Raw genomic sequence first — 72,089 nt, forward strand, 5'->3', positions numbered from 1 at the left:
AGGAGGTGTGCTGACACCAGAGAGCAACAGAGAGGAAGAGGAGCTGCACTGAGAGAGGAGGTGTGATGACACCAGAGAGCAACAGAGAGGAAGAGGAGCTGCACTGAGAGCAGAAGAACTGCTGACACCAGAGAGCAGCAGAGAGGAAGAGGAGCTGCACTGAGAGGGGAGGTGTGCTGACAAGAGAGAGGAAGAGGAAGAGGAGCTGCACTGATAGAGGAGGTGTGCTGACACCAGAGAGCAACAGAGAGGAACAGGAGCTGCACTGAGAGAGGAGGTGTGCTGACACCAGAGGGCAACAGAGAGGAACAGGAGCCGCACTGAGAGAGGAGGTGTGCTGACACCAGAGGGCAACAGAGAGGAAGAGGAGCTGCACTGAGAGGAGGTGTGCTGACACCAGAGAGCGACAGAGAGGAAGAGGAGCTGCACTGAGAGAGGAGGTGTGCTGACACCAGAGAGCAACAGAGAGGAAGAGGAGCTGCACTGAGAGAGGAGGTGTGCTGACACCAGAGAGCAACAGAGAGGAATAGGAGCTGCATTGAGAGGGGAGGTGTGCTGACACCAAAGAGGAAGAGGAGCTGCACTGAGAGCAGGAGGTGTGCTGACACCAGAGAGCAACAGAGAGGAAGAGGAGCTGCACTGAGAGAGGTGTGCTGACACCAGAGAGCAACAGAGAGGAAGAGGAGCTGCACTGAGAGAGTAGGTGTGCTGACACCAGAGGGCAACAGAGAGGAAGAGGAGCTGCACTGAGAGGAGGTGTGCTGACACTAGAGAGCAACAGAGAGGAAGAGGAGCTGCACTGAGAGAGGAGGTGTGCTGACACCAGAAAGCAACAGAGAGGAAGAGGAGCTGCACTGAGAGAGGAGGTGTGCTGACACCAGAGAGCAACAGAGAGGAAGAGGAGCTGCACTGAGAGAGGAGGTGTGCTGACACCAGAGAGCAACAGAGAGGAAGAGGAGCTGCACTGAGAGAGGAAGTGTGCTGACACCAGAGAGCAACAGAGAGGAAGAGGAGCTGCACAGAGAGGAGGTGTGCTGACACCGGAGAGCAACAGAGAGAAAGAGGAGCTGCACTGATATAGGAGGTGTGCTGACACCAGAGAGCAACAGAGAGGAAGAGGAGCTGCACTGAGAGAGGAGGTGTGCTGCCACCAGAGAGCAACAGAGAGGAAGAGGAGCTGCACTGAGAGAGGAGGTGTGCTGACACCAGAGAACAACAGAGAGGAAGAGGAGCTGCACTGAGAGAGGAGGTGTGCTGACACCAGAGAGCAACATAGAGGAAGAGGAGCGGCACTGAGAGAGGTGTGCTGACACCAGAGAGCAAGAGAGGAAGAGGAGCTGCACTGAGAGAGGAGGTGTGCTGACACCAGAGAGCAACAGAGAGGAAGAGGAACTGCACTGAGAGCGGAGGTGTGCTGACACCAGAGAGCAACAGAGAGGAAAAGGAGCTGCACTGAGAGAGGAGGTGTGCTGACACCAGAGAGCAACAGAGAGGAAGAGGAGCTGCACAGAGAGGAGGTGTGCTGACACCAGAGAGCAACAGAGAGGAAGAGGAGCTGCACAGAGAGGAGGTGTGCTGACACCGGAGAGCAACAGAGAGGAAGAGGAGCTGCACTGAGAGAGGAGGTGGGCTGACACCGGAGAGCAACAGAGAGGAAGAGGAGCTGCACTGAGAGAGGAGGTGTGCTGACACCAGAGAGCAACAGAGAGGAAGAGGAGCTGCACTGAGAGAGGAGGTGTGCTGACACCAGAGAGCAACAGAGAGGAAGAGGAGCTGCACTGAGAGAGGAGGTGTGCTGACACCAGAGAGCAACATAGAGGAAGAGGAGCGGCACTGAGAGAGGTGTGCTGACACCAGAGAGCAAGAGAGGAAGAGGAGCTGCACTGAGAGAGGAGGTGTGCTGACACCAGAGAGCAACAGAGAGGAAGAGGAACTGCACTGAGAGAGGAGGTGTGCTGACACCAGAGAGCAACAGAGAGGAAGAGGAGCTGCACTGAGAGAGGAGGTGTGCTGACACCAGAGAGCAACAGAGAGGAAGAGGAGCTGCACCGAGAGAGGAGGTGTGCTGACACCAGAGAGCAACAGAGAGGAAGAGGAGCTGCACCGAGAGAGGAGGTGTGCTGACACCAGAGAGCAACAGAGAGGAAGAGGAGCTGCACCGAGAGAGGAGGTGTGCTGACACCAGAGAGCAACAGAGAGTAAGAGGAGCTGCACTGAGAGAGGAGGTGTGCTGACACCAGAAAGCAACAAAGAGGAAGAGGAGCTGCACTGAGAGGAGGTGTGCTGACATCAGAGAGCAACAGAGAGGAAGAGGAGCTGCACTGAGAGCAGAAGAACTGCTGACACCAGAGAGCAACAGAGAGGAAGAGGAGCTGCACTGAGAGGGGAGGTGTGCTGACAAGAGAGAGGAAGAGGAAGAGGAGCTGCACTGAGAGAGGAGGTGTGCTGACACCAGAGAGGAAGAGGAACTGCACTGAGAGCAGGAGGTGTGCTGACACCAGAGAGCAACAGAGAGGAAGAGGAGCTGCACTGAGAGAGGAGGTGTGCTGACACCAGAGAGCAACAGAGAGGAAGAGGAGCTGCACTGAGAGAGGAGGTGTGCTGACACCAGAGGGCAACAGAGAGGAAGAGGAGCTGCACTGAGAGGAGGTGTGCTGACACCAGAGAGCAACAGAGAGGAAGAGGAGCTGCACTGAGAGGAGGTGTGCTGACACCAGAGAGCAACAGAGAGGAAGAGGAGCTGCACTGAGAGAGGAGGTGTGCTGACACCAGAGAGCAACAGAGAGGAAGAGGAGCTGCACTGAGAGCAGGAGGTGTGCTGACACCAGAGAGCAACAGAGAGGAAGAGGAGCTGCACTGAGAGCAGGAGGTGTGCTGACACCAGAGAGCAACAGAGAGGAAGAGGAGCTGCACTGAGAGCAGGAGGTGTGCTGACACCAGAGAGCAACAGAGAGGAAGAGGAGCTGCACTGAGAGAGGAGGTGTGCTGACACCAGAGAGCAACAGAGAGGAAGAGGAGGTGTGCTGACACCAGAGAGCAACAGAGAGGAAGAGGAGCTGCACTGAGAGCGGAGGTGTGCTGACACCAGAGAGCAACAGAGAGGAAGAGGAGCTGCACTGAGAGGAGGTGTGCTGACACCAGAGAGCAGCAGAGAGGAAGAGGAGCTGCACTGAGAGAGGTGTGCTGACACCAGAGAGCAACAGAGAGGAAGAGGAGGTGTGCTGACACCAGAGAGCAACAGAGAGGAAGAGGAGCTGCACTGAGAGAGGAGGTGTGCTGACACCAGAGAGCAACAGAGAGGAAGAGGAGCTGCACTGAGAGAGGAGGTGTGCTGACACCAGAGAGCAACAGAGAGGAAGGGGAGCTGCACTGAGAGGAGGTGTGCTGACACCAGAGAGCAACAGAGAGGAAGAGGAGCTGCACCGAGAGAGGAGGTGTGCTGACACCAGAGAGCAACAGAGAGGAAGAGGAGCTGCACCGAGAGAGGAGGTGTGCTGACACCAGAGAGCAACAGAGAGGAAGAGGAGCTGCACCGAGAGAGGAGGTGTGCTGACACCAGAGAGCAACAGAGAGGAAGAGGAGCTGCACCGAGAGAGGAGGTGTGCTGACACCAGAGAGCAACAGAGAGGAAGAGGAGCTGCACTGAGAGAGGAGGTGTGCTGACACCAGAGACGAAGAGGAGCTGCACTGAGAGCAGGAGGTGTGCTGACACCAGAGAGCAACAGAGAGGAAGAGGAGCTGCACTGAGAGCAGGAGGTGTGCTGACACCAGAGAGCAGCAGAGAGGAAGAGGAGCTGCACTGAGAGAGGTGTGCTGACACCAGAGAGCAACAGAGAGGAAGAGGAGGTGTGCTGACACCAGAGAGCAACAGAGAGGAAGAGGAACTGCACTGAGAGCGGAGGTGTGCTGACACCAGAGAGCAACAGAGAGGAAGAGGAGCTGCACTGAGAGAGGAGGTGTGCTGACACCAGAGAGCAACAGAGAGGAAGAGGAGCTGCACTGAGAGAGGAGGTGTGCTGACACCAGAGAGCAACAGAGAGGAAGAGGAGCTGCACCGAGAGAGGAGGTGTGCTGACACCAGAGAGCAACAGAGAGGAAGAGGAGCTGCACCGAGAGAGGAGGTGTGCTGACACCAGAGAGCAACAGAGAGGAAGAGGAGCTGTACTGAGAGAGGAGGTGTGCTGACACCAGAGAGCAACAGAGAGGAAGAGGAGCTGCACCGAGAGAGGAGGTGTGCTGACACCAGAGAGCAACAGAGAGGAAGAGGAGCTGCACTGAGAGAGGAGGTGTGCTGACACCAGAGAGCAACAGAGAGGAAGGGGAGCTGCACTGAGAGGAGGTGTGCTGACACCAGAGAGCAACAGAGAGGAAGAGGAGCTGCACCGAGAGAGGAGGTGTGCTGACACCAGAGAGCAACAGAGAGGAAGAGGAGCTGCACCGAGAGAGGAGGTGTGCTGACACCAGAGAGCAACAGAGAGGAAGAGGAGATGCACTGAGAGAGGAGGTGTGCTGACACCAGAGAGGAAGAGGAGCTGCACTGAGAGCAGGAGGTGTGCTGACACCAGAGAGCAACAGAGGAAGAGGAGCTGCACTGAGAGAGGTGTGCTGACACCGGAGAGCAACAGAGAGGAAGAGGAGCTGCACTGAGAGAGGAGGTGTGCTGACACCAGAGAGCAACAGAGAGGAAGAGGAGCTGCACTGAGAGAGGAGGTGTGCTGACACCAGAGAGCAACAGAGAGGAAGAGGAGCTGCACTGAGACAGGAGGAGTGCTGACACCAGAGAGGAAGAGGAGCTGCACTGAGAGCAGGAGGTGTGCTGACACCAGAGAGCAACAGAGAGGAAGAGGAGCTGCACTGAGAGGAGGTGTGCTGACACCAGAGAGCAACAGAGAGGAAGAGGAGCTGCACCGAGAGAGGAGGTGTGCTGACACCAGAGAGCAACAGAGAGGAAGAGGAGCTGCACTGAGAGCAGGAGGTGTGCTGACACCAGAGAGCAACAGAGAGGAAGAGGAGCTGCATTGAGAAAGGAGGTGTGCTGACACCAGAGAGCAACAGAGAGGAAGAGGAGCTGCACTGAGAGAGGAGGTGTGCTGACACCAGAGAGCAACAGAGAGGAAGAGGAGCTGCACTGAGAGGAGGTGTGCTGACACCAGAGAGCAACAGAGGAAGAGGAGCTGCACTGAGGTGTGCTGACACCAGAGAGCAACAGAGAGGAAGGGGAGCTGTACTGAGAGAGGAGGTGTGCTGACACCAGAGAGCAACAGAGAGGAAGAGGAGCTGCACCGAGAGAGGAGGTGCGCTGACACCAGAGAGCAACAGAGAGGAAGAGGAGCTGCACTGAGAGAGGAGGTATGCTGACACCAGAGAGCAACAGAGAGGAAGAGGAGCTGTACCGAGAGAGGAGGTGGGCTGACACCGGAGAGCAACAGAGAGGAAGAGGAGCTGCACCGAGAGAGGAGGTGCGCTGACACCAGAGAGCAACAGAGAGGAAGAGGAGCTGCACTGAGAGAGGAGGTATGCTGACACCAGAGAGCAACAGAGAGGAAGAGGAGCTGCACCGAGAGAGGAGGTGCGCTGACACCAGAGAGCAACAGAGAGGAAGAGGAGCTGCACTGAGAGAGGAGGTATGCTGACACCAGAGAGCAACAGAGAGGAAGAGGAGCTGCACTGAGAGGGGAGGTGTGCTGACAAGAGAGAGGAAGAGGAAGAGGAGCTGCACCGAGAGAGGAGGTGTGCTGACACCAGAGAGCAACAGAGAGGAAGAGGAGCTGCACTGAGAGAGGAGGTGTGCTGACACCAGAGAGCAACAGAGAGGAAGAGGAGCTGCACCGAGAGAGGAGGTGTGCTGACACCAGAGAGCAACAGAGAGGAAGAGGAGCTGCACTGAGAGAGGAGGTGTGATGACACCAGAGAGCAACAGAGAGGAAGAGGAGCTGCACTGAGAGCAGAAGAACTGCTGACACCAGAGAGCAGCAGAGAGGAAGAGGAGCTGCACTGAGAGGGGAGGTGTGCTGACAAGAGAGAGGAAGAGGAAGAGGAGCTGCACTGAGAGGAGGTGTGCTGACACCAGAGAGCGACAGAGAGGAAGAGGAGCTGCACTGAGAGAGGAGGTGTGCTGACACCAGAGAGCAACAGAGAGGAAGAGGAGCTGCACTGAGAGCAGGAGGTGTGCTGACACCAGAGAGCAACAGAGAGGAAGAGGAGCCGCACTGAGAGGAGGTGTGCTGACACCAGAGAGCAACAGAGAGGAAGAGGAGCTGCACTGAGAGGAGGTGTGCTGACACCAGAGAGCAACAGAGAGGAAGAGGAGCTGCACTGAGAGAGGAGGTGTGCTGACACCAGAGAGCAACAGAGAGGAAGAGGAGCTGCACTGAGAGAGGAGGTGTGCTGACACCAGAGAGCAACAGAGAGGAAGAGGAGCTGCACTGAGAGGAGGTGTGCTGACACCAGAGAGCAACAGAGAGGAAGAGGAGCTGCACTGAGAGAGGAGGTGTGCTGACACCAGAGAGCAACAGAGAGGAAGAGGAGCTGCACTGAGAGAGGAGGTGTGCTGACACCAGAGAGCAACAGAGAGGAAGAGGAGCTGCACTGAGAGAGGAGGTGTGCTGACACCAGAGAGCAACAGAGAGGAAAAGGAGCTGCACTGAGAGAGGAGGTGTGCTGACACCAGAGAGCAACAGAGAGGAAGAGGAGCTGCACTGAGAGAGGAGGTGTGCTGACACCAGAGAGCAACAGAGAGGAAGAGGAGCTGCACTGAGAGAGGAGGTGTGCTGACACCAGAGAGCAACAGAGAGGAAGAGGAGCTGCACTGAGAGAGGAGGTGTGCTGACACCAGAGAGCAACAGAGAGGAAGAGGAGCTGCACCGAGAGAGGAGGTGTGCTGACACCAGAGAGCAACAGAGAGGAAGAGGAGCTGCACCGAGAGAGGAGGTGTGCTGACACCAGAGAGCAACAGAGAGGAAGAGGAGCTGCACCTAGAGAGGAGGTGTGCTGACACCAGAGAGCAACAGAGAGGAAGAGGAGCTGCACCGAGAGAGGAGGTGTGCTGACACCAGAGAGCGACAGAGAGGAAGAGGAGCTGCACTGAGAGAGGTGTGCTGACACCAGAGAGCAACAGAGAGGAAGAGGAGCTGCACCGAGAGAGGAGGTGTGCCGACACCAGAGAGCAACAGAGAGGAAAAGGAGCTGCACTGAGAGAGGAGGTGTGCTGACACCAGAGAGCAACAGAGAGGAAGAGGAGCTGCACTGAGAGAGGAGGTGTGCTGACACCAGAGAGCAACAGAGAGGAAGAGGAGCTGCACTGAGAGGGGAGGTGTGCTGACACCAGAGAGCAACAGAGAGGAAGAGGAGCTGCACTGAGAGCGGAGGTGTCCTGACACCAGAGAGCAACAGAGAGGAAGAGGAGCTGCACCGAGAGAGGAGGTGTGCTGACACCGGAGAGCAATAGAGAGGAAGAGGAGCTGCACTGAGAGGGGAGGTGTGCTGACACCAGAGAGGAAGAGGAGCTGCACTGAGAGCAGGAGGTGTGCTGACACCAGAGAGCAACAGAGAGGAAGAGGAGCTGCACTGAGAGAGGTGTGCTGACACCAGAGAGCAACAGAGAGGAAGAGGAGCTGCACTGAGAGAGGAGGTGTGCTGACACCAGAGAGCAACAGAGAGGAAGAGGAGCTGCACTGAGAGAGTAGGTGTGCTGACACCAGAGGGCAACAGAGAGGAAGAGGAGCTGCACTGAGAGGAGGTGTGCTGACACTAGAGAGCAACAGAGAGGAAGAGGAGCTGCACTGAGAGAGGAGGTGTGCTGACACCAGAGAGCAACAGAGAGGAAGAGGAGCTGCACTGAGAGAGGAGGTGTGCTGACACCAGAGAGCAACAGAGAGGAAGAGGAGCTGCACTGAGAGAGGAGGTGTGCTGACACCAGAGAGCAACAGAGAGGAAGAGGAGCTGCACTGAGAGAGGAAGTGTGCTGACACCAGAGAGCAACAGAGAGGAAGAGGAGCTGCACAGAGAGGAGGTGTGCTGACACCGGAGAGCAACAGAGAGAAAGAGGAGCTGCACTGATATAGGAGGTGTGCTGACACCAGAGAGCAACAGAGAGGAAGAGGAGCTGCACTGATATAGGAGGTGTGCTGACACCAGAGAGCAACAGAGAGGAAGAGGAGCTGCACTGAGAGAGGAGGTGTGCTGCCACCAGAGAGCAACAGAGAGGAAGAGGAGCTGCACTGAGAGAGGAGGTGTGCTGACACCAGAGAACAACAGAGAGGAAGAGGAGCTGCACTGAGAGAGGAGGTGTGCTGACACCAGAGAGCAACATAGAGGAAGAGGAGCGGCACTGAGAGAGGTGTGCTGACACCGGAGAGCAACAGAGAGGAAGAGGAGCTGCACTGAGAGAGGAGGTGGGCTGACACCGGAGAGCAACAGAGAGGAAGAGGAGCTGCACTGAGAGAGGAGGTGTGCTGACACCAGAGAGCAACAGAGAGGAAGAGGAGCTGCACTGAGAGAGGAGGTGTGCTGACACCAGAGAGCAACAGAGAGGAAGAGGAGCTGCACTGAGAGAGGAGGTGTGCTGACACCAGAGAGCAACATAGAGGAAGAGGAGCGGCACTGAGAGAGGTGTGCTGACACCAGAGAGCAAGAGAGGAAGAGGAGCTGCACTGAGAGAGGAGGTGTGCTGACACCAGAGAGCAACAGAGAGGAAGAGGAACTGCACTGAGAGCGGAGGTGTGCTGACACCAGAGAGCAACAGAGAGGAAGAGGAGCTGCACTGAGAGAGGAGGTGTGCTGACACCAGAGAGCAACAGAGAGGAAGAGGAGCTGCACTGAGAGAGGAGGTGTGCTGACACCAGAGAGCAACAGAGAGGAAGAGGAGCTGCACCGAGAGAGGAGGTGTGCTGACACCAGAGAGCAACAGAGAGGAAGAGGAGCTGCACCGAGAGAGGAGGTGTGCTGACACCAGAGAGCAACAGAGAGGAAGAGGAGCTGCACCGAGAGAGGAGGTGTGCTGACACCAGAGAGCAACAGAGAGGAAGAGGAGCTGCACTGAGAGAGGAGGTGTGCTGACACCAGAAAGCAACAAAGAGGAAGAGGAGCTGCACTGAGAGGAGGTGTGCTGACACCAGAGAGCAACAGAGAGGAAGAGGAGCTGCACTGAGAGCAGAAGAACTGCTGACACCAGAGAGCAACAGAGAGGAAGAGGAGCTGCACTGAGAGGGGAGGTGTGCTGACAAGAGAGAGGAAGAGGAAGAGGAGCTGCACTGAGAGAGGAGGTGTGCTGACACCAGAGAGGAAGAGGAAGAGGAACTGCACTGAGAGAGGAGGTGTGCTGACACCAGAGAGCAACAGAGAGGAAGAGGAGCTGCACTGAGAGAGGAGGTGTGCTGACACCAGAGGGCAACAGAGAGGAAGAGGAGCTGCACTGAGAGGAGGTGTGCTGACACCAGAGAGCAACAGAGAGGAAGAGGAGCTGCACTGAGAGGAGGTGTGCTGACACCAGAGAGCAACAGAGAGGAAGAGGAGCTGCACTGAGAGAGGAGGTGTGCTGACACCAGAGAACAACAGAGAGGAAGAGGAGCTGCACTGAGAGCAGGAGGTGTGCTGACACCAGAGAGCAACAGAGAGGAAGAGGAGCTGCACTGAGAGCAGAAGAACTGCTGACACCAGAGAGCAACAGAGAGGAAGAGGAGCTGCACTGAGAGGGGAGGTGTGCTGACAAGAGAGAGGAAGAGGAAGAGGAGCTGCACTGAGAGAGGAGGTGTGCTGACACCAGAGAGGAAGAGGAAGAGGAACTGCACTGAGAGAGGAGGTGTGCTGACACCAGAGAGCAACAGAGAGGAAGAGGAGCTGCACTGAGAGAGGAGGTGTGCTGACACCAGAGGGCAACAGAGAGGAAGAGGAGCTGCACTGAGAGGAGGTGTGCTGACACCAGAGAGCAACAGAGAGGAAGAGGAGCTGCACTGAGAGGAGGTGTGCTGACACCAGAGAGCAACAGAGAGGAAGAGGAGCTGCACTGAGAGAGGAGGTGTGCTGACACCAGAGAGCAACAGAGAGGAAGAGGAGCTGCACTGAGAGAGGAGGTGTGCTGACACCAGAGAGCAACAGAGAGGAAGAGGAGCTGCACTGAGAGAGGAGGTGTGCTGACACCAGAGAGCAACAGAGAGGAAGAGGAGCTGCACTGAGAGCAGGAGGTGTGCTGACACCAGAGAGCAACAGAGAGGAAGAGGAGCTGCACTGAGAGCAGGAGGTGTGCTGACACCAGAGAGCAACAGAGAGGAAGAGGAGCTGCACTGAGAGCAGGAGGTGTGCTGACACCAGAGAGCAACAGAGAGGAAGAGGAGCTGCACTGAGAGAGGAGGTGTGCTGACACCAGAGAGCAACAGAGAGGAAGAGGAGGTGTGCTGACACCAGAGAGCAACAGAGAGGAAGAGGAGCTGCACTGAGAGCGGAGGTGTGCTGACACCAGAGAGCAACAGAGAGGAAGAGGAGCTGCACTGAGAGGAGGTGTGCTGACACCAGAGAGCAGCAGAGAGGAAGAGGAGCTGCACTGAGAGAGGTGTGCTGACACCAGAGAGCAACAGAGAGGAAGAGGAGGTGTGCTGACACCAGAGAGCAACAGAGAGGAAGAGGAGCTGCACTGAGAGCAGGAGGTGTGCTGACACCAGAGAGCAACAGAGAGGAAGAGGAGCTGCACTGAGAGAGGAGGTGTGCTGACACCAGAGAGCAACAGAGAGGAAGAGGAGCTGCACTGAGAGAGGAGGTGTGCTGACACCAGAGAGCAACAGAGAGGAAGGGGAGCTGCACTGAGAGGAGGTGTGCTGACACCAGAGAGCAACAGAGAGGAAGAGGAGCTGCACCGAGAGAGGAGGTGTGCTGACACCAGAGAGCAACAGAGAGGAAGAGGAGCTGCACCGAGAGAAGAGGTGTGCTGACACCAGAGAGCAACAGAGAGGAAGAGGAGCTGCACCGAGAGAGGAGGTGTGCTGACACCAGAGAGCAACAGAGAGGAAGAGGAGCTGCACTGAGAGAGGAGGTGTGCTGACACCAGAGACGAAGAGGAGCTGCACTGAGAGCAGGAGGTGTGCTGACACCAGAGAGCAACAGAGAGGAAGAGGAGCTGCACTGAGAGCAGGAGGTGTGCTGACACCAGAGAGCAGCAGAGAGGAAGAGGAGCTGCACTGAGAGAGGTGTGCTGACACCAGAGAGCAACAGAGAGGAAGAGGAGGTGTGCTGACACCAGAGAGCAACAGAGAGGAAGAGGAACTGCACTGAGAGCGGAGGTGTGCTGACACCAGAGAGCAACAGAGAGGAAGAGGAGCTGCACTGAGAGAGGAGGTGTGCTGACACCAGAGAGCAACAGAGAGGAAGAGGAGCTTCCCTGAGAGAGGAGGTGTGCTGACACCAGAGAGCAACAGAGAGGAAGAGGAGCTGCACCGAGAGAGGAGGTGTGCTGACACCAGAGAGCAACAGAGAGGAAGAGGAGCTGCACCGAGAGAGGAGGTGTGCTGACACCAGAGAGCAACAGAGAGGAAGAGGAGCTGCACCGAGAGAGGAGGTGTGCTGACACCAGAGAGCAACAGAGAGTAAGAGGAGCTGCACTGAGAGAGGAGGTGTGCTGACACCAGAGAGCAAGAGAGGAAGAGGAGCTGCACTGAGAGAGGAGGTGTGCTGACACCAGAGAGCAACAGAGAGGAAGAGGAGCTGCACTGAGAGAGGAGGTGTGCTGACACCAGAGAGCAACAGAGAGGAAGGGGAGCTGCACTGAGAGAAGGTGTGCTGACACCAGAGAGCAACAGAGAGGAAGAGGAGCTGCACCGAGAGAGGAGGTGTGCTGACACCAGAGAGCAACAGAGAGGAAGAGGAGCTGCACCGAGAGAGGAGGTGTGCTGACACCAGAGAGCAACAGAGAGGAAGAGGAGCTGCACCGAGAGAGGAGGTGTGCTGACACCAGAGAGCAACAGAGAGGAAGAGGAGCTGCACCGAGAGAGGAGGTGTGCTGACACCAGAGAGCAACAGAGAGGAAGAGGAGCTGCACCGAGAGAGGAGGTGTGCTGACACCAGAGAGCAACAGAGAGTAAGAGGAGCTGCACTGAGAGAGGAGGTGTGCTGACACCAGAGAGCAACAGAGAGGAAGAGGAGCTGCACCGAGAGAGGAGGTGTGCTGACACCAGAGAGCAACAGAGAGGAAGAGGAGCTGCACCGAGAGAGGAGGTGTGCTGACACCAGAGAGCAACAGAGAGGAAGAGGAGCGGCACTGAGAGAGGAGGTGTGCTGACACCAGAGAGCAACAGAGAGTAAGAGGAGCTGCACTGAGAGAGGAGGTGTGCTGACACCAGAGAGCAACAGAGAGGAAGAGGAGCGGCACTGAGAGAGGAGGTGTGCTGACACCAGAGAGCAACAGAGAGGAAGAGGAGCTGCACTGAGAGAGGAGGTGTGCTGACACCAGAGAGCAACAGAGAGGAAGAGGAGCGGCACTGAGAGAGGTGTGCTGACACCAGAGAGCAACAGAGAGGAAGAGGAGCGGCACTGAGAGAGGTGTGCTGACACCAGAGAGCAAGAGAGGAAGAGGAGCGGCACTGAGAGAGGTGTGCTGACACCAGAGAGCAAGAGAGGAAGAGGAGCTGCACTGAGAGAGGAGGTGTGCTGACACCAGAGAGCAACAGAGAGTAAGAGGAGCTGCACTGAGAGAGGAGGTGTGCTGACACCAGAGAGCAACAGAGAGGAAGAGGAGCGGCACTGAGAGAGGTGTGCTGACACCAGAGAGCAAGAGAGGAAGAGGAGCGGCACTGAGAGAGGTGTGCTGACACCAGAGAGCAAGAGGAGCTGCACTGAGAGAGGAGGTGTGCTGACACCAGAGAGCAACAGAGAGGAAGAAGAGCTGCACCGAGAGAGGAGGTGTGCTGACACCAGAGAGCAACAGAGAGGAAGAAGAGCTGCACCGAGAGAGGAGGTGTGCTGACACCAGAGAGCAACAGAGAGGAAGAGGAGCTGCACTGAGAGCAGGAGGTGTGCTGACACCAGAGAGCAACAGAGAGGAAGAGGAGCTGCACTGAGAGCAGGAGGTGTGCTGACACCAGAGAGCAACAGAGAGGAAGAGGAGCTGCACTGAGAGAGGAGGTGTGCTGACACCAGAGAGCAACAGAGGAAGAGGAGCTGCACTGAGAGAGGTGTGCTGACACCAGAGAGCAACAAAGAGGAAGAGGAGCTGCACTGAGAGGGGAGGTGTGCTGACACCAGAGAGCAACAGAGAGGAAGAGGAGCTGCACCGAGAGAGGAGGTGTGCTGACACCAGAGAGCAACAGAGAGCAAGAGGAGCTGCACTGAGAGAGGAGGTGTGCTGACACCAGAGAGCAACAGAGAGCAAGAGGAGCTGCACTGAGAGAGGAGGTGTGCTGACACCAGAGAGCAACAGAGAGGAAGGGGAGCTGCACCGAGAGAGGAGGTGTGCTGACACCAGAGAGCAACAAAGAGGAAGAGGAGCTGCACCGAGAGAGGAGGTGTGCTGACACCAGAGAGCAACAGAGAGGAAGAGGAGCTGCACCGAGAGAGGAGGTGTGCTGACACCAGAGAGCAACAGAGAGGAAGAGGAGCTGCACTGAGAGAGGAGGTGTGCTGACACCAGAGAGGAAGAGGAGCTGCACTGAGAGCAGGAGGTGTGCTGACACCAGAGAGCAACAGAGAGGAAGAGGAGCTGCACTGAGAGAGGAGGTGTGCTGACACCAGAGAGCAACAGAGAGGAAGAGGAGCTGCACTGAGAGGAGGTGTGCTGACACCAGAGAGCAACAGAGGAAGAGGAGCTGCACTGAGAGAGGTGTGCTGACACCAGAGAGCAACAGAGGAAGAGGAGCTGCACTGAGAGAGGTGTGCTGACACCGGAGAGCAACAGAGAGGAAGAGGAGCTGCACTGAGAGAGGAGGTGTGCTGACACCAGAGAGCAACAGAGAGGAAGAGGAGCTGCACTGAGAGAGGAGGTGTGCTGACACCAGAGAGGAAGAGGAGCTGCACTGAGAGCAGGAGGTGTGCTGACACCAGAGAGCAACAGAGAGGAAGAGGAGCTGCACTGAGAGGAGGTGTGCTGACACCAGAGAGCAACAGAGGAAGAGGAGCTGCACCGAGAGAGGAGGTGTGCTGACACCAGAGAGCAACAGAGAGGAAGAGGAGCTGCACTGAGAGCAGGAGGTGTGCTGACACCAGAGAGCAACAGAGAGGAAGAGGAGCTGCATTGAGAAAGGAGGTGTGCTGACACCAGAGAGCAACAGAGAGGAAGAGGAGCTGCACTGAGAGAGGTGTGCTGACACCAGAGAGCAACAGAGAGGAAGAGGAGCTGCACTGAGAGGAGGTGTGCTGACACCAGAGAGCAACAGAGAGGAAGAGGAGCTGCACCGAGAGAGGAGGTGTGCTGACACCAGAGAGCAACAGAGAGGAAGAGGAGCTGCACTGAGAGAGGAGGTGTGCTGACACCAGAGAGCAACAGAGAGGAAGAGGAGCTGCACCGAGAGAGGAGGTGTGCTGACACCAGAGAGCAACAGAGAGGAAGAGGAGCGGCACTGAGAGAGGAGGTGTGCTGACACCAGAGAGCAACAGAGAGGAAGAGGAGCTGCACTGAGAGAGGAGGTGTGCTGACACCAGAGAGCAACAGAGAGGAAGAGGAGCTGCACTGAGAGCAGGAGGTGTGCTGACACCAGAAAGCAACAGAGAGGAAGAGGAGCTGCACTGAGAGAGGAGGTGTGCTGACACCAGAGAGCAACAGAGAGGAAGAGGAGCTGCACTGAGAGGAGGTGTGCTGACACCAGAGAGCAACAGAGGAAGAGGAGCTGCACTGAGAGAGGTGTGCTGACACCGGAGAGCAACAGAGAGGAAGAGGAGCTGCACTGAGAGAGGAGGTGTGCTGACACCAGAGAGCAACAGAGAGGAAGAGGAGCTGCACTGAGAGAGGAGGTGTGCTGACACCAGAGAGCAACAGAGAGGAAGAGGAGCTGCACTGAGAGAGGAGGAGTGCTGACACCAGAGAGGAAGAGGAGCTGCACTGAGAGCAGGAGGTGTGCTGACACCAGAGAGCAACAGAGGAAGAGGAGCTGCACTGAGAGAGGTGTGCTGACACCAGAGAGCAACAGAGAGGAAGGGGAGCTGTACTGAGAGAGGAGGTGTGCTGACACCAGAGAGCAACAGAGAGGAAGAGGAGCTGCACCGAGAGAGGAGGTATGCTGACACCAGAGAGCAACAGAGAGGAAGAGGAGCTGCACCGAGAGAGGAGGTGTGCTGACACCAGAGAGCAACAGAGAGGAAGAGGAGCTGCACTGAGAGAGGAGGTATGCTGACACCAGAGAGCAACAGAGAGGAAGAGGAGCTGCACCGAGAGAGGAGGTGTGCTGACACCAGAGAGCAACAGAGAGGAAGAGGAGCTGCACTGAGAGGAGGTGTGCTGACACCAGAGAGCAACAGAGGAAGAGGAGCTGCACTGAGAGAGGTGTGCTGACACCGGAGAGCAACAGAGAGGAAGAGGAGCTGCACTGAGAGCAGGAGGTGTGCTGACACCAGAGAGCAACAGAGAGGAAGAGGAGCTGCACTGAGAGGGGAGGTGTGCTGACACCAGAGAGCAACAGAGAGGAAGAGGAGCTGCATTGAGAAAGGAGGTGTGCTGACACCAGAGAGCAACAGAGAGGAAGAGGAGCTGCACTGAGAGAGGAGGTGTGCTGACACCAGAGAGCAACAGAGGAAGAGGAGCTGCACTGAGAGAGGTGTGCTGACACCAGAGAGCAACAGAGAGGAAGGGGAGCTGTACTGAGAGAGGAGGTGTGCTGACACCAGAGAGCAACAGAGAGGAAGAGGAGCTGCACCGAGAGAGGAGGTATGCTGACACCAGAGAGCAACAGAGAGGAAGAGGAGCTGCACCGAGAGAGGAGGTGTGCTGACACCAGAGAGCAACAGAGAGGAAGAGGAGCTGCACTGAGAGGAGGTGTGCTGATGTCACAATTGTTACAGATCCTTCACCACCTCTCCTGATCACATGGCGGTGACGTCACCGCAGGGCCTTCACCACTTTTCTCCTGAGCTCCGCCCCCTGATCACATGGCTGTGACGTCACCACAGGTCCTTCACCACTTCTCACCTGAGCCCCGCCCCCTGATCACATGGCGGTGACGTCACCACAGGTCCTCCCGCTCTCAGTGCAGCAGCTCCGTCCTGGTTGTGCGCAGCTCTTGCTCTCTGGTATCAGCCAGCAGCAGGTTTCCGCTTCCCGCCATTCCGGTGAGATTACAGGGAGGGTTTGTGGTGAATCTGTGAGAGGAGAGTGTGGGGTGAGATCAGAGCTGTTCCTGTGGAGGCTCCTGCTCCATGTGACTGCGGCTCCTCAGTGTTGTATGGAGGATGTGCAGCGGCTCCTCCTCACCTCACCGCCCCCGCTGGAGGTGGAGTTACCACGGTGACCGTCCCCCGCTGGAGGTGGAGTTACCACGGTGACCGTCCCCCGTTGGAGGTGGAGTTACCACGGTGACCGCCCCCGCTGGAGGTGGAGTTACCACGGTGACCGTCCCCCGCTGGAGGTGGAGTTACCACGGTGACCGTCCCCCGCTGGAGGTGGAGTTACCACGGTGACCGTCCCCGCTGGAGGTGGAGTTACCACGGTGACCGTCCCCCGCTGGAGGTGGAGTTACCACGGTGACCGTCCCCCGCTGGAGGTGTAGTTACCACGGTGACCGTCCCCCGCTGGAGGTGTAGTTACCACGGTGACCGTCCCCCACTGGAGGTGGCGTTACCACGGTGACCGTCCCCGCTGAAGGTGGAGTTACCACGGTGACCGTCCCCCGCTGGAGGGGTAGTTACCACGGTGAGCGTCCCCCGCTGGAGGTGGCGTTACCACGGTGACCGTCCCCCGCTGGAGGTGTAGTTACCACGGTGACCGTCCCCCTCTAGAGGTGTACTTACCACGGTGACCGCCCCCGCTGGAGGTGTAGTTACCACCGTCACCGTCCCCCGCTGGAGGTGGTTACCACGGTGACCGTCCCCCGCTGGAGGTGTACTTACCACGGTGACCGTCCCCCGCTGGAGGTGGAGTTACCACGGTGACCGTTCCCCGCTGGAGGTGTACTTACCACGGTGACCGTCCCCCGCTGGAGGTGGAGTTACCACGGTGACCGTCCCCCGCTGGAGGTGGAGTTACCACGGTGACCGTCCCCCGCTGGAGGTGGAGTTACCACGGTGACCGTCCCCCGCTGGAGGTGGAGTTACCACGGTGACCGCCCCCGCTGGTGGTGGAGTTACCACGGTGACCGTCCCCCGCTGGAGGTGGAGTTACCACGGTGACCGTCCCCCGCTGGAGGTGTAGTTGCCACAGTGACCGCCCCCGCTGGAGGTGTAGTTACCACGGTGACCGTCCCCTGCTGGAGGTGTAGTTACCACGGTGACCGTTCCCCGCTGGAGGTGTACTTACCACGGTGACCGCCCCCGCTGGAGGTGGAGTTACCACGGTGACCGTCCCCCGCTGGAGGTGTAGTTGCCACGGTGACCTTCCTCCGCTGGAGGTGGAGTTACCACGGTGACCTTCCCCCGCTGGAGGTGGAGTTACCCCGGTGACCGTCCCCCGCTGGAGGTGGAGTTACCCCGGTGACCGTCCCCCGCTGGAGGTGGAGTTACCACGGTGACCGTCCCCCGCTGGAGGTGGAGTTACCACGGTGACCGTCCCCCGCTGGAGGTGGAGTTACCACAGTGACCGTCCCCCGCTGGAGGTGTAGTTACCACGGTGACCGTCCTCCGCTGGAGGTGTAGTTATCATGGTGACCGTCCTCCGCTGGAGGTGTAGTTGCCACGGTGACCGACCTCCGCTGGAGGTGTAGTTACCACGCTGACCGACCTCCGCTGGAGGTGTAGTTGCCACCGTGACCGACCTCCGCTGGAGGTGTAGTTGCCACGGTGACCTCCTCCGTTGGCGGTGTAGTTACCACGGTGACCGTCCTCTGCTGGAGGTGTAGTTGCCACGGTGACGGTCCCCTGCTGGAGGTGTATTTGCCACTGTTACCGTCCTCAGCTGGAGGTATAGTTGCCACGGTGACCGTCCTCCTACGAGGCTGATAATGAGCGGTCAGATCGGTGGAGGAGGCCGCGGTGGAGTTTGTGGCTTTTCCTCCAGATTCTTCCTGATAAATGTCGGATATTTGGGGCAAAATTCAGTGATTGTCGTTATATCGTCCCCTGTGATCTCCATCTTCTCCTTTATCATGAAGACGCCGGCAGGACGAGATCCCTCCAGCTGATCCAGTGTTCATCCCTCCTTCTCCTGAATGACCCCGAGGATGGAGGAGGACGAGACCACCAGAAGATTATTACACTTCACCCTGGAGATCATCTCCCTGCTGAGCGGAGAGGTAACTCCTCTACATTTCTATCAGCTTTATTGTGTTATGTAACAAGTCCGACATCGGGAAGAGGAAATCCAGAAGAGGAAGAGAAGGATTCTTTACTGTAAGAGCAGTGATTGTGTGCAGCTCTCTGCCAGGAGGAGTTGTCATGGGGATTCCCTATAAGAGCTGTAGAGGGGCCTGGATGTCTGTCCTGAGTGTAATAATATTCCAGGTTATGGCCCCAGATTACTGGAGACGGTTATTGATCCCGGGATTTCTACTGATTGTCAGATCTGGAGTCGGGAAGGAATTCTTCTCCCTAAGTGTCTCTCTCCATACACAGGATTACACAATAGTGAGGAAGACACCGGGGGAGGGGGTGACTCCCATCATCCATCTCCAGGAGTCAGGAGGGCGGAGCCCGGGCCCCATCACAGAGCCTCCCCCGCACCCCCCGATACATGAGAGGAAGAAGAAGATCCTAGAGCTCAGCAACAAGATGATTGAGCTGCTGAGCGGAGAGGTGACTGCTGGGACATTATACAGGACAGCACTGGAGGATTCTGGGTGATGACTGGAGAGGTGACTGCTGGAACATTATACAGGACAGCACTGGAGGATTCTGGGTGATGACCGGAGAGGTGACTGCTGGGACATTATACAGGATAGCACTGGAGGATTCTGGGTGATGACCGGAGAGGTGACTGCTGGGACATTATACAGGATAGCACTGGAGGATTCTGGGTGATGAGCGGAGAGGTGACTGCTGGGACATTGTACAGGACAGCACTGGAGGATTCTGGGTGATGACGGTGTCGTTGTTGTCAGGTTCCTATAAGGTGTCAGGACGTCGCTGTCTATCTCTCCATGGAGGAGTGGGAGTATCTAGAAGGACACCAGGATCGGTACCAGGAGGTGATGATGGAGGAGCTCCGGCCTCTGACATCACCAGGTGAGAGGAGACTCTTGTTGGCTCCGGTGGATGTGATGACGTCTCTCGGCCTCGTCCTATAATAGATGATTTTTCTCCAGACTTGCTCTGGTTTTCTCTACATTTTCTCACAGCTTTCATTCCCTGATTCTTCTCTTCTGATCTGTGAGTCGCGGTTTCTCCGCTGTCGTCTTCATCAGTCTTGAGTCTTCGTCCTCGGCGGCTTCTTTCAGAATCTTTCACCTTCCTTAGAGCATCGGTCACATTTTGTCTGCAGATGTCCCAGCGCTTCTGTCCGTTCTCTCCTGTGAGATCTTTCGGTTCCTGAGTCTGTTGTGGATTGTTACTCAGCAGAGTCGGGGTTAATTTACTGATCATTTCCCCCCTAATCCGCTGTCGCTCGTCCGTCCCCCAGAATCGGTGCCAGCTCAATGTCGTCATCTGTCGTGGTCGGGCGTCCGGCTCCTCCCTCTTGGCTGACACTTGTGTGACCTTCCTTGGTCTCCTCCGTTCATTCTTCTTCTTTGTGACAAATCACTTTCTCCGTACTGAGCACAAAGTCCTGGATAAATATCGGCACCGGACCGTCCCTCAGACCCCGAAACACGAGTCCTGACATAAAGCTGGAGCGTGGTGGAGCCGATCACCCCCCAGAGCCTGACATGGGGGCTCCAGCAGTTCTCGGCCCCCGCGTCTATTCACCCCCCAGAGCCTGACATGGGGGCTCCAGCAGTTCTCGGCCCCCGCGTCTATTCACCCCCCAGAGCCTGACATGGGGGCTCCAGCAGTTCTCGGCCCCCGCGTCTATTCACCCCTCGCTCTGCAGGAGGAGAAGCACAGAACTTTCCGCACTGGAGGAGAAGGTCGGATCACCGCGCATCCTCTCTATAGGGGGAATGTGTCTCCTGGAGGAGAAGGTCGGATCACCGCGCACTCCTCTCTATAGGGGGAATGTGTCTCCTGGAGGAGAGCGGCGATTCTGAGTACGGAGAGTTATAGGCCATGCAATGCCCCATGGGAAATAAGATATGCACATTTCCTCTCCCCGTATGCAGAGAACGGAGACTCTAGCGCCACCTATAGGAGGCTGCAGTCCTAGGTGTCAATATCAATGTTTCATCCTCATCCTGATCAGGCAAATTTTCATTTTTGCATTTTTTTCCTCGTCTTCTTCCATTAGACATAACATTTGTTATTTTCCATCCACTGATGTTTGAGGTCTTGTGTTTTTTGCTGGATGAATTGTGCATCTTACCGTATAATGTGCTGAAAACAGGAAAAAAATCTAAGTGAAGTGAAAGAGTTAAAAACAAAAAACCCCACAATTCCTCATTTATATTTTGGGTTTTGTTTCTCGGCATTTATTGCGCGGTAAGAACGACCTCGCTGCGATTTCCCAGGTCAGTTATGGTGACACCAATCTTGTGTGTTTTGGGGTTTTTTAGAATATATTTCACTGGTTAAATATCCAGAACTTTCCCTGAGACCCCTCACTTTATCTTCTATTATCGGCGCTGTGTGACGGCTTCTCTTCTTTAACGGCGCGGTGACCTTTACTGGTACCATTTTGGGTATCTGTGACCTTAGGGATAATATTAATCAAATTGTAAATCAGTAGTAATCAAATGGAGAGAGCATTTAAGTTTATAGACTTTTTGTGCTGCAATGACATTCATGTGCAAGTGTCTCGCCCCCCTGAAGAAGGGAAAGCGAAACGGCGTTGGGGTGGGGAGACACAGCATTCCTATCTTCTCCTCTGGTGGCCTCTGATTTTAGGTAATATACTGTGAGTGAAATACGCTCTCTTCTGTTCCTTCCGAATATTAAAATATATTTTCGAGATCTCGAGGAAATCAATACAGCACAGCCTTGTATGGTGGTCTAGCAAATTCTTCTGCTTTATTAGCACATGTGGCACTTTATATAGGGTCAGAGACAAAGGAGTAGTTCCCTTTGACCTATAAACCAATAGTAACCTTAGGGGAGTGAATAGAAATGTGAAACCTCCCTGCCCATCAGTGTTACTTGATCACCATTACACAGAAGTTACAAGACAAGATGGAGACCACATACTCAGAATGGATTCTGTTCTCTCACAATACCCTCTACTGTTTACTTCTTCAGATATGCTGCTACCTATTTTTTGCCTCTGATGCTGCATCCATGCACTATTATTGCACAAATAGAAAGATATTTTTTGTTGGAACTATATCTGCACTTGCACTTTATCTATATGGGCAGCACGGTGGCTCAGTGGTTAGCACTATATACGGTGGCTCAGTGGTTAGCACTGCAGCCTTGCAGCGCTGGGGTCCTGGGTTCAAATCCCCCCAAGGGCAACATCTGCAAGGAGTTTGTATGTTCTCCCCTTGTTTGCGTGGGTTTCCTCCGGGTTCTCCGGTTTCCTCCCACACTCCAAAGACATACTGATAGGGAATCTAGATTGTGAGCCCCGATGGGACAGCGACGATAATGTATGTAAAGCGCTGCGGAATATGTTAGCGCTATATAAAAAAAATAAAAAAGATTATTATTATTATATAAATGCTATTGCACTTGCACTTTGATTACATGAATGCCATTGCGGCACAAATAGTCTATAAACTTAAATGCTTTCTCCATTTGATTACTACTGATTTGCACTTTGATCATTATTAATCTGGATACGTCTGCATTAAGAAATTCTATGGATCTATGTAATGCTTGTTGTCAGGAAAATATTAATATCAGGGACAGATTAACAGAATATTAGCCCTTCTCCCATGCCCTCTGCTGTAGTGTTTGTCCAGAGATGACAATCATACAGTGTCTAACACAAATTATCACCCTTTGTCAGCACCGAGCTGTCCCATTTTCCTCAGCACGAAAGCCCCAATTAGCGCACGCCTGAGAAATAGTTTATGCAAATACGACCAGCCACAGAGTGTTATAACTTCGTTAGGAAGTAAGCATCTTGTCCCTGAAAGACGCAGGAGGTAATTAAAATGCAGGCTTGCACTAATTTGCGTGTAACTGTTGAAGCTGCTTCCCGAGCTTCAAAGGGGAATTTGCAGACATGATGACTCTGATATGAATTATGAGATATAATGAGTTCCATAGGTCCGACAGTAACGGGACCCATATGTGTAGTGACCAAATCAGCCCAAGAATGTATAGGTAGTTTTCCAGGGCTGTAACTAAAATCAGGGAGCTGTAGCACAAAAACACCAGAATGGCAGACTGCAGCTATGCGAAGTGTGATATCTAAATAAAGATAAAATCATAAGGGAAAAAATGGCGTAGTTTGCAAGCTTCTGCGATCAACAAGCAATGAGTTATCGCAGAAGTCAGCGTTTTTAATAAAAATGTACAGGCTGGAGACCGGCCCACATGATGTCACCACAAGGGGCGTGTGGCCAGATCTCCCCTTAGGTATAAAGAGAACTCATGGACATTAGAGACTCACTCATTGCCAGGGGGGAATAAGAATTATAAGCAACGGGTCCTGTTCAATAACAGCATACTCCAACCGGGGAGCTCCTCCTCCACCTATATTGAGTCGTCGCAGCGAACTTTATAGTGTAAGTTTCACTTTTTATTCTGTTTTATTTTATGTATCTGCATATGTATTTTAATGTCCCCTTTGTAACATCCTCGTATATATTTTTCCTAAACACTGCCTCCCTTTTGGATTAAATATAAAATTTAATAGTTCTGTTTCTTTTGTTCTGTAATCGTTCCCTTCCCCGAAGCCATAAATGCTACCAAAACGCAGGCGTCCGGCCAGGCCTGTATTATATTTCAAACTCGGCCGGTGGTGGCAGAGAGTATTAATAATTGGGCTATCGTGAAGCTGACAGTGACCGTACGGAGGGCGTTAAACAAGGATTCCAGGCTGTGGAACCCAGGGTGTTGAGCCATACGCTCACTGGTCGCTTACCGATACCTACGTAGAGAGTAGTCTGGATCGCGTGCTCGCGACTACGGACAGCGTGACGGCACGGTGAGATATTGCGTGATCTCCCCGGTGTCGTCCTGACTGTGTGTGTTGGGTATTCCCTGACAAATTGGTGGCAGCGGTGGGATATTGTATGATCCTGCCGGTGCGTTCCTGACACTTGTGTCCCCCCCTTTTTTGGAGTTTTTTCTGCTTTGCTTTTTATGTTTTCTGTTTTTATGGATTGATTAAACAGATATTATATTTTATACTAAGCTGGAATCTCTTTACATCCTGCAGCACATTGATTTGCTAATATAGATACTGGTTGTTAAATGGTAAAATGAATGGCGTCATTCAAAAGTACAACTTGTCCCGCAAAAAAACAAGCCCTTATACTGCTATGGGGATAGAAAAATAAAAAAGTTATGACGGAGAGGAAAAATGGAAAATGGCCATGGTGTGAAGGGGTTAACGGCATAAAATTTCAAAGTTTGGAAATTGTGAACTTTTAAAAAAAAAAATTGTGAAATTTTCGATCAGTTCATAAATAAACACAAATCATATCAATGTAAATTCACCAGTAACATAAAGTACAATGTGTCACGAAAACAAACAATCTCTGCATCGGTGGGATAAGCAGACTGGGGTTGAAGGGGTTAAAGGGTTGTTTGTTCTCCACAACACCGTCCTTCCGGGCGCTGTGACTTCATCCGTCAGCCGTACACTTGCCCTTTTTTCCTCCTTTGGAGACAAACTCAGAACTTTCCGCGCACTTGCTGCCTATTTTAGTGTTTATATCGAGGTGGATGTGGAGATTTATCTCTATTTAAAGAAGAATAAAAACGCGGTAACTCGTCTTTTAATAGGAGGACGGCAGATTCTCTGCTCTTAGAGAGATCCCAGAGGATCCTGTCAAGGAGGGCGGCCGTGTCCTCATGGTGACATCATGAGCTCTCAAAATACAATCACTGGTAAATGGTCACCGTCCTTCCCCCAATCTCCATACAGTGAATTAGGAGAGAAGAAACCGATGGATGGAAATGTGGAGCTTTCTCCAGCTCCTCTGTGGCTCCATCCCTGGAGACGAATCTTAGAGAAGTTGTGTTTCTTAGTATGGCTCTTCCATCTGACTGACGAGGGTCTTCTCTGTCCCTCTCCTCAGGGTCCTCATCCTCCGAGTGCAGAGCAGAGAGCATTAGGCTTTGGCCTCGCTGATTATCACTTCATACTTGAGGCCACAATGTGCCGGGACCTCGGTACCGGTGGTGAGGACCACAACAATGTAATTTATTCCTTGATACATAAACATAGAATTACTGGTTCTGAGAGACGAGTCTCATATATAGACAGATCCACGGCAGGTCATGTATTCAGTCTCTGTGTCTCCACAGCTGGATCCAGGAGGAGAAATCCACCAGAGAGATGTCCCCGTCCTCTGTATCCCCAGGACTGTCCAGAGGAGAATCACAACATCCCAGAGGACCATCAGGTAGATGACACTGAAGTCCCCACAACATCTGACCATGAAGTGATGGGACCTGAGCTCATCTTACATTGTTCTTTTTAGGGTGAAGATCTGATTGATATTAAGGTTGCAGTTATACATGGATCACAAGAGGCGACCGCAATATGGGCCGATCAGCAGGGTGAGGAGGGGAGACTGTCATGTCTGTTCTGTGGTCACCTACTACTACTCCCATCATAGAATGTCTGTCCAGCCTCTGTTTGAAGACGTCCATTGAAGGAGAACTCTTCACCTCTCGTGGCCGCCTGTTTCACTCATTGATCTCCTCACTGTCAAAAAGTTTTTACTAATATCTAATCTGTGTCTCCTCCCTTTCAGTTTCATTCCATTACTTCTCGTGTTTCCATGTGCAAATGAGAATAAGGATGATCCTTCTACACTGTGACAGCCCTTCAGATATCTGTATACAGCTATTAAGTCTCCTCTTAAACTTTTTTTGCAAGCTAAACATTCCTAGGTCCTTTAACCGCTCCTAGTAGGACAGAGTTTGTAGACCGGTCACAATCCAGGTAGCTCTTCACTGAACTTGCTTCAGTTTCTTCATGTCTGTTTTAAAATGTGATGCCCAGAACTGGACACAGTGTCCAGATGAGGTCTGACCAAAGAGGAGTAGAGGGGGAGAAGTACTTCACATGATCGAAACGCTATGCTTCTTTTAATACATTCCAGAACTGTGTTCGCCTTTTTTGCTGCTGCATCACACTGTTGACTCATGTTCAGTCTATTATCTATTAGTATACCCAAGTCTTTTTCACACTTGCTGTTGCTTAGTTCTATTCCTCCCATTCTGTAGATGCCATTTTCGTTTTTCTTGCCCAGATGTAGAATCTTGCATTTCTCCCTGTTAAATACCATTGTTAGTCGCTTTCCATTGTTCCAGCTTATCTACATCCTTCTGAATCCGTTCTCTGTCTTCTCTAGTGTTAGCTATCCCTTCTTGCTTTGCATCATCTGCAAATTTGATTAGTTTACCTTCAGTTCCCTTATCTAGATCATTGATAAAAATGTTGAACAACACTGGGACCAGGACAGATCCTTGTGGTACCCCACTTATTACACTCTTCCAATTGGATGTGCCACCATTTATTACCACTCTTTGAGTACGATCACTGAGCCAGTTATGAATCCACCTAACTGCAGCCATGTCAATCCCATACTTGGTCATTTTTTCAATAAGCATAGTATGAGATACTTTATCAAATGCTTTGCTGAAGTTGAGATATGCTATATCTACCACATTTCCCTGATCTACCCAGTCAGTGATTCCATCATAGAAGGAAATTATATTAGTCTGGCATGACTTGTTTGTTACAAACCCATGCTGGCTCTGGTTAATTACTTTATTCTTATCCAAGTACTTACATACATGCTGTTTTAATAATTTGTTCAAAGATCTTTCCTGGTATAGAAGTAAGGCTCACTGGCCTGTAATTTCCTGGCTCCATCTTCTTTCCTTTTTTGAAGATGAGGACATTTGCCCTTCTCCAATCTTCTGGGACTTCTCCTGTTCTCCAGGATTTTCAAAGATTCTGGCTAATGGTTCTGCAGTTTCTTCTGGTATCTTTCAATACCCTAGGATATAATTCATCTGGACCAGGATATGTAAATCCATATAAATTAGCTAAGTGTTCCCTCACCATCTCTCTGTTTATAGATAGTGTGGATTCTCCTATTCCTTCTATAGTTCAGTGAAGATCAGTTGATGTTACATTTACTTTCTTAGAGAAAACAGATGCAAAATAGGAATGTAAAAGTTCGGCCTCTCAGCATCATTTTTGACCACTTCACCCTTTTCATCCTGTAATAATCTTATAGCATCTTTGGCTTTTCTTTTGCTTTTGACTTCATCATCTCATCATCACATGACACAATCTATTCCGTCACTGTGTGTTTCCTACAGATGGATCCAGGAGGAGAAATCCACCAGAGAGATGTCCCCGTCCTCTGTATCCCCAGGACTGTCCAGAGGAGAATCACAACATCCCGGAGGATCATCAGGTAGACGGTGCTGAGCCCTGTACCGGATCTGTATATGGGGGACATTTCTGATCGAGGTCATAGATGTCACAGATTTTGGTGGTTTCTTGTATTGCGCTGATTGTTACATCTGATATATCAGGAGGAAGATCCGACTAAGGATAAAGTGAAGGACGAGACAGAAGAAGAAGCGATGACGAGGAGGGATCAGCCGTGTGTGAGTGACGGGAAGGAGGAGATTCCAGGAGATGTTTCCACAGGTGTGTAATAATGACCGGCGTGTGATGATGATGACCGGCGTGTGATGATGATGATGACCGGTGTGTGATGGTGATGATGATGATGATGACCGGCGTGTGATGGTGATGATGATGACCGATGTGTGATGATGATGATGACCGGCGTGTGATGATGATGATGATGACCGGCGTGTGATGATGACGATGACCGGTGTGTGATGATGATGATGACCGGTGTGTGATGATGATGATGACCGGTGTGTGATGATGATGATGACCGGCGTGTGATGATGATGATGACCGGCGTGTGATGATGATGATGACCGGTGTGTGATGATGATGATGACCGGTGTGTGATGATGATGATGACCGGTGTGTGATGATGATGATGACCGGTGTGTGATGATGACGATGACCGGTGTGTGATATCGTGTGGAGTCTCCGGTGCAGTGAAGCTTTATCCGCCGTCCACATCACAGCAGAAGCGTCCGGTGATGGCGCGGCTGCTCCTGTAGAGTCCGGCTCTGCTCCGATGAATACCGGGGCCGCCTTCACACCTCTTCTTAATGATTTAGGAAGCTCATATTAGTTTTCCTTTGCCTTCTATAATATTCCTTCCATCCTTTACGTCCATATTTTCCTTACACAAGTCCCTGCTGCCATATAAATGACTGAGCTTGTGCTCCAGGTTATGAATCTCCCCGTCCTATGGATCTCGGGGATGTAGCAGCCTCTGCCTGGTGCTGACGAGTGACGACACATGTCACATGTAGAGTCGTCCTACCTGTTGCCTCTGTTTGCCTCCCACTGCCTCCTACACTGAGGCCGGCGTTCTGGTCCCTCCTCATCCAGGCCGGCCGCCTGGTGGCATGAAGAGCCCTATGGTAAGTCAGTAAGTGCCGTGCTATGGAGGTGTGGGTCAGATATATGGCTGTCGTCCCTCTGCCACTATGGAGGCCATCTTGGATGTAGGAGGACCAGAACACAGGTCTCAGTCGGAGGCAAGTGGAGGACACCAGGTAGGTGACAGTACATGACAGATGTTTAGTCCTCTGTGCCGGGTGGAGAATTGCTTCATCATAAAAGGGATTAGGAGCTCGTATATACAAACCGCTGCGATGGCCGGATCTAGAGTTGTTGTTATCGGACAATCATGTCGGTTTTTGAGACCTGGCTCAATCAAGGTATAAACATGGAGACAAGATACTGCCAGAGGGGGCGCTCTTCACCATGCACGGATAATATCCCCTGTCAGCGTGTTATTTATGGTGGAGATTCACTATATGGAGAATAGTATTGGGCCACACGCATTAATCACTGCATTCTGGCTTCTCCTTCAGGCCCCATTGTATAATATCCAGCCCCGTTTCTCCCCTCCGGTGTATAACATGCAGCCCCGTTTCTCCACGCCGGTGTATAACATGCAGCCCCGTTTCTCCCCTCCGGTGTGTAACATGCAGCCCCGTTTCTCCCTTCCGGTGTATAACATGCAGCCCTGTTTCTCCCCTCCGGTGTATAACATGCAGCCCCGTTTCTCCCCTCCGGTGTATAACATGCAGCCTCGTTTCTCCCCTCCGGTGTATAACATGCAGCCCCGTTTCTCCACGCCGGTGTATAACATGCAGCCCCGTTTCTCCACGCCGGTGTATAACATGCAGCCCCGTTTCTCCCCTCCGGTGTATAACATGCAGCCCCGTTTCTCCCCTCCGGTGTATAACATGCAGCCCTGTTTCTCCCCTCCGGTGTATAACATGCAGCCTCGTTTCTCCCCTCCGGTGTATAACATGCAGCCCCGTTTCTCCCCTCCGGTGTATAGCATGCAGCCCCGTTTCTCCACGCCGGTGTATAACATGCAGCCCCGTTTCTCCACGCCGGTGTATAACATGCAGCCCCGTTTCTCCACGCCGGTGTATAACATGCAGCCCCGTTTCTCCACGCCGGTGTATAACATGCAGCCCCGTTTCTCCCCTCCGGTGTATAACATGCAGCCCCGTTTCTCCACACCGGTGTATAACATGCAGCCCCGTTTCTCCACGCCGGTGTATAACATCCAGCCCCGTTTCTCCCCTGGGGGATAGTGGGGCCATGGCCTAAGGCTTCAAAACGCACAATAGCTAGGTTGATTAGGGAGGCCATTTCTTTAGGTTTAAAGGCTCACTCCACAAGGGCCATGTCAACCTCCTGGGCTTTAGAGATCGGATGTCTTAATCTAGCAGACCTGTAAGGTAGCAACCTGGTCTTCTCATTCCACTTTCTATAAACATAATAGACTTGATATGGGTTCCTCTTCCGACCTCACCTTTGGGAGAAGGGTGCTCCAGGCTGTGGTCCCTCCCTGAATTCTTAATTTTTCCTGGTGCTGTCATGGGTGATCAATAAAGTCTTAGTTACTTACCGGTAACAAGAGTTTTTGGAACCTATGACAGCACCCTTATATTCCCTCCCGTCACGTGTGGGTGAGCACTTCTTTCGCTAGTGTTATGAGCTCACATTTTTAGTTGTGATTTGTGGTGCAGGTAAATTTTGTGTTTTTGCAACAACCATTGGAGGTTCTCTCATGCTCTGTAGTCCAACTGATGCGTGGGAGAGGTGCCGCCCTTTTAAGCCTGTAGGTTTCCTGTCCTTGAAGGGCGGATCCCCTCCCTCGTGGTGCTGTAATGGGTTCCAAAAAATCCCTTTACCGGTAAGTAACTGAGACTTTTGCATCTGATGTGCCATAATAGTGCATGGATACCACAAATAGAAAGGCATTTTTTGTTGGAACTATAGCTGCACCTGCACTTTATCTATTGCACTTGCACTTTGATTACATGAATGTCATTGCAGCAGAAAGAGTCTACAAAATTAAATGCTCTCTCCATTTGATTACTGCTGATTGGCACTTTGATCATTATTAATCTGGATACGTCTGTATTAAGAAATTCTATGACATGTATTGGATCTATGTAATGCTTGTGTTCCCCCTTTTTTGGAGTTTTTTCTGCTTTGCTTTTTATGTTTTCTGTTTTTATGGATTGATTAAACAGATATTATATTTTATACTAAGCTGGAATCTCTTTACATCCTGCAGCACATTGATTTGCTAATATAGATACTGGTTGTTAAATGGTAAAATGAATGGCGTCATTCAAAAGTACAACTTGTCCCGCAAAAAAACAAGCCCTTATACTGCTATGGGGATAGAAAAATAATAAAGGTATGGATCACGGAGAGGAAAAATGGCCATGGTGTGAAGGGGTTAACAGCATAAAATTTCAAAGTTTGTAAATTGTAAATTTTATTTTTGAAAATATCGAAAATTTCACAAACAAACACAAATCATATCAATGTAAATGTAACACAAGTACAATGTGTCACGAAAAAAATACTATGAATCACTGGGAGACATTGAAGCTCCAGAAATATTACCTCGTTAAGTGACGTTGGTCAGAATTGTAAAGTGTGGCCCGGTCAGAAAGGTGAAAACAGACTGGGGGTGACGGGGTTAAAGGTTTGGTTTGTTCAGAAGAATATGTATTATGGGGCTTTTCTGTGGAGTCTGACCAGACAATCTCTCCTTGGCTCCCCGTGTGCATCAGTAAGCGCCCATGACCCCGGTGCCGGCTCTCTAGTTGTCCTTTCTACACATTGATAGGCACTAACCGCTGCGTACCCGGTGCTCCCCACAACACTGTCCTTCCGGGTGCGGTGACTTCATCCGTCAGCCGTACATGTGCCCTTTTTTCCTCCTTCAGAGACAAATTCAGACTTTTACGCACACTTGCTGCCTATTTTAGTGTTTATATCGAAGCGGATATTGAGATTTCTCTCTATTTAAAGAAGAATAAAAACGCAGTAACTCGTCTTTTAATAGGAGGACGGCAGGTTCTCTCCTCTGAGTGATCCCAGAGGATCCTGTCCAGGAGGGAGGCCGTGTCCTCATGGTGACATCATGAGCTCTCAAAAATACAATCACTGGTAAATGGTCACCGTCCTTCCCCCAATCTCCATACAGTGAATTAGGAAAGGAACCGATGGATAGAAATGTGGAGCTTTCTCCAGCTCCTCTGTGGTTCCATCCCTGGTGGAGATGAAACTTGGAGAAGTTGTGTTTCTTAGTACGGCTCCTTGCTCTGACTGACGAGGGTCTTCTCTGTCCGTCTCCTCAGGGTCCTCATCCTCCGAGTGCAGAGCAGAGAGCATTAGGCTTTGGCCTCGCTGATTATCACTTTATACTTGAGGCCACAATGTGCTGGGACCTCTGTACCGGTGGTGAGGACCACAACAATGTAATTTATTCCCTGATCCATAAACATAGAATTACTGGTTCTGAGAGACGAGTCTCATATATAGACAGATACACGGCAGGTCATGTATTCAGTCTCTGTGTCTCCACAGATGGATCCAGGAGGAGAAATCCACCAGAGAGATGTCCCCGTCCTCTGTATCCCCAGGACTGTCCAGAGGAGAATCACAACATCCCGGAGAGTCATCAGGTAGATGACACTGAAGTCCCCACAACATCTGACCATGAAGTGATGGGACCTGAGCTCATCTTACATTGTTCTTTTTTAGGGTGAAGATCTGATTGATATTAAGGTTGCGGTTATACATGGAGCACAAGAGGCGACCGCAATATGGGCCGATCAGCAGGGTGAGGAGGGGAGACTGTTGTGTCTGTTCTGTGGTCACCTATTACTATTCCCATCCCAAGTTCCCAACATGTCACATGACCGCTGACGTAATGGAAGGTCCTTTTACATTACCGGTATTCGCCACAGAGCCAGCAGAGATGCCGGGAGCAGAGCGGGGGCCATCGGAAGGTGAGTATAAGGTTATTTTTTATTTTAATTATTTTTTTACTTACAGGCACTATGGTACCCGGGTCTGGAGGAGAGTCTCCCGGGTACCATCCGCGCATTAATCGCATAAGATCCGCATAACTACATGTAGTCATGCGGATCTTATGCGATCCAATGCAAGTCAATGGCGGCGATTTCGCAGCGAAATCGCACTAGAATTGGTCTTGCGGGTGGTTTTACCGCAATTCGAATTCACAGTGGAAATCTCCGCATGATGTGCACAGCACATGCAGATTTGCATTGCAGTAAATGGCAGACCTATTACAAGCAATTTTAATGCGTTTTCGCAGTGAAAATCCACCGCAAAAAAAACGCATTAAAATCACTTCGTGTGCACATAGCCTTAGAATACCCAAGTCTTTTTCACACGTGCTGTTGCTTAATACTGCTTTTCCGATCCTGTAGATGCCATTTTCATTTTCTTGCCCAGATTAATACCATTCTGTTAGTCGCTTTCTATTTTCCAAGCTGATCTAGATCCTTCTGAATCCTTTCTCTGTCTTCTCTAGTATTAGCTATCCCTCCTAGCTTTGCATCGTCTGCAAATTTGATTAGTTTACCTTCAGTTCCCTTATCTAGATCATTGATAAAAATGTTGAACAACACTGGGACCAGGACAGATCCTTGTGGTACTCCGCTTATTACACTCTTCCAATTGGATGTGCCACCATTTATTACCACTATTTGAGTACAATCACTGAGCCAGTTGTGAATCCACGTAACTGCAGCCATGTCAATCCCATACTTGGTCATTTTTTCAATAAGGATGGTGTGAGATACTTTATCAAATGCTTTGCTGAAGTTGAGATTTGCTATATCTACCAAATTTCCCTGATCTACCCAGTCAGTGATTCCATCATAGAAGGAAATTATATTAGTCTGGCATGACTTGTTTGTTACAAACCCATGCTGGCTCTGGTTAATTACTGTATTCTTATCCAAGTACTTACATACATGCTATTAAATAATTTGTTCAAAGATCTTTCCTGGTATAGAAGTAAGGCTCACTGGCCTGTAATTTCCTGGCTCCATTTTCTTTCCTTTTTTAAAGATGGGGACAACATTTGCCCTTCTCCAATCTTCTGGGACTTCTCCTGTTCTCCAGGATTTTTCAAAGTTTCTGGCTAATGGTTCTGCAGTTTCTTCTGCGATCTCTTTCAGTACCCTAGGGTATAATTCATCTGGACCAGGAGATGTAAATTAGCTAAGTGTTCCCTCACCATCTCTCTGATTATAGATAGTGTGGATTCTTCTATTCCTTCAATAGTTCAGTGAGCATCAGTTGATGTTACATTGATGGATGGATCATGCCCTAAAGCATACTGTATATATGATTATGGGGGCTGGAGCTCGACTGCTCCTGGATGTAGGGCCGCCGTTGTGACTAGTCAATCTCATTTACATACGGTACTGAAATATTAAAGGGAACCTGTCATGTCCTTTGTCCTATCTAAACTGCCCCCATTGCATTGTTAGTGATGCAATGTGCATCACTAACACGCTTTTTTCACTAAAATCGTATCCGATATCGTGTAAAAAACCACGTTATCTAACTATATCATACCTGCTTGTTTAGTCATAGGGCTGTGATTCATTGCATTCAGTCCGGCTTGTCACGGCCCACGCCATTTGAATTCTGTTCCCAGTTTGTGCTGACTTTACTAGTATCGGCTTGAAGATCCGGGAGCCGACGAGTGGCTCCCCGCGCATGCGCTGTGACGAGCGGCTCCCCGCGCGTGCGCTGTTAAGCTGTGTGTAGTTCCTCAGCTTCACTGTGTGCGGCCACAGCCGCTCGTCACAGCGCATGCGCGGCTCCCAGATCATCAAGCTCGGGTATGCCAATATACACACTGCGCAAGTGCGGCTGGCCATGACATACCACGTAAGCGCGGCATTTAGACGCCGAAACTAGTGACATCAGCACAATCCGGGAACAGAAATCAAATGGCGTGGGCGGCGAGAAGCCGGACTGAATGCAATGAATCACACCCCTATGAATAAACGAGCAAGTATATAAAGTGTTTTTTTACACATGATTACACCGCCGATTTTAATAAAAAAGCGTGTTACTGATGCACATTGGAGTAATTTAGATAGGACAAAGGACATGACAGGTTCCCTTTAAAACTTCATTTTTAATTGCGTGGACACTTTTCTACACTAAGGGCATGATGGGAAGCTTGAGAGTGTGAAATGGCACTGGTGGTACATTAAGGGGTAAATCCTGATGACTGGTTCCCTTTAAGAACTTTGTTAGCTAATCCCCTGACTTGTGCCAATGTCACCAGTTTATAAGTGTCATTCACTTTACCCGTCATTGTGTTAATGTTATGGCATGTAGTTGTCTTCCTTATTACCGGTACTATCACTGACGAGGGTCTTCATTGTGAGCTCTATTAAATAAATGTCGAAATCTCTTTTGTGTGGTAGATTAGATGTGATTTTTTTCTATCTTTTATTCTTATAGGAAATCCTTGTGAGAATAACGGTTTATCACTAAGTTATAAAAAAGAAGATATCAGGAAGGAATCTAATGGAGGAAACCTCATCACCCTTCCTGCACCTTCTGGACTTCACAGCACTTCACCTTATTATAATCCTCCTGATCATGAGGAACCCTCTCCTGAGAAATCTCACATTGTTACCACAATTCCAGGGGGCAAAGTGAATACAAGATTTCAATGTCACAAGCAACTTACTAAAATCTCAAATTTTTTAACACAAAAAAAGCACAAAGGAAAAAAGCCATACTCCTGTTCAGAATGTGGGAAATGCTTTATAACTAAATCAAAATGTGTTAGACATGAAAGAATTCATACAGGAGAGAAGCCATTTTCATGTTCAGAATGTGGGAAATCTTTTACATGTAAATCAAGTCTTACTACACATGAGAGAATTCACACTGGAGAGAAGCCATTTTCATGTTCAGTGTGTGAGAAACGTTTTATGCAAAAATATCATCTTGTTCAACATAAGAGAATACACACTGGGGAGAAGCCGCATACATGTTCACACTGTGAGAAATGCTTTACAGATAAATCAAGTCTTAATAAACATGAGAGAATTCACACTGGAGAGAAGCCGTATTCATGTTCAGAATGTGGGAAATCTTTTATACGTAAATCACATCTTACTACGCATGAGAGAATTCACACTGGAGAGAAGTCGTATTCATGTTCAGAATGTGGGAAATGTTTTACACGTAAATCAAGTCTTGCTACACATGAGAGAGTTCACACTGGAGTGAAGCCGCATTCATGTTCACTGTGTGAGAAACGTTTTATACAAAAATATAGTCTTGTTTTACATCAGAGAACTCATAAAGGAAAGAAACTGTAATTATATTCACTGTGTTTTATACATTTTAATAAACTGTGGGAGGCCTGAGAGTGTCGTAGATGTATTTTCAGGGCAGTTGAAGGCGTTGGAACACTTTACACTTTAAATTTTTGCCGAATCAGTTTGGTTCTGATTCAGATTTTATGGGCAAATCGAATCCAATACAAATTTTGCGGAAAAAAATTAAAGTAAAAAATTTAAATGATCCGGATGTTTAACCCCTTCATGACATATGATGTATAAATACGTCATAAGTCGTGTCTCCCCCTCTTTGGCGCAGGCTCCAGCGCTGAGCCTGCATTTTTTCAGGCAAATGACAGGTGATCTGATCAGCTGTCAATTGCCCCTAACAGCCGCAGGTGGAATTGCGATCCACCAGTAACTGTTAACATGTTAAATGCAGTTCTCAACCTCCGACAGTGGCATTTGACTTGGCCATGGCCGGCACTCCTAGCCGATGAGCATTTTTGCGCTATGTGCAGCACAAGCGATCGGATGATTGCAGCTTCAAGTCTCCCATGGAGACTATTGAAGCATGTAAAAAAACACCAAGGTTACTTACCGGTAGCCAGTTTTTCCAGAAACCATGACAGCACACCTGAGAGAGGATCCGCCCTTCAAGGACAGGAAACCATCTGACATAAAAGGGCGGCTCCTCTCCCCCGCTTCAGTTGGTTACAGAGCATTGAGAGGACCTCCATAAAAGAGTTATATACAAAATCCAACACCACATCAAATAACACCCACCAAACGTGCACACCCATATGGTGAGAAAGAAGGGGGGGGGTATATATGGATGCTGTCATGGGTTCTGGAAAAACCGGCTACCGGTAAGTAACCTTGGTGTTTTCCCTTCACCCATGACAGCACACCTGAGAGAATTTTGGAGAAAGAAACACCTTAGGGAGGGACCACCGCTTGCAGCACCCTTCTACCAACGGTTAAGTCAGATAGGCAGGATGGATCCAAACGGTAGTGTTTGAAAAAGGTGGATGGTGATGACCATGTAGCGGCATTACAGATCTGATCTATCGATACCTCTGCTCAGGAGGTAGCCACGGCCCTGGTGGAGTGAGCCTTGATGCCGTCAGGGATCGGGGTGTTACTAGTCGAGTAGGCTAAGCAAATGGCCTCCCTAATCCATCTGGCTATAGTTGCTTTCGTCACCCCAAAACCCTTCCTACTCCCCTGGAAGGCTACGAACAGGGATTGGCTACGTCTCCACTGGCTAGTTACTTTTATGTAATGTAATGTAATAGAGCCCTTCTAACGTCAAGGTTATGAAGCTTTTGCTCCCCTGAGGTCTTTGGACTGTTACAAAAGGAGGGCAGAACAATTTCCTGAGATCTATGAAACTTGAGTGCAACCTTAGGAAGGTAGGCTGGATCAGGCCTCAATACTACTCTATCATCAAATATTTGTGTATATGGAGGATTTATGGATAGGGCCTGCAAATCACTTACTCTACGGGCCGATGTTAAAGCTACCAAAATAATTGTTTTGAGAGTTATGAATTTTGCAGACAACTCCTGAACTGGTTCAAAGGGTTCCATAGTTAGGGAGTCATGTACTAAATTTAGGTTCCATGGAGGAACTTTGGGTATTGAGACTGGCCTAGATCTACCACAAGATTTAATGAACCTTGTAATCCATTTATTGGCTGCGGGGTTATGGTTATATAGCGCACCCAAGGCAGAAACCTGGACCTTAAGTGTACTGGCAGCCAGACCTAACTCAAACCCTTTCTGTAAGAACTCCAAGATGGAATTAATTGGAGGTTTTTGGCTTAATGGCTTTCCTAGGAAATCTAAAAATTTTCTCCATGTTCTACCATAGATTTTGGTGGTTATGGGCTTTCTACTTTTTAATAGAGTAGATACTAAACCTGATGAAAAACCTTTGCCCCTCAATATTGCCCTCTCAAATTCCACGCTGCCAGGTGGAAAGCCTTCACTTGAGAATGGAATATTGGTCCCTGAGCTAGAAGGTCCGGGGTCTCTGGTAGGATCCATGGGTCTGATCGTGACATCATCCTCAAAAGGGAGAACCATGGTCTCTTTGGCCAGAAGGGGGCTATGAGAATCACTCTCGCTTGATCCTTCCTGATTTTCCTCACTACCAGAGGTATCATAGCTATTGGCGGGAATGCATAGGCCAACTTGAAGTTCCAAGGGATCTGGAGAGCATCTATTGCCAATGGGTTTCCCCTTGGGTCTAGTGAGCAGAACGTCTCCACTTTCCTGTTGTTTTTGTCGGCGAACAAATCTATCTCTAGTAGACTCCACAGCTGTACTATCTGATGGAATATTCTGGGATTCAGGGCCCATTCCCCTTGTCTCAACTTGTTGCTTCTTAGGAAGTCTGCTCTCGTGTTTTCTATGCCTCGTATATGTAGCGCCGTAAAAGTTAGAAGATTTTGCTCCGCTATTTGAAAAAGCCTGCCTACTGCTTCCAGAAGAGAATGAGATCTTGTTCCCCCCTGGTGGTTTATGTAGGCCACAGTGGTTCTGTTGTCTGACATAACCCGAACATGACAACCCTGGAGTAAAGGGAGGAAGCCTTCTAAAGCGTTCTTCACTGCCCATAGCTCTTTTAGATTTGACGACCCATTTTTCTCTAGGAATGACCAAGAGCCTTGAATTATGTGATTTTCTAGGTGTGCGCCCCACCCTGAAACCCTGAATTGCTTGTGTCGGTCGTGATGTTGTTTTGTACTGGTGTGCCCCACTGGACCCCCAAAAGATAAATTTGACCTGTCTGTCCACCACAAGAAGGCGTCCCTGGTTTGCAAGGAGAGATGTACCTTTCCTTCTAAATACCCTTTTAACAATCTTTGTGCTGACAAGATTTCCCACTGAAGGTTTCTTGTGTGAAATTGGGCCCACTTGACCGCCAGAGTGCATGATGTTAGAGTACCTATCAGGGACATAGCCTTCCTTAAGGACATGTCTGGGGTGTGTATGGCTGCTGAGACCAAATTTGTGACTTTGTCTATTTTGCTGTCGGGTAGAAGACAAGTCTGACACTCAGAGTTTAGAGTAAACTCCAGAAAGGCCTGGACCCTTGCGGGTTCTAGCCTTGATTTTTAGGTTTTGACCATCCAGCCTAAGTTCTGCAAAACAGCCATGACTTGATTCAGTTGTGAAATACAGTGGCTCTCTGAATTCCCCACTATAAGGAAGTCGACCAGATATGGTATTATAACTGTATTTTCAATGCGAAGAAAGGCTGTCACCTCGGCTATCAGCTTGGTGAATACCCTTGGAGCAATCGACATCCCGAAGGGAAGAGCTTGGAACTGGAACCGTCTGCAACTTCCTTGGATGTAAAGAGCAACCCTTAGATACTTTTGATGATCTGGGTGAATTGGGACGTGATAATACGCGTCTTTGAGATCTATCACTGCCATAAAGCAATTGTGAAAAAGAAGCTTTATTGTTGAGTTTATCGATTCCATTTTGAATGTATGGTTGTCTACAAATCGGTTGACGCCTTTTAGATTTATAATACTTCAGAATGAACCGTCCGGTTTTTTTTTTATTAGAGAGGGGAATAAAATCCCCTTCCTTTTTGACTGACCGAGACTTCGCATAGCACTCGTTTGTTCAACAGGCTCAAGATCTCTGATTTTAGGGCCAGCTGTTCGTCTGGGGATTTTCTTACCGGAGTTATCACAAACGAGCTGCGTGGCTGCTGAAGTAATGGAATCCTTAGTCCATCTAAGGGGCGACCTCTACTAAATTTCCCCCTCCGAAAATAGGTCTTCCTGGCATCCGCCGAAAACCCAGGGAAACTTCCTTTTTTGTCGCTCTCTTTCTCAAGGACATCGTCCAGTTTTTTGCCAAAGAGAAATTGGCCGTCACAGGGGATCGAACACAATCTAGACTTTGATTGTAAGTCCCCAGGGCATCCCTTGAGCCACAGAGCTCGTCTAGCCGTGTTTGGTAGACCAGCCGACCTAGCTGCCAGTTTTACTGAGTCGGCAGAGATATCTGCTAGGAAGGCAGCTGCACCATGTAATAGGGGCAGGTTGGCTAGAATTTTTTCCCTTGAGGTCTTTTTTATCTTTCAGCTGATCTTCCAACTGCTGTAACCATATCATAAGGGAACGAGCGGTACATGTTCCTGCAATGGCTGGTTTTAGACCTCCTGCTGCGGATTCCCAAGTGTGCTTTAAAAAGGTATCCGCCTTTTCGTCTAAGGGGTTTCTAAGTACTCCTGAGTCTTCAAGAGGGAGTGTCGATCTCTTAGATGATCTAGACACTGCAGCGTCAATTTTTGGACCTTATCCCAGTTTTCAGAGTCCTTTAGTTCAAAGGGATACTTCTTCTTTGAGGATGAAGGCAAGGCTCCTACTTTCTCAGGCTTCCTCCATTCTCTATTGATAAGTGCCTGGACCTTAGCATTCACCGGGAAGATGCGTTTTTTCTTTTCTTCTAACCCTGCAAACATGATGTCTTCTAGGGACTTAACGGATTTATCTTCCTTTAACCCCATAATGGTTCTGACGGCCTTTACCAATCTATCTGTGTCTTCTATAGGGAAGCATGGTCTCCCCACTCTATCGCTGTCTGATGAGGATGAGGCTCCACTACGTCACTGTCCATCCGATAACACAGAGGAGTCAGAAGAAGGATCAGATATGATTTTCTTCTTTTCTTCAGAATTGTTTTAAGGGAACCCTCTACCCCCGATCTGATGACAGACCTGAGGCTAGCTGCAAAATCCGGGGTACCCTCACAAATAGTTTTCTCAATGCAGTCCGAGCCGAGCTCCTTCTGCCAGTCTATCGCTAGCGGCCATTTGCATATCGCACATTCCCTGTGCCTCTTCTTGCGGTAACTTTCCTGAGTTCCTCCTGGTGATTTAAACACACAATAGGATTCCCATTAGCAAATATCTATATAGTGACATTCACGAAGATCACTCACCCCGCCAGTACGGATACCGGAATTGAAGACTGTTTCAGGATACGCGACGCATCCTTCCTGGAGACCGTGGAGTCCTGAGAAGCTTTACCCTTCTGATTGGGACGACTGCTGCTCCTTCCGCTGGACCCTCTAGATTGGCGAGCAGACGGAGGTGGAGATGAAGGTGGTAGTGACTGTGGCCGTGGCAACAGCTGCTGCTGCTCTATGTCAGACATTATGTCGCGTCCTGACCCCAGGTGCTCCTTAATATAGGGAGATGGGCAGGGTTAGCCACCTCCAGGTCCCTGCGGTCTCCTTCCGTTTTTTTTAGATTAGATTGGCCTCCCCCCCCTGGCCGCCGTTTCCTCAGCGCCAGCGTTTTGCCATGCCGGCCGGTATTATACAGGGCGCTGCCATCTTTTCTCCTGCGCCGCCCCGACATCATCGAGGCACGCCCTACCCAGCGCCGTGATGTCAGAGGCACGTGACCGCGCGTCACTTCCGGTCACATGGGCGGTGTACGGAAGCCCAGGGCCTGCGCCCGCACGTGCAACAGGTCACCGGGGAACCTGCGGATGGCGCTACCAGCACCTGAAGGACGGCGCCACAGACACAAAGCCCGCTTTTCCAGCGCCGGGACAGGCCTGGGTAAGTCTCTTCAGCATGACAGCCACCTGGTTACTTCATGAGGATTCCCATCAAGGACAGGAAACCAACTGAAGCGGGGGCGAGGTGCCGCCCTTTTATTTCAGATGCTTTCCTGTCCTTGAAGGGCGGATCCTCTCTCAGGTGTGCTGTCATGGGTGAAGGGAAAAAAAGTTTTAAAAAATAATAAAAAAAAATATAAATGTTCAAATCACCCCCCTTTTGCCCCATTCAAAATAAATCAAAACAAAAATAAAAAATACATGTATCGTTGCGTTCAGAATCGCCCAATCTCTCAATATAAAATAAACAAATCCGATTGGTAAACGGCGTAACGAATAAAAAAATCAAAACACCAGAATTACGTTTTTTTTTGGTCGCGGCGACATTGCAATAAAGTGCAATAGCGGGCAATCAAAACATTGTATCTATACCAAAATGGTATCAATAAATACTACAGGCATCATACAGTCAACAACTACACATGACAAGATGTTGTCACCTCTCATGTCCACATGTCACTTAGTCGACTCGTGGAGGTTCCTTAATCCTAGCAATAGAGAATTTACGCATTTCTCACACGCCAATGATTCATGGTCTCGAATCGATTATATGTTTGTCTCCCCTTCCCTGTTGGCCAAATTGATCTCTGTACACATAGACAATGTAACGGGACTGGGAGGCGGAACCTCTGAGCAACTTATACAAGGGGGCAGTCCTTGTAAGGAAGCGGGTGGCGACCAGGGAAGACAGGCAGGCGGTCACAGCAGGTGACCGGGACAGTCTCTGGGCAAACGGGCAGGAGGTCACAGCAAGTGACCGGGACAGTCTCTGGGTAAACGGGCAGGTACGACCTGTGACGGCTGAGCCTCCAGGTAGGCTAGCAGGCAGATGGCAGATGAGTGCTCCCAGGTGAGCAGGTGAGAGTCTCAGGATAAGCAGGTAGTCACAGCATGTGACGGCGGAGCCTCCAGGAAGACAAACAGACAGGCGGCAGATGAGCGCTCCCAGATGAGCGGGCAGAAGTCACTGGACAGGCGGGTGGTCACAGCACATGACGGCAGAGCCTCCAGGTAGGCTAGCAGACAGGCAGCAGATGAGCGCTCCCAGGTGAGCGGGCAAGAGTCTCTCGACTGGCAGGTGGTCACAGCACGTGACGGCGGAGCCTCTAGGTAGGCTAACAGGCAGGTAGCAGATGAGCGCTCCCAGGTGAGCGGGCAAGAGTCTCTGGACTGGCAGGTGGTCACAGCACGTGACGGCGGAGCCTCCAGGTAGGCTATCAGGCAGGTAGCAGGTGAGCGCTCCCAGGTGAGCGGGCAAGCTGGTCCATAAACAGACTGACAGGTGTCGGAAGGCAGACCGTCGGACCTCAGGCTAGCAAGCAGGAAAGCGGATGACAGGCAGGAATCAGGCAGCAAACTGGCAGGAGACTGGCAGGTAACTGGCAGGTAACTGGCAACGGGACCTGAGGGCTGAAGCAGAGTAGTGAACAGTGCAACAACATTGCTCGGGCACTTCCATTTTGGAGGAGGTGCCTTATATATGGAGGGATCCTCCGGCCATTGGCCGGGGACTCCTTAGGGCGACGCGCGGCCCCTTTAAGAGAGGGGGAGCGTGCGCGTGCGCGCCCTAAGCACAGTGACCGGGGGAGAGCGGGCGCTGCAGGCAGAGCGGGAGGAAGCCGCCGGGCACGGAGCAGAGAGGTGAGGGGAACAGCGTCCCTGCCTAGCAGGAGGCAGGGACGCCGACGCTACAGTACCCCCCCCCTTTAGGCCCCCCCCTTTTTAGGCCAGACAGAAATTTAGCAAGGATGAGAGGGGCATGGATGTTCTCCCGGGGCTCCCACGTTCTCTCCTCAGGACCAAACCCCTTCCAATCCACTAGAAAAAAGGTCTTTCCTCTTACCCTTTTGGTGGCCAGAATGTTCTCTACCTCAAACTCGTCTTCAGCGGAAACCGGAGCAGGAGGCATACCTGTAGACTTGGAAAAGGAGTTAAGTACCACGGGTTTGAGAAGAGAAACATGGAAGGAGTTAGGGATCCGTAAGTTGGCCGGGAGTTTCAATTTATAGGCCACCGGGTTGATCTGTTTGATAACCTCCAGTGGGCCGATGAACCGAGGCCCTAACTTATAGGAAGGAATCTTGAGCCGGACATATTTGGATGAGAGCCAGACTTTATCTCCGGGACGAAATTGTGGGGAATCCAGGCGTTTTTTGTCGGCGTGTCTCTTCATCCGCTCGGATGACTGAAGGAGTGCGGACCGGGTACTCTCCCAAATGGAGGAAAATTTGCTAACGAGAGATTCCGCGGCCGGGTTGTCCACTGAGGTGGAGACAGGAAAAGGGATCCGAGGATGCTGACTGAAGACTACAAAAAACGGGGATTTAGAAGAAGATTCGCTCTCGTGATTGTTGTAAGAGAACTCGGCCCATGGTAGGAGATCCACCCATTCTGAATGGTGGGCATTAACGAAGTGCCGGAGGTAACTGGTCAGGTTCTGATTGATCCGCTCCACTTGACCATTGGACTGTGGGTGGTAAGCGGAGGAGAAGTCCAGGGTGACGTCGAGCAGTTTACATGTGGCTCTCCAGAAGCGTGAGGTGAACTGAACCCCACGATCCGACACGATGTTGAGAGGCAGACCATGGAGACGGAAGTTGTGGAGGATAAAGTCCTTAGCTAGCTCGGGAGCAGACGGGAGGCCTGGCAGGGGAATAAAATGAGCCATTTTGGAAAAGCGGTCAGCGACCACCCAAATGACCGTACAACCGGCAGAGACGGGGAGATCTGTTATGAAGTCCATAGCTATATGTTGCCACGGGGCAGCAGGCACAGGCAGAGGAAGAAGGCGGCCGGCAGGCAGGTGTCTCGGAACTTTGTTGCGGGCGCAGGACACACAGGCAGAAACAAAGTCTATTACGTCCTTGTGCAGGGTAGGCCACCAGTAGTGCCGGGTAATAAGCTGGAGGGTCTTTTTCTGAACGGCGTGCCCAGCTAGCTTAGACGAGTGACCCCAGTGTAGAATCTTCTCCCGATCGGACTCCGCTACGAACGTCTTACCGGGAGGGAGGCGATTTAGGCCCACGGGGGCTACCTGCATTACTCTGGCGGGATCGATGATGTGTTTAGGTTCCTCCTCAAGATCAGACACCAGAAAGGATCGGGACAGGGCGTCAGCTTTGATGTTTTTGTCAGCCGGACGAAAATGAAGAATGAAATCAAAGCGGGCAAAAAACAAAGACCACCAGGCTTGGCGCGGGTTAAGTCTCTGGGCGCTCTGGAGATATGCCAAGTTCTTGTGGTCAGTGTAAATTATTACCGGGTGGAGAGCCCCCTCGAGCAGGTAACGCCACTCCTCCAGTGCCATCTTAATGGCCAACAATTCTCGGTCTCCTATAGAATAATTGCGCTCAGAAGAGGAGAAAAGTTTGGAGAAAAAGCCGCAGGTTACCTTTCTTCCGGAAGAAGATTTTTGGGTAAGTACCGCCCCAGCTCCGGAGGAGGATGCGTCAACTTCTAGGAAGAATTGTTTGTTGCCGTCCGGACGATGCAGCACCGAGGCGGAGAGGAAGGCCTGTTTTAAGGAAAGAAATGCCTCCTCTGCTTCGGGCGGCCATTCTCTGGGGTTCGTACCTTTACGGGTGAGAGCAGAGATAGGGGCGGTCCGGGAAGAGAAGTGCGGTATGAACAGGCGGTAATAGTTGGCGAAGCCCAGGAACCGCTGAATAGCCTTCAACCCCTCTGGTCGGGGCCACTTCTGGATGGCAGACAGTTTCTCAGGATCCATTTGTAGACCAGTCTGAGAGATTATGTAGCCCAGAAATGGAAGAGAGGTCTGCTCAAAGATGCACTTCTCATATTTAGCGTAGAGGTGGTTCTGCCTGAGCCTGAGCAGGACCTGACGAACGTCCCTCCGGTGAGTAGGAAGATCCGGAGAGAAGACCAAGATATCATCCAGGTACACCACCACGCAGGAGTAGAGAAGATCACGGAAGATGTTATTGACCAACTCTTGAAAGACGGCAGGAGCGTTACAGAGACCGAAGGGCATCACAAGGTACTCATAGTGGCCGTCCCGGGTATTGAATGCCGTCTTCCACTCATCCCCCTGACAGATACGGACCAGGTTATATGCCCCACGGAGATCCAGTTTGGTGAAGATTCTAGCCCCCCTCAGACGGTCAAATAATTCAGGAATAAGCGGAAGGGGGTATTTATTCTTCACAGTAATCTGGTTTAGGCCTCTATAGTCTATACATGGACGGAGTGAGCCGTCTTTCTTTTTGACAAAGAAGAAGCCTGCTCCCGCCGGGGAGGTAGATTTCCGGATAAATCCCCGGGCCAGGTTCTCCTCAATATATTCAGACATGGACCGGGTTTCAGCAGCGGACAAAGGGTAGATTCACCCACGGGGAGGAGTAGAGCCGGGCATCAGGTCGATTGGGCAGTCGTATGGTCTATGAGGAGGTAAAGTCTCTGCCTCTTTTTTATCGAAGACATCCGCATAAGACCAATAGGGAACCGGAAGACCGGGCAGATTGGCTGGGGTAGGAGAAGGACGGGCAGGATGAACGGGAACTAGACAAGTCTTATGGCAGTCCTGTCCCCAGCGAAGGACCTCTCCGGTCTGCCAGTCAAGCACGGGTGCATGTCTCTGGAGCCAAGGCAGGCCAAGCAATAGTGCGTGAGAGAGTCCAGGCAGAACATGAAAGGAGATGCTCTCGGAATGCAGCATGCCCACCTGTAGAGTCAGAGATTCGGTGATGAGTTGGATGGGATGTGGTAAGAGGCCCCCATCCACGGCGGCGACAGATATAGGTACGGCCAGAGGTTTGGTGGGAATGTGGTATTTTTCTACCAGGGATTGAGAGATGAGATTTCCAGCAGCTCCAGAGTCAAGTTGAGCCAGTTCAAAATAGCGGTTCTCTCCGCAGAGGATAGAAACAGACAGCATCAGGGATGGAGAGGGTTTACTTTTGTCTAGGGCGACCTCTCTGAGCGATCCTAGACACAGGCGTTTCCCGACCTCAAGGGCAGGAACGGATCCGGTGCTCCTTACTGCCACAGTAGAAACAGCTCCCCTCGGCACGACGTAAGTCTTGACGGGTCTTGACCATCTTGGTCTGGTCGACCTGCATAGGCTCAGGTGAGTGTGCCAGGGGAGTAACAGGGGGAGTGACGGGTCTCTGGAAGGTAGGGACTAGACGTGGAATACTCCTCTCACGGGTGACCTCCCTAGCGCGCTCCTGGAACCGGATGTCAATCCGGGTGGCAAGTGTAATCAAGTCGTCGAGAGTGGTAGGAATGTCCCGCCGGCGAGTTCATCTTTAATACGGCCGGACAGACCCTCCCAGAAGACGGACACCAGGGCGTCGTTATCCCAGGCCAGCTCCGAAGCAAGGGTACGGAACCGTATGGCATATTGGCCCACGGTAAGACTCCCTTGACGGAGGCGTAGCAGAGATGAGGCGGATGAGGTCTTCCGTCCGGGTTCGTCGAAGACCTTCTGGAAAGCCGTGAGAAAGGCTGGCAGGTCGGACACCAGAGGGTCTCCTCTCTACCATAGAGGATTTAGCCAAGCCAGTGCCTCTCCCGTGAGATGGGACATGATGAAGGCTACTTTGGCCGGTCGGAATTAAACTGGTGGGACTGGTGTTCAAAGTGCAGGGTGCACTGGTTAATGAAGCCCCGAGCTTGAGCGGAGTCGCCTCCAAAGCGAGGAGGTGCAGAAAGCCGGATTCCAGAGCAGGATACTATGGTATTGGTGGGCAGCGGAGCAGCCGGGCTGCGAGTCATGACACTAGCGGTGGTTGCTGGTGGGGCAGTCAAAGTGTCCAGGCGAGTATTGACATTCCGCAGGTGACTCAGGATGGACTCCTGTTGGGACCTCTGTCGGGACAGTTCATGACAAAGGTCCGAGAGAGAGGGAGCTTGGGTGCCACCGGGTTCCATGGCCCGAGCAAACTGTAACGGGTCTGGGAGGCGGAACCTCTGAGCAACTTATACAAGGGGGCAGTCCTTGTAAGGAAGCGGGTGGCGACCAGGGAAGACAGGCAGGCGGTCACAGCAGGTGACCGGGACAGTCTCTGGGCAAACGGGCAGGAGGTCACGGCAAGTGACCGGGACAGTCTCTGGGTAAACGGGCAGGAGGTCACAGCAAGTGACCGGGACAGTCTCTGGGTAAACGGGCAGGAGGTCACGGCAAGTGACCGGGACAGTCTCTGGGTAAACGGGCAGGAGGTCACAGCAAGTGACCGGGACAGTCTCTGGGTAAACGGGCAGGTACGACCTGTGACGGCTGAGCCTCCAGGTAGGCTAGCAGGCAGATGGCAGATGAGTGCTCCCAGGTGAGCAGGTGAGAGTCTCAGGATAAGCAGGTAGTCACAGCATGTGACGGCGGAGCCTCCAGGTAGGCTAACAGGCAGGTAGCAGATGAGCGCTCCCAGGTGAGCGGGCAAGAGTCTCTCGACTGGCAGGTGGTCACAGCATGTGACGGCGGAGCCTCCAGGTAGGCTATCAGGCAGGTAGCAGATGAGCGCTCCCAGGTGAGCGGGCAAGAGTCTCTGGACTGGCAGGTGGTCACAGCACGTGACGGCGGAGCCTCTAGGTAGGCTAACAGGCAGGTAGCAGATGAGCGCTCCCAGGTGAGCGGGCAAGAGTCTCTGGACTGGCAGGTGGTCACAGCATGTGACGGCGGAGCCTCCAGGTAGGCTATCAGGCAGGTAGCAGATGAGCGCTCCCAGGTGAGCGGGCAAGCTGGTCCATAGACAGACTGACAGGTGTCGGAAGGCAGACCGTCGGACCTCAGGCTAGCAAGCAGGAAAGCGGATGACAGGCAGGAATCAGGCAGCAAACTGGCAGGAGACTGGCAGGTAACTGGCAGGTAACTGGCAACGGGACCTGAGGGCTGAAGCAGAGTAGTGAACAGTGCAACAACATTGCTCGGGCACTTCCATTTTGGAGGAGGTGCCTTATATATGGAGGGATCCTCCGGCCATTGGCCGGGGACTCCTTAGGGCGACACGCGGCCCCTTTAAGAGAGGGGGAGCGCGCGCGTGCGCGCCCTAAGCACAGTGACCGGGGGAGAGCGGGCGCTGCAGGCAAAGCGGGAGGAAGCCACCGGGCACGGAGCGGAGAGGTGAGGGGAACAGCGTCCCTGCCTAGCAGGAGGCAGGGACGCCGACGCTACAGACAATATCGCTATTTCGGAGGACCATGCTCCAGTAATTCTGGAACTATCACAGTCTTTTCCCAGAGGCACAGATTTTCTATGGAGATTGCCCAATTACTTCTGTAAAGATGACTCTCTTATCTTCTCCCTCAAATTATGGTGGCAAGAATTTATTTCAGACAACGCGGAACACCAAAACGACCCAATATTACTGTAGGAGTCGGCCAAGGCGGTGCTCAGGGGGAAAATTTTGGCGTATACATTTTCCCACAAAAAAAAAAGTTCTAAAGAGATATGGGGAACTCTACTGACTTAAAACAAGCGTACACCAAATCCTTGCTTGACCCATCCATCATAAATAAAAACCACTGGTCGCAAAAACAAGTGGAATTCAATCAATACGCAGACTTGAGGGAAAAATTTCACTTATCCAAATCTGAAGCTTATTTTTATACATTCGGAAATAAATCGGGGCGGATGTTGGCTAATTTAGCTAAGGGGATGAGAAAACCACAGGGAATTTTTCTAATAAAAAGTAAGTAGCAACGGAGAAATCCACACCAACCCTAAAACAATAAACGAGATATTAGGTTCTTTTTATAAAGACCTCCACAAAAATTCAAATCAAACCCCTTCCTCCTCAATTACACTTTTAGATAAAGTTAAGCTACCCATCTTCTCAGAGGAACAAAAAGCTATTTTAAACAAACCTATCTCTTTGGAAGAGGTCACGAATACAATTAAGAATCTAAGGCTACACTGTGTGCCGAATTATTAGGCAAGTTGTATTTTAGAGGATTATTTTTATTATTGATCAACAACTATGTTCTCAATCAACCCAAAAGACTCATAAATATCCAAGCTTAATATTTTTGGAAGTTGGAGTGGGTTTTTTTAGATTTGGCTATCTTAGGAGGATATCTGTTTGTGCAGGTAACTATTACTGTGCAGAATTATTAGGCAACTTAATAAAAACCAAATATAATCCCATCTCACTTGTTTATTTTCACCAGGTAAACCAATATCAGTGCACAAAATTTAGAAATAAACATTTCTGACATGCAAAAACAAAAACCAAAAAAATGAGTGATGAATATAGCCACCTTTCTTTATGATGACACTCAACAGCCTTCCATCCATAGATTCTGTTAGTTGCTTGATCTGTTTTCGATCAACATTGCGTGCAGCAGTCACCACAGCCTCCCAGACACTGCTCCGAGAGGTGTACTGTTTTCCCTCCCTGTAGATCTCACCACAGCCTCCCAGACACTGTTCCGAGAGGTGTACTGTTTTCCCTCCCTGTAGATCTCACATTTTATGATGGACCATAGGTTCTCTATGGGGTTCAGATCAGGTGAACAAGGGGGCCATGTCATTATTTTTTCTTCTTTTAGACCTTTACTGGCCAGCCACGATGTGGAGTAGTTGGATGCATGTGATGGAGCATTGTCCTGCATGAAAATCATGTTTTTCTTGAACGATACCGACTTCTTCCTGTACCACTGCTTGAAGAAGTTGTCTTCCAGAAACTGGCAGTAGGTCTGGGAGTTCAGCTTCACTCCATCCTCAACTCAAAAAGGTCCCACAAGTTCATCTTTGATGATACCAGCCCATACCAGTACCCCACCTCCACCTTGGTTGCGTCTGAGTCGGAGTGGAGCTCTCTGCCCTTTACTGATCCAGCCTCTGGCCCATCCATCTGGCCCATGAAGAGTCACTCTCATTTCATCAGTCCATAAAACCTTTGAAAAATCAGTCTTAAGATATTTCTTGGCCCATTCTTGGCGTTTTATCTTATGTTTCTTGTTCATAGGTGGTCGTTTTTCAGCCTTCCTTACCTTGGCCATGTCCCTGAGTATCGCACACCTTGTGCTTTTTGATACTCCAGTAACGTTGCAGCTCTGAAATATGGTAAAACTGGTGGCGAATGGCATCTTGGCAGCTTCACGCTTGATTTTCCTCTATTCATGGGCAGTTATTTTGCGCCTTTTTTGGCCAGCACGCTTCTTGCGACCCTGTTGGCTATTTGCCATGAAACGCTTGATTGTTCGGTGATCACGCTTCAAAAGTTTGGAAATTTCAAGACTGCTGCCTCCCTCTGCAAGACATCTCACAATTTTGGACTTTTCAGAGCCCGTCAAATCTCTCTTCTGACCCATTTTGCCAAAGGAAAGGAAGTTGCCTAATAATTAAGCACACCTTATATAGGGTGTTGATGTCATTAGCCAACACTCCTCCTCATTACAGAGATGCACATCACCAGATTTACTTACTTGGTAGTTGGCTCTGAAGCCTATGCAGCTTGGAGTAGGACGACATGTATAAAAAGTATCATGGGATCAAAATACTCATTTGCCTAATAATTCTGCACGCGGTGTATGTGCCCCCGATGCAGAAATGCTCCGGATTTTTCCTGAGCGTTTCTGCTCTCCCTGGCAGAAAAAAATGCATGCGGATTGTGCATGCGGATTGTACATGCTTATTGCACATGCGTTTTCCTGCCAGGGACATGCGGATATGAATCGTTCTTCACATGCATTTCCGCATGCGGGTTGACAAGCGATTTTAGTATCACTTGGAAAGTGCTTGACAACTTGGTCACACTATATAAATCCATGCAAACGGCATATATAGTGTGACCTTAAAGAATGGTAAAAAATAAATCTATACTTACCTTCCGATGCAGTCTCCTTGTCTCGGCTTGCCGGCAGCTCGCGGTAGATTTAAGGACCTGCCGACGTCAGAGGTCACGTGACCCGTCACATGACTAAATGACGTCACCGCAGGTCCTTTTAGTCTACCGCGAGCTGCCGGCCAAGCGAAGACAAGGAGACCGGGGGCCATCAGATGGTAAGTATAATATTTACTTTTTTATTTTATTATTTTTTTTACAGGTACTATGGTACCCGGGTCCGGAGGAGAGTCTCCTGTCCTCCACACCCGGGTACCATCCGCACATGGAAACGCATGGATTCCGCATGTACAGATCCAGTGATGCGGATTCCATGCGTTCAAATGCAAGTTAATGGCGGAGAAAACACAGTGTTTATGCAAAATAATTGGTAGTGCTGCGGATTTTTCCGGGAATTTACGCAGCATGTGCACAGCACATACGGATTATCATTGGGGAACATGGCGGGCCTTCTACCAAGCATTTTTTAAGCGTTTCTGCTGCGGAATTGCCTCTGCGGAAACACTTAAAAAACGCATAGTGGGCAGACAGCCTAAAGCCGAACAAAGCACCCGGCCCAGACGGTTACACAAATGAATTTTTCAAATCTCTGAGAGAGGAAATTTTTAATAAACTATCTCAAGGCGACCCCATTTTTCCTTCTGCAAACACAGCGTATATTAAATTACTACTAAAACCAGATAAAGACCCACTATCCCCCAGCTCATACAGACCAATCTCTCTCATTGATACTGATATTAAGATCATGTCTAAAATAATGGCCGACAGACTGGCCTCCGTCTTACCCCATCTCATTTCTCCTGCCCAGGCGGGCTTTGTAAAAGGTCGCCCGGCCACACTAAATATCAGAAAAGTACTACTGGTACTAGATAAAATCCACTCCTTACCAGATGTAAAGGGTTCCCCAGCGATTGTTTCCTTGGATGCGGAAAAAGCTTTTGATAACATAAACTGTGAGTGGCTGTATATGGTCTTAATAAAAATGTCATTAGCGGCCCCTTCTTTAACTACATTCGTAATCTATATTCATCTCCAAGGGCTCAGGATGACACCCCGGGTTTCCTGTCCACTCCATTCCCCCTTGAGAAGGGAACGAGGCAGGGTTGTCCGCTGTCCCCCCTCCACTCAACATCTACCTATAGTATTAGACTTACTTACAAATTTTGGCTCTTACTCAGGGTTTAAAATCAATGTTAAAAAATATGAAATACTCCCATTAACCGAGAAGGGAACAAAACTCTGCCCAGATGTGTCCTTAGATGGTGTACCCCTAGCACCCTCACATATCACCTACCTGGGAATTAAAATAGGCCGTTTGCCTTCATCTATATACACCTTAAACTACCCTCCTCTTATAAAAAAAATCGTCAATCAATTAAAGTGATGACAAGATTTGCCTCTATCTTTTATGGGTAGGGTCCATCTAGTTAAAATGATCAGTACCGCCAGGATTATGTATCAGCTACAAACCTTACCATTACTCCTGAAACACACGGACGTAACTTCACTCAATAGAGCCTTCAGTCACTTTATTTGGAAAGGAAAACGTCCCAGGATTAGTCTGAGCAAACTTATGGCTTCCAAAGACGACGGAGGTATTAATTTCCTAAGCATCAGAAATTACAATCTTGCTTGCCTTTTGCGGTATATAATGGACTGGTTCCATATTCTGACTACACGTTGGAAGCCGATTATGTATACCCCCTTGAACTGGTTGCCCTCCTTCGTTCTCGATTTACCTCCCTTCCCTTGGCACTTAAAAAGTCAACAATCCTTAGGGACACAATTTCCGCATGGAAGGCAGTCAGGAAAAAATACGGCCTTTCAGGATTTCAAAGCACCTCCCGATATGGCAAAACCCAGAATTCCCCCCAGGGTAATGAACATAAACTATTTCTGAAATGGTGACAAGCAGGTGTAGACAACGCATCCCATCTTCTCCACTCATGTGAGCAAAGATGGATGACATGTACCGAGTGTTTAGACAGATACAATCTACCCCCCCCCCCCCCTTCCAACATTATTTCCAATATGAACAAATCAAACTATCCATCATGGCCAATTTAAAAGATGTGACCTTTGAGGTCTCCCAAAAATGTCTTGGATGTCATTCTGTTGTCTCCAATGGGTACCCCTTCAATTTCTGTCCTCTACTCTGTAATGAGATCCAATCTACTAGGAGTTCACCCAGATACTTTCTTCAAATATTGGAGACAACAGTTGGAGGATGTGGAATAAGATCAGGTCAGGCTGGAATTTAATAAGAAAACACCTTATAAACGAAGCAATATAAAATCATGCATGGCGCCATCTATGCATTTAACATACCTAAAAAAGACCCGCTGTCAAACAGGCTAACAGCTTGCCCTAAATGCCACCTTCCACTCTCCGACCTCATGCTCGGCCTATGGTCATGCCCGGCTTCAGTTTCATATTGGGGACAGGTATCGGCTATGATCGACACCATATGGGGTCCGGGTTCTACTCTTTCCCCTTATCTAGCCTTGTTACATTTTTGGAACAACACAGAAAACCCTGAGGGGAAGAGGGGAAACCCTCCGAAATTGCTCCCCTCCTGGCAAAAAAAACAATTACTTAAATATTGGCTAAAACCCAACACCCCCCCCCCATTGAAGAGTTAACGGCTCAAATGAACCATTTCATGGAAATAGAGCAACAAGACGCCCTTAGCAATAAAATGAAATTGCAGGGGCAAAGATAGCTGACAGAGTAAGAGAGAGCCTATACCAAACCCCTCTTCCCCCTTCCCTGTCCCATTTGCAGTAAGGACAGCAGCTAGCAATCTAAAAGATGCCCTTATGTAAAATGGCAGTGTACAAAAGAAGTGACAATCTTAATTAACCAGGTTAATTACCATGCAAAAAAGAGCTCCTGGTAGCACAAAGACCAGGAGGATGTATATTGTGCCCAGACAAAGAGCCATACCCTTGACAGGTAACTGAGACAAGAGAAGTCCTTTCAGAGAGTTAGACAACTATAGAGACATGTGTTGACCTATATTAACCCAGAAGTGGGAGAATACTTTTGTCCGCAGGAAGTACATTGTCAATTCAAGGGAAATATTTCACATCTACACTGGTCACCTTGTTGTCTCTGTAAGAGATGTGGTACACATACAACAAAAATATGTGAGAAAAAAATATACAATAGGGGAATTTCTATAAATGAGATTGGGATGAGACATATATTTTTAGCGGCAGGGCTGATTGGGGAACAATGTGCATATTTTTTTCATATCTGTGAGTCCTGCAGACAGCAGCTGGGTCCTGTTTGGTCTCTAAGGAAAGGTAAAATCCCAATAAAAAATATGGTGCCACTCTCCAACGTCTAAGACCATCCAGCAAAGAGTTATCGCATAAATTGGGGATTTCCTAAAACCATAAAGGGCTGAGAAAAGCCCACAACCCGGACCATGTGAGGTCATCACAAGGGAGTGTGTGGGTGGGACCCAATTCGGCACAAAAGATCAAGCCAAATGATGATCTACATTCGTGCCTGAGAGATACATTTTTCATGTTTGCATGGACCCCGTTCTCGTAACGGCCAGTCGAAGCACTCTCCTTCGGCTAAACTGAATCGTCTCCGCGATCGGTATAGTAAGTTCTTCTGTTAATCGCTTTTATTTTCTGTGACTGTATATTCTGTATTCTTTTGTCCCCCTTGTAAAATCTTTTGTATATTTTTCATAAACACTGCCTCCCTTTGGATTAAATATAAAATTGAATAGTTCTATTTTTTTTTGTTCTGTAAATCGCCCAAAGACATATAAGCTACCGGATACGGCGTCCAATCGGCCGAAAAACGGATTGGTGGTGGCAGCTAATAATCTTTCCTTGGTTATCGCGGTTAGCAATGATCGTACGGCGGTATATACACATATTTCATATGTGGGAATCCGGATGTGTGTATGCCATACGCTCACTTTTAGCTTTCCGATAACTAATTAGTGAGAACAGTCTGCGGTCCCCTTGTTTAACCGGTTCCCGACCGCCCACTGTAGATAAACGTCGGCGCTTGCCGGGCTCTGTGCAGTGCCGACGTTTAAAAACGGTGGGTGGTCTCGCAGTGCTCAGGACCCCCAGGGTCCTGCAAGCACTGCGATTCCGGTGCAGAGCGTTAGCTCTGACAGGGTACATCATCGGGACCTGATTAGATCAGGTCCCAGTGATGTTAACCCTTTGCTGTCTTCTATATGCTGTGATCTATAGTGATCGCGGCATATAGGAGACAGCAGGAAGAGAGGGGGTCGTCTTACTTACCTCCGAAGACCTCCGTTTCGTTTGAGGACCTGGGGTTGCTATGGCAGCTGGAGGTCACATGACCGTCTCCAGCTCTGCCATATATGGTGTCCTTCCTGTCTGACTTCAGCCTGTATGTAGCTGAAGTCAGACAGGAGACTCTGACTGAAAGAGTCAGTGAAGATCTCATATAATGTAATATATGTGTATTGCATTACATGAGATCAGTGATCAGAAAAATAAAAATTAATGTCCCATACAGGGACTAAGTAAAAATGTAAAAAAAATTAAAAAAAAAGTTTTTAAACTATTAAAAAAAAAAATCACAAAATAAATAAAAATAAATAAATAAAATATTAAACCAATAAATCCGTAAATTATTACAAAACCAAAAAAAGTACACATATTTAGTATCGCCGCGTCCGAAACAACCCGAGCTATAAAACTGTCACACTAATTAACTCCTTCTGTGCACACCGTAATAAAAATAAATAAAAAACGAAGCAAAAAAATATGCTTTTTCATCATATCGCCAAACAAAAAGTGGTAAAAAATGCGATCAAAAAGCAGAATAGAAATAAAAATGGTACCACTGAAAACGTCATCTTGTTCCGCAAAAAAAAGCCGCCATACAGCTCCATCAGCCAAAAAATAAAAAAGTTATAGCGCTCAGAATAAAGCAATGCAAAAAAAATATTTTTTTTTCTATAAAATTGTTTTATTGTGTAAAAGCGCCAAAACATGAAAAAAATACAGTAAGTGTAGTATCGCTGTAAACGTACTGACCCGAAGAATAACGCTGCCTGATCACTTTTACCACACGCAGAACGGCATAAAAAAAAAACTCAAAAAACAATTCCTGAAGTGTTTGTTTTTGTTAACTTTACCTCCCAAAAAACGGAATAGAAAGCGATCAAAAAATGTCACGTGCCCAAAAATGGTTCCAATAAAAATTTCAACTCGTCCCGCAAAAAACAAGCCGTCACATGACTCTATCGGCCGAAATATGGAAAAATTATAGCTCTCAAAATATGGTGATGCAAAAACTAGATTTTGCAAAAAAAGCGTCTTTTAGTGTGTGACAGCTGTCAGTCATAAAAACCCGATATAAATCTGGTATCTCTGTAATCGCACCGACCCGAAGAATAAAGTAATCTAATCAGTTATATCACACTAGGAACGGCATAAAAAATAAATAAAACAAATATTATTCACCTGCTACTGATTTGTTTATTATGTCTCCCAAAGATCCCAGTAAGGCTCTGCTCACATTTATCCTGCGCTCTGCGCTGAGCACTTACACCAGAGTTTCCGTGTAAATCTCTGAAATACATGATTCAGCCGGAACCCATGATGGAAGATTCCCTGTAATGAGGCAGATATAGGCCACTGTGGATGCCGTCTAGCCTGGGATCCCACGGTGTCATTTGTTTTAGGCGTGCATAAAAGTGCGGTTGGCCACAGTTTTGTGCACTTCTGAAAAAAAGGACACCACTAAACAGAGGCCAGACGGAGTCCAGAGTAACTCTGCTGCCTCATTACAGTGAATGGATCCCACAGGGGTTTCATCTGAATTACATCACTTGGAAATTTAGATGGAAACCCCGATGTAAGTGCTCAGCCTAGAGCGCCGGATAAATGTTACGTAAAATGTTCCCAATAAAAGCTTCAACTCAGTCCTCAAAAAAAGCTAGTCCCCACTCAGGTCCGTCATCTGTTAAAAATATAAGGGACTTCCAAGTTACTGGTAGCAGAAAGGCTCTGGAAAAGCAAAATGACCCTTGCCCCACAAAAGAAATTCAGAAAATTTTGTGCTCCCAAATCCAAATGCCTATTCTACAATAATTTGTTCTCCAATTGTCAAATAGCGCTCCGTCCCCCCCAGATCTCACCGTATGGCTAAGCGGTACGATACAGCCATATATGGGGTATTGACACTTTTAGAAGAAATTGTGTGACACATTTCGGCACCATTTTTACCCATTGCCCTGTGTGAAAATGTAAAATCTGAGGGGAAAACATTTTTTTGTGGTAAAAATATAATTATGCTTTTTTCACTGCCCAATGGTATAAATTTAAAAATTAAAAAATACTCACTACTTCCCTAGATGAATTCCTTGAGAGGTGTAGTTTACAAAATGGGGTCACTTGTGGGGGTTTCTGCTGTTTTGGCATGTCAGCGACTCTTCAAATGTGACATGGTGTCTGCTGCCTATCCCAGCCAACATAGCGCTCCTTTCTCTTCCGAACCCTGCCGTACACCAAAGCAGTGGTTTTCCCCCACATATGGGGTATCGGCGTACTCAGGAGAAATTGCACAACAAATTTCATGGTGCAATTTATCCTGTTACCCTTATGATAATGCAAAATTAGGGAATGAAAAACATTTTTTATGGGAAAAATGTGAAAATTTTATTTTTACGGCTCAATATTATAAACTTCTGTGAAGCAGCTGGGGGTGCAAGGTGCTCACCACACATCTAGATAAGTTCCCTAAGGGGTCTAGTTTCCAAAATGGTGTCACTTGTGGGGGTTTCCACTGTTTAGGCACATTAGGGGCTCCCCAAATGTGACATGGCGTCCGCTAATTATTCAAACAAATTTTACATTCAAAAAGTCAAATGGCGCTCCTTCCCTTCCAAACCCTGCCATGTGCCCAAACAGTAATTTGCCTCCACATATGGGGTATCAGCGTGTTCAGGAGAAATTGCATAACAAATTTCATGGTGCAATTTATCCTATTACCCTTATGATAATGCAAAATTAAGGGATGAAAAACGGTTTTGTGGGAAAAATGTGAAAATTTTATTTTTACAGCTCAATATTATAAACTTCTGTGAAGCAGCTGGGGGTGCAAGGTGTTCACCACACATCTAGATAAGTTCCCTAAGGGGTCTAGTTTCCAAAATGGTGGCACTTGTGCGGGGTTTCCACTGTTTAGGCACATCAGGGGCTCTCCAAACGCAACATGGCGTCCGCTAATTATTCAGACAAATTTTACATTCAAAAAGTCTAATGGCGCTCCTTCCCTTCCGAGCCCTGCCGTGCGCCCAAACAGTGGTTTTCCCTCACATATGGGGTATCAGCACGCTCAAGAGAAATTGCACAAAAAAATTTCGGGTCCATTTTTTCATGTTACCCCTGTGAAAATAAAAAAATTGGGTCTAAAGTAACATTTTTGTGAAAAAAGTTAAATGTTAATTTTTTTCTTCCACATTCCAAAAATTCCTGTGAAGCACCTGAACGGTTAATAAAGTTTTTGAATGTGGTTTTGAGCACCTTGAGGGGTGCAGTTTTTAGAATGGTGTCATTTTTGGGTATTTTCTGTCATAAAGGCCCCTCAAAGTGACTTCAAATGTGATGTGGTCCCTAAAAAAATGTTTTTGTAAATTTTGTTGGAAAAATGAGAAATCGCTGGTCAACTTTTAACCCTTATAGCTCCCTAACAAAAAAAAATTTGGGTTCCAAAATTGTGCTGATGTAAAGTAGACATGTGGGAAATGTTATTTATTAACTATTTTGTGTGACATATCTCTCTGATTTAAGGGCATGAAAATTCAAAGTTTGAAAATTGCAAAATTTTCAAAATTTTCGCCAAATTTCCGATTTTTTCACAAATAAACGCAAGTGATATCGAAGAAATTTTACCACTATCATGAAGTACAATATGTCACGAAAAAACATTCTCAGAATCAGGGGGATCCGTTGAAGCGTTCCAGGGTAATTACTTCATAAAGTGACAGTGGTCAGAATTGAAAAAATTGGCCCGGTCACGAAGGCAAAAACAGGCTCTGGCGCGAAGTGGTTAATAGTAGGCCAATTGTGTAATTGTCCGGACGATAGGGGGCAGCAGAGAGCTGTTCGCTCCAAAGATCACAGTGCGTGGTCTCTGTCATTATTAGGGATCATAAATTTCTGACAAATTGGTGGCTGCAGCGGGATTCTGCGGCGGATGGGGGGGGGATACATTGGAGCCTATGATGGGGGGTATTATTAAATAAAGTGGGCCAGGATGGATGACAATTACAGTATGGGGGCCAGAATGAGGTATTATTAGGTTATGGTGGCAAGTGGGGACATAATTACTATAGGGGACATTACTGCTGTAATATAATTTGCTTTTGAGGATACGGTTCTCCATGGGGGAGTAACAAAAGGAGGGTCCTGTTACTGTGCAGGGGAGCATTATGTCACTTTTTTTCTTTATCTGATGCAGTGTAGAAATCGGAATAATTGTGGAATGTGCTGTAGAAGTGATCAGCTATTGATGACTGTGTGTTATTTTCTGCAGCGACAAGTTCTGGCTGGAAGAAGTGATGGTGGTCTGTGGCAGATGAAAAATAAAACCGAAGATGAAGGACTTCACCTAGAGAGGTCACTGGGGAGTCAGTGTATTACATGTAAATGCACACTATACACTATATAGTATATACAGAGCTCCTGTGTATAATGTCACAGGTGATCCCTGTATTACCTGTACACTGACACTATATACAGAGCTCCTGTGTATAATGTCACTGGTGATCACTGTATTACCTGTACACTATATACAGCGCTCCTGTGTATAATGTTACTGGTGATCACTGTATTACCTGTACACTGACACTATATACAGAGCTCCTGTGTATAATGTCACTGGTGATCCCTGTATTGCCTGTACACTATATACAGAGCTCCTGTGTATAATATCACAGGTGATCCATGTATTACCTGTACACTGACACTATATACAGAGCTCCTGTGCATAATGTCACTGGTGATCACTGTATAACCTGTACACTATATACAGAGCTCCTGTGTATAATGTCACTGGTGATCACTGTATTACCTGTACACTGACATTATATACAGAGCTCCTGTGTATAATGTCACTGGTGATCCCTGTATTACCTGTACACTATATACAGAGCTCCTGTGTATAATATCACAGGTGATCCCTGTATTACCTGTACACTGACACTATATACAGAGTTCCTGTGCATAATGTCACTGGTGATCACTGTATAACCTGTACACTATATACAGAGCTCCTGTGTATAATGTCACTGGTGATCACTGTCTTACCTGTACACTATCCACTATATACAGAGCTCCTGTGTATAATGTCACTGGTGATCACTATATTACCTGTACACTGACACTATATACTGAGCTCCTGTGTATAATGTCACTGTTATTGCCTATACACTATATACAGAGCTCCTGTGTATAATGTCACTGGTGATCACTGTATTACCTGTACACAATATATAGAGCTCCTGTGTATAATATCACTGGTGATCCCTGTATTACCTGTACACTGACACTATATACAGAGTTCCTGTGCATAATGTCACTGGTGATCACTGTATAACCTGTACACTATATACAGAGCTCCTGTGTATAATGTCACTGGTGATCACTGTCTTACCTGTACACTATCCACTATATACAGAGCTCCTGTGTATAATGTCACTGGTGATCACTATATTACCTGTACACTGACACTATATACTGAGCTCCTGTGTATAATGTCACTGTTATTGCCTATACACTATATACAGAGCTCCTGTGTATAATGTCACTGGTGATCACTGTATTACCTGTACACAATATATAGAGCTCCTGTGTATAATATCACTGGTGATCCCTGTATTATCTGTACACTATACACTATATACAGAGCTCTTGTGTATAATGTCACTGGTGATCACTGTATTACCTGTACACTATACACTATATTCAGAGCTCCTGTGTATAATGTCTCTGGTGATCACTGTATTACCTGTACACTATACACTATATATAGAGCTCCTGTGTATAATGTCACTGGTGATCACTGTATTACCTGTACACTGACACTATATACAGAGCTCCTGTGTATAATGTCACCAGTGGTAATAGTTGTGTTATTAGTATTGTGTTTTTTATTCATGATCCTTATTGTAGTATTATTCGCTGACTATGTAATGGTAACTTGTGGTCTGGACACGGTATGGTGGTATTTGTCGCTATGTCGTGGTAATATGTGGTCTGGTCATGGTGTGCCGGTTTTTCTCCCTTGTATGTGGTATTATTTGGTCACAATGTGGTGGTAATGTGATCTGGTCATGGTGTGGTGGTATTTGTTCCTTGTATGTAGTATTATTCAGTCACTATGTGATCTGGTCATGGCGTGGCGGTATTTGTCCCTTGTATGTGGTATTATTCGGTCACTGTGATGCTAATATGTAGTCTGTTCATGGCGTGGTGGTATTTGTCCATTGTATGTGGTATTATTCTGTCTCTGTGTGGTGGTAATATGTGATCTGGTCATGGTGTGGCAGTATTTATCCCTCGTATGTGGTATTATTCTGTCTCTGTGTGGTGGTAATATGTGATCTGGTCATGGTGTGGCAGTATTTATCCCTCGTATGTGGTATTATTCGGTCACAATGTGGTGGTAATATGTGATCTGGTCATGGTGTGACAGTATTTATCCCTCATATGTGGTATTATTCGGTCACAATGTGGTGGTAATATGTGATCTGGTCATGGTGTGACAGTATTTATCCCTCGTATGTGGTATTATTCGGTCACAATGTGGTGGTAATATGTGATCTGGTCATGGTGTGACAGTATTTATCCCTCGTATGTGGTATTATTGGTCTTGGTATAGTGGACTGTGTTGTGTATGGTGGCCATTTGTTCTCTCTGATATCAATAAGAGGAAGATTCTTTTTTTCCTATAGAGATTAATTGCTTTGACGTTTAACTCCTTCCTGTCCTGTGACTATTACACAGTAGCAAATATGCACTTAGAGAGGTTCTCCGGTGAAAACAAGTAATCGCCTATTCTAAGACCACAATCACACGTTCAGTATTTGGTCAGTATTTTACATCAGTACGTGTAAGCCAAAACCAGGGATGGGTGAAAAATGCAGATGTGGTGACGTGTTTCTATTATACTTTTCCTCTGATTGTTCCTCACCTGTGTTTTGGCTTACAAATAAGTGATGTAAAATACTGAACGTGTGAACGTGACCTAAGGATAAGTTATTGATCGGTGGGGGTCTGACTGCTGGGACCCGTGTGATCGGCAGACTGCGGAGCTTGTATCCCCATTAGACTGGAGCGTTATGTGCGACTTGACCAATGATCCATTCATTCACTCAATGGCTTTGAGCACTGCTCTTGTTTTTTTTCTGGAAACCTCAAAGAGGATGAATGAAGCTGCAGTCTGACATCCCACCTGCCGCTGGGATGAGAGTTCCCCATTCTTCTGATCAGTGCAGTTTCCAATGGTCAGATTACACCGATCAATAAGATATCACATACCTAACCTGTGAATCGGTGATAACTTGTTTTCATCAAAGAATTCCTGTAATGTAAACTACCGTAATTGTACATCCCAGTTATAGTATGTGCACAGTAGATGTGAAGGAGCCGCCTGTGATTTACAGTCTACGCTCCACTTTAACAGGGATAACGGCTAACAGGTATTTACATATAGCAGTAGGGTGGGCCCCACGGATCAATTCCCCCAGACACCCCAAGTCCGAACCTGGATAGATAGATAAGAGTAGATAGTGTGGTAGATCGACTTACTCAGCTTTTTAAAGCGGTAGACACAGGAACCATTTCTATTTAAAGTGTGGCTGGTTTACTGCAATCCTCATAAACTACGTCACCAGAAAATGTAAATGCAGCCTTTGTCCGGCAGAAGGTAAAACATAAAATAACAAGTCCATACAATAGTGCTATTTAGCCCACCTGGCTTAGAGTCCAGTTTCCATGTCCGTTAACAAAGGGATTCAAACCATGAGACTTGCAATCTCCACACATCCAACATGTGTGAAACAAATAGCTCAGAGCTTTCACCTCAAGGCCCATCCTACTCCAAATGCTCTAAAAGCTGTGAATTTTATCCTCTGACCTCCTCCTTCTCTACAGGTGTTCAATCATCCTAGCACTAAAGATGGCTGATTAACCCCTATGTATGCTGGAACCTTTTTCCTATGTTTAATTACTAGAGCTAATAAGCTCAGTGCTACATATCTCCTCTCCAGTACTTTGCCAGTGACTTTGTCACATATCCCCCCTCTGTCCAAAGCCATAGGTTTTGGCACCTTCAGTCACAAAACAGGAGAGCCTAAACTGGCATCTGCATTACTGTGCAGCTTCCCAGGCTTGTGTTCCACATGAAAGATGAAGACCTATAGCCTTGAGTTTCAACTCTTGAAATGCCAACTCTGCTTCAAGAGGCCATTTGGCCATTGACGTCTTCGTGCCCTTAAGAGGGTTGGTCAGGGGTGCGGCTATCATGGTGAAATTCGGGATACCCGGCTGATATTATCTCACCATTCCCAGGCATGCCTGAAGCTCTTCCTTGGAGATCAGTTTCAGACAATTTTAGACTGCTTCCACCATATTCACTTGTGGCTTTACTTAGCTTCTTCCAACGATGTAGCGCAGGTATTTTCCCAATGGCATACTTCCTTGGGTTTATGGTAACCCCCCCTTTCCGCAGTGCATCCAGCATGGCCTGGAACGTCTGCAGATGTCTTCCCCAATCCAGGTTGAATATCAAAATACCGCCGAGGTAAGCTGTGGCATACTTTTTGTGAAGGGCTAAGATCCAGTCTATAGCCCTCCAGAAAGTAGCTGGGTCTCTTTGCAGGCCAAATGGGCTTTTGGTATACTGGGAGCACTGGGAGGTGTAAAAGAGGCCGTCTTCTTCTTGACACTTTGAGAGAGGAGGATTTGCCAGTAACCTTTCATTAGGTCCAGGGAGGTGATGCATCTGGCTGACCCTAGCGATGATATGAGTTCATTGTTACAGGGTATCAGATGTGCATCAATTTTAGCCCCTTCCTTCGAAAACACCTTGCGGTCGGCTTCGAGGATTCTATACAGCTTTTGGTTCAGCTGTACATGTGGTTCCATCAGGATGCATGATCACCAACCTGCGTACGTCTTACTAACTCCGAAAGGAGGTCCCGGTTCTACTGAAGAAGTTCTTGTCACTGTTGTTTCTGGGCCGGTGACAGTGTCTCTGCCTCGGGGACACCCTTAGTGTCGCCTTCCGGTCTGTCCAGCCCACGTGGATTTTCAATTTGGTTTCTCTGTTGTTTTGCCTTGATGGATAGCGGCACAAGAGAATTTTGGAATGGAGAGGTGGTAGCGGTTAACTGGCAGGTGGGACAGAACTTGCAAAATTTTAGGATTTCATGGTGACATCTGGGCCAATAGAACCTCTGCATTATTCGTTGTTGAGTTTTGTTCACCCCCAGATAGCCGCCCAAGACATGTGAATGGGATCTGTCCAACACCTTTTGTCTATAGGGTCCTGGTACCAATAATTGCTTCACTGTCTCCTCCCTCACCTTAGCGACCCGGTACAATAAGTCCCCACTCAACATGAAATAGGGAAACCTGGTGTCAGCCCCCAATTCCTGTGCTATGCCGTTTATAACGGTTATCTTTTTCTATGCCTCTTTTAGAGTTAGGTCTCGACGTTGAGGGAACCCAAATTTTTCTCTGGTCATCCCTATCTCAGGAATGTCTGCTTCAAGGGATACTACCTTCTCCTCTTCACCCATCACACAGAAAGAAAACTCGTCAGACTCCGAGGTTGGTTGATCGAGATAGTTACCTGGGAGGGACAGACTGTTACTTTCATGATAGATACTGGAGCAGCCAGTAGAGTATTAATGTAAGAACACAAATCAGAAGATATACTGTCCCCCGAATATGTCACTTGTGAAGAGGTAGAGGGACAAGCTACTAAATTACAAATGTCTGAGCCCCTCCGACTGAATTTGCATGATTCAATTTCTATTGTGACCCAGGTTTTAGTTTCTCTGATGAATCCTTTAATTTGTTAGGGACAAACGTGTTGCAGAGAACTGGAGCCTGCATAGAATTTGCTCCCAATGGCCCCAAGATGATCACCCCTTTAGAAGAAGGCATCCTGTGTAGTCTCTTATCCCTGACACTTCCTACAGCCCTGGACAGTAGACGCTCTGAACCCCATTCCCTACCTACATGGTTCGAGAACATAACCAGACAGCTGTGGGCATGTCACAAAATTGATTTGGTAGAACTACCCATCCCCTGGTGATAGTAAAACTTAAACCAGGTGTCCATCCCTCTGTATAAAGCTGTACCCTATAAGTACTGTACAGAATGTGGTGATGTATGATAACATCCGAGAGCTCCAGAGGGGAGGTCTTATTGTCCCTATAATCTCCCCACTTAATATTCCCCCATAAAACTATCAAATGCTGTAATGTTCTAAACCCAACTACATTATTACCAGTGAATCTAGAAAAAGGAGGAGATTATCAGGGTGGGATAGAGGGAGGGACTGTGAGACAAAACCTGCCCCTGTAAATTATCAGATGAGGAAGCTCAGTGTGACATTACACATGGACATGACTGTCAGGCATTGATGGAGGCAGACACATAGGGCTTGTTAGATGTCACTGATGTCCCCTCACTAACCCCTCTGTTGAGTATTTTGTAGATGGTTCCAGAGCTCAGGACAGTGATCGAGGACGCTTCATCACCGGGTATGCAGTAGTCCACAATGGTAAGGCAGTGATACATGAACCACTCTCCTCCAGCTGCTCTACGCCAGAGGCTGAGCTGAAGGCGCTCGCTGCAGCCGGCAATCTGGGAAAAGGCAAAGAGATTTATGTATTTTCGGACTCGAGATATGTTTTAAAGGGTCGCACATGACTTTGGCGCCATTTGGCGAAGCCATAATTTTCTGGCCTCTGCTGGCAAACCTATAAGGCGGTAGAGCAGCCACTCACAGCACTCACCCTTCCCGGGAGGGCAGCTATCGGTGCACAAGGAACAAACTCCCCTTGCAGTATAGATTGCCTTGGCTGACCAGGCGGCTAAAGAAGCAGCACGATTACCTCAGACTGGACTACTGGCCATAGCAGACGTAGCCCCGCTAGCGGACTCAGTGACCGAAAGTGCGGGAAGCCCCCTTTTCACAGAGGAGTCTGTCACCGCACCAGCCCCAGTTGATCGTGAACTACTGCAGGTCTTCCAGGACCAGGTCCCCCCACACGGACAGAGAGAGTGGGCCAAAGCGGGTGCTGTACGGCCAGAGTCAGGGGTATGGCGGGTAAACACCAGGATTTGCCTCCCATGCAGCCTGTTCCCCATGATAGCTGCCCTAGCACATTCCCCCGGTGCACAACTCAAAGGGTGTTATGTGTGCAGTGGTGCTACAAAACTGGTGCGCCCCAGGGTTCCCGAACACGGCTACAAAGTATATCTAGTTTGTGCGAAACATAACCCGAGTAGACCTATTCAAGTCCCACAAAAATGCACCCTAAAACCAGATTACCCGTTTCAGAGACTGCAGGAGGACTACATGCAATGAATACGTCCTGGTATGCATTGATCTCTTCCCTTGGTTGCTTGAAGCTTGGGCCATGACCAAAGTTAACACAGAAAAAAAATGATACGTGAGGTGGTTTGTAGATATGGGGTAACCAAAACCATAGAGAGTTACAGAGACACACTTCACTGGAGAATTGATGAAACAGATCATGGTCACTCTGGGGATAGAACAGGTTTTCCATGTTCCCTATCATCCACAAAGTAGTGGGAAGGTGGAACGCCTCAATGGTACCTTGAAACTAAAAATCCAAAAGTGCATGGAAGAAACACACTTGTCTGGGGTAGATTGTTTGTCCCAAGCATTGTATTTAGTGAGGACCGCCCCAAGTTGTAGAGAGAAGCTGTCGGCGATGAAATACTGTTTGGTAGTGTCCCTAAGACAGGGTTGTATTTCCCGCAGCAGCTGCAGCCTCCCATGGTTCCCACTAAATATGTCTTGGAGTTGCACAAATATCTGTTACTCATAACCGTTCTTTCCTCCATCCCAGACCCCAACTGTATAAGCGACACACATTGGTACCAGGAGACTGGGTCGTGGTCAAGAGACATATGAGGAGACCACTGAGCCCAGATACAGTGAGCCATTTCAAATACTACTGACCATCGCTATTTCTGTCAACCTCCAAGGCAAAGATACTTGGATCAACGCCAGTTACTGAAAAAGGTCCTGATCCCCGGCAGCAGCCAACTATAGCTGTTTCCACAAAGAGACTTTTGATTCTGCCTGTTACAATGGAGGAAACCTCACCAGCAGCCATGTGGTACCTATCCAGATTGTGTGGTGGGTGGAGAGTCCATGGTTACAGATAAATCTCACGGGGAGCTTAAAACATTGGTATGAGCCGGACCTAGTACAAGGTGAATTTATAACACACAGGGCTAAGAAGTTTCCAGTAGGTGAGATTCCAGTAAAAGAACTGAAGTTAAGCTTACGCGGCCCACTCTCCGAGGACTGGAAAAGTTGTGGGAGCAATTTCATGATTTGTGATGATAGATGTTTTCAGATGATTTTTAGACTGTAGCGAGATGTGGTTTACAGATTCTGCCCAGACTTGTGAATGACTTGACCAAATAATTACCCTTCGGAGTCTAAGACATGTAGAAAGAATGAGGTTGGTTTCCAAAACAATCAAACTTTATTATGCCAAACCTCCGATGTAAGGACTTTTGACTTATAAACGGTCTTGGGAGACTCCCTGACATCATACCCTGCATATTGCCTAAGGATTTATATCTAGTATGTGGTCACCAGGCCTATAAATGGCTTCTCCCGGGTGCAGAGGGAACCTGCACCTTAGCAAGCCTTATGCCTGCTACCTTCATACTTCTGCATGGTGACCTAGATGCAAATGCTGTCCCCAAACATTCCCTATATAAACAAACTGCAGACAATCTCCCCAGACCGAATGGTAGACCTCATATAGTGGAAATGGGGATAGGGAATAAGAGTATATGTATTTACCCTTTCATTACATAAATGTTGGTATTACTAGTGTATGTAACTGCTAGAACTGGTATATTTGTTATGATGAGATTTGCGGACAAGATGTCCATCAGTGAATGGGATCTGTCCCCTCCAGGCTCCCATAGCATGGGGAAGTAGCTGATGGATAAATTGTCTGTAAATAATAAAAAGGGAGGAATTGTTATGGTAAATATTTATACTTTGCTTTATTATTTTAGTCAATTAAATCTACCTATATATCTTTGATAATTTAATATTAGCTTTATAAGTGTTATTCATAAAAGCGATAACACAGGGCGTTATATAGAACAGTCTTTCTGTTACACTTTCCTCTGTTTTTTCGAAGTATAGTTAATTGGACAGAGCTAGCTTTCAAGAATGACTGTTATTTCCAATTAAAATACTTTCTTTGTTAGGTAATGTTAGCTGCCCCCTTTCTTCTGGGGGTGTAATAAAACACTTGTGGCTTAAATTCTAAGGTTAAGGCCCCGTCACACATAGCGACGCTACAGCGATCCCGACAGCGATACGACCTGTCGTTGCTGTGTCGCTATGTGATCGCTGGTGAGCTGTCAAACAGGCAGGCTCACCAGCGATCAGAGGAGCAGCGACATCGTGGAAAGAATCTTTCCACGATGTCCTGCTCCTGGTTACCAGCCTGCTGAAGCAGGAGCAGGCTGGTAACCATGATAAACAGCGGGTTACTAGGGGCACACGCGCACCTAGTAACCCGCTGTTTATCATGGTTACCACTCTGCTACGGTGAGCGGGAGGTTACCACTCACCGTAGCAGAGTGGTAACCATGATAAACAGCGGGTTACTAAGTGGGCGTGTGCCCCTAGTAACCCGCTGTTTATCATGGTTACCAGCCTGATCGCTGGTCCCGCTGGTCACACACAGCGATGTGTGCTGACCAGCGGGAGGGCAAAGACCAAAAAATGGTCCAGGACATTTTGCAGCGATCAGCGACCTCACAGCAGGGGCCTGATTGCTGCAAAGTGTCACACATAACGACATCACTGGTGAGGTCGCTGTGGCATCACCAAAACCGTGACTCAGCTGCGATCTCGCTAGCGATCTCGCTATGTGAGACGGGGGCTTTAGACAAGAACTGTACACTCAGACACCAGCTGTGTGTTATTTTCTTTCTCAGATGCATCGTATTTATTTGTTTTATTTATCTAATTTGAACCATAAATGGCAGGCAGATTTAGAGATAATTTGTTATCTCAATCCAAATTAGCTCTTCTTGGAAGGGCTACCACGACAGTACCTAGCTGACCCATCTGTAAACCAGGCATGTTTCCTCTGCTCAGGAGTCAATTGTTCAAAGGGTACCCCCCATTTTACCGTGGATTCTTGAATTGACTTCTGTATCTCCTGCGGCTGAATTTCTATAGGGACTTTGCTCACCTTCTCTTGCAATGTTGAGATTCCACTAACTTCCGGTTTTGCTCTGTCCTGAATTGTCTCACTGATCTCCTTATCACCCCCCCTCCCCGGGATCCTATGCTGTTTCATGCTGATTATTTTTGAACTTGGATGGATTTCTACTGGAGGCATTTTTATTCTTCCCACTATCCATGGAGCCACTTCAATGAAAGGCTGCACTGATAATTGAGAACATAGAGCCATTACTAAGGGAGCACTGCAAATTGGTATTTGCCAACTCGTAGTTGCAGTCATTCCCTTCAGTATGTCAATGCCAGTTATATACCCTGGAATAAGAACAATCATTACAGGGTACATTGCAGTAGGAAGATTTCCAACCTTTAATGATATTTCTGTCTGAACTGCCTCAATTTGCTTTTCTCCTAAACCTGTAATTATAGCCTTGCGCCCACTGAATTGTTTTGGATTTCCATAAATCAAACTGGCCTCCGCCCCCGTATCTACCAACATTTGTGGGGCATGGCCAGCAAGTCAATCACTCTGATCTGTTTCCCCCCATTTCAGATGAAGACATCTTGGTAGGAGAAAATGATGGCTCCTTCTGTTGGGCTTTGAATTCCCGTAGCAAGGATTTAACTTCAGCATAAAGATCCTCAAACCCCTATGCTGTGGGCTTTACTGGCAATGAGGGAGTGGGCCCTCTCTCTCCTCATGTCCTGCCCCATTGTGGGGATTCAGACTCTTTTACTGTAACCTTTTCATTATGTGAATCCCCTGACTTTTTATTAAGTCCTCTCTTTTTGATAGAACTTCCACATCTCGTCAGTACCAATCCCATCTATTTTATCCCTTTGGTCACCATCCTTTATCAAGGCCATAAACATATCTTTTCCGGGTAATACGGAATTTAGGACTGTAATTACTTTTGACATCGTCACGCTGCTCTTAAGAGGGAAAATTACCCTTTTGTTTAGGACCCCAATCTCCCAGATTCCCTGTCTAATTGCCTCCAATGTATTGGAGATAGTTTACCCAGTCTGATTTATCATTAGTGTCATGATATGTTTATAGGCTGGAGGGGCATTTCTAATGATACGATTTCTAACAGATACACTTACAACTTGCATATAATCACCATAGGTGCTTGCTGAAAGAGCATTTTTCATGACCTCCTCCTTCAACCTCTGAGTACAATCTTTCAATGTAAACTATGGTTTTTCATTGGGCGGCCAGTTCGTCTCAGACGGGTATTTATGCTGCAATGCCATAGCGACAACATCAAGCATACTACACACCACCTGTGGCTGCTGAATTATCAAGATACGGATGTCTCCTTCACTACAGGTTCATTACTGAGTTGGACAAATTTTGGGCCATCCACAGGGTCCACCTTCACTCCATGAGCCCCATCTCCCATAATCTGACTGCCCAAGCTACCAAAAGGTTCATTTGGCTTTTGAGAAAAATGATCATGAAGGTCATGAAGCTCCTGCTGGCTGTAATCCTCTACTGCATTCTTATTCTGTTTACCTGCAGCAGTCTCTACCATCCGTCTCCGATATATAGGATGAACTTTCACTGGGTTAAGAGAAGAATCAATTTCACTCTTCCCATTGTAATATTCATCCTCAGTCTCTGGATCGGTGATGTTTTCGGAGTAGAATCCCATACATCACTATCCCACTGATCAGGGCTCCACTCTATGGCTATGGCCAAAGCTACTTTCATTTTATTAACCTTCCCTCGCCTCCTTTTGTATTTATACTGCGCTACACATACAGCAGCCTTTCCTGCAACATGCTGATATCCATCACATCTGTGCATTAATAACTTATTCTGACACTGTGCTATAACCAATGCAGTCCGGGCCTCACACAACTGTCTTTCCAATTCCTGAACTTTTGTTAACATATACAGTACAGACCAAAAGTTTGGACACACCTTCTCATGTAAAGATTTTTCTGTATTTTCATGACTATGAAAATTGTACATTCACACTGAAGGCATCAAAACTATGAATTACCACATGTGGAATTATATACTTAACAAAAAAGTGTGAAACAACTGAAAATATGTCTTATATTCTAGGTTCTTCAAAGTAGCCACCTTTTGCTTTCATGACTGCTTCTTGGCATTCTCTTGATGAGCTTCAAGAGGTAGTCACCGGAAATGGTCTTCCAACAATCTTGAAGGAGTTCCCAGAGATGCTTAGCACTTGTTGGCCCTTTTGCCTTCACTCTGCGGTCCAGCTCACCCCAAACCATCTCGATTGGGTTCAGGTCTGGTGACTGTGGAGGCCAGGTCATCTGGCGTAGCACCCCATCACTCTCCGTCTTGGTCAAATAGCCCTTACACAGCCTGGAGGTGTGTTTGGGGTCATTGTCCTGTTGAAAATAAATGATGGTCCAACTAAACGCAAACCGGATGGAATAGCATGCCGCTGCAAGATGCTGTGGTAGCCATGCTCGTTCAGTATCCCTTCAATTTTGAATAAATCCCCAACAGTGTCACCAGCAAAGCACCCCCACACCATCACACCTCCTCCCCCATGCTTCACGGTGGGAACCAGGCATGTAGAGTCCATCCGTTCACCTTTTCTGCGTCGCACAAAGACACGGTGGTTGGAACCAAAGATCTAAAATTTGGACTCATCAGACCAAAGCACAGATTTCCACTGGTCTAATGTCCATTCCTTGTGTTCTTTAGCCCAAACAAGTCTCTTCTGCTTGTTGCCTGTCCTTAGCAGTGGTCTCCTAGCAGCTATTTTACCATGAAGGCCTGCTGCACAAAGTCTCCTCTTAACAGTTGTTGTAGAGATGTGTCTGTTGCTAGAACTCTGTGTGGCATTGACCTGGTCTCTAATCTGAGCTGCTGTTAACCTGCGATTTCTGAGGCTGGTGACTCGGATAAACTTATCCTCAGAAGCAGAGGTGACTCTTGGTCTTCCTTTCCTGAGGCGGTCCTCATGTGAGCCAGTTTCTTTGTAGCGCTTGATGGTTTTTGCAACTGCACTTGGGGACACTTTCAAAGTTTTCCCAATTTTTCGGACTGACTGACCTTAATTTCTTAA

At 48.6% G+C, this 72,089-nt stretch overlaps 1 protein-coding gene across 1 annotated transcript; it reads left to right on the forward strand.

Moving 5' to 3' along the window:
* The first annotated feature begins 15,997 nt into the window (after positions 1 to 15,997).
* On the forward strand, positions 15,998 to 35,141 carry LOC141153394 (oocyte zinc finger protein XlCOF7.1-like). Its single transcript, XM_073638167.1, has 6 exons — positions 15,998 to 16,003; positions 18,673 to 18,852; positions 19,158 to 19,281; positions 26,605 to 26,702; positions 31,475 to 31,553; positions 34,229 to 35,141. Exons 1-6 carry the CDS (start codon positions 15,998 to 16,000, stop codon positions 35,098 to 35,100), a joined length of 1,359 nt encoding a protein of 452 aa, XP_073494268.1. The 3' UTR covers positions 35,101 to 35,141.
* Positions 35,142 to 72,089: the final 36,948 nt, after the last annotated feature.

Source organism: Phyllobates terribilis, unplaced genomic scaffold (genome assembly GCF_046119375.1).
Source record: "Phyllobates terribilis strain yellow unplaced genomic scaffold, ASM4611937v1 Scaffold_1__5_contigs__length_1240528914, whole genome shotgun sequence".
NCBI lineage: Eukaryota > Metazoa > Chordata > Amphibia > Anura > Dendrobatidae > Phyllobates > Phyllobates terribilis.

Coding starts and splice junctions, on each gene's coding strand:
- LOC141153394 (XM_073638167.1), top strand. Junction 19,282..26,604: donor CCGGCCTCTGACATCACCAG/GTGAGAGGAGAC, acceptor TGTTTCCTACAG/ATGGATCCAGGAGGAGAAAT. Junction 26,703..31,474: donor ACATCCCGGAGGATCATCAG/GTAGACGGTGCT, acceptor GTTCTTTTTTAG/GGTGAAGATCTGATTGATAT.